Raw genomic sequence first — 71,848 nt, 5'->3', positions numbered from 1 at the left:
AGACTGTATTAATGGGGCCGAGGTGGAGATGGTTGACAGCTTCAAATTCCAAGGTGAAAACATCTCCAACAATCTGTCCTGGTCCATCCATATCACTGCGACGAGAAGGAAAGCACAACAGAGCCTGTACTCAAAAACAGCTTCTTCCCCGTTGTTACCAGACTCCTGAATGACCCTCTTATAAACTGAACTGATCTCTTCACACATCTTCTCTATTGAGTAGTACTGCACTCCTGTATGCTCAGCCGCTGTCTATGTATTTACATTGTGTATTTATGTATGCCCTATATTGTTCATGTATGGCACATCCTGCCTGACTGTACGCAGAACAATACTTTGGAGGACGGCATGGTGGCGCAGTGGTTAGCACTGCTGCCTACAGCACTAAGGACCCAGGTTCAATCCTGGTCCCGGGACACTGTCCGTGTGGAGTTTGCACATTCTCCCCGTGTCTGCGTGGGTTTTGCCCCCACAACCCAAAGATGTGCAGGGTAGGTGGATTGGCCACGCTAAATTGCCCCTCAATTGGAAAAGAATAATTGGGTACTCTAAATTTATTTTTAAAAAGAACAATACTGTTCACTGTACCTCAGTACACATGACAATAAATCTAAATCTAAAATCTAAATCTAAACTGCATTCCAACTATGTCAAAATACAGTTTGATGTACAAATGACATCATCAGATTTCTATGCGAAACCCTTCACTATGCACGCCAACCTTCTGTCTGCCTTTTTAATCATATTGGAAATATTGTTCTGCTAGATTTACTGACCTGCTCAAGTATCTCAAGATGTGTTGTCTGCTTCAATATTTGGCACATAACCAATATTAGCCTTTTAGCCTTTCTATCAGATTTTATGACTTTACGGTTCCCTGTATTAAATTACATCTGCCTTTTCAGGCAGCACGGTGGCTCAGTGGGTTAGCCCTGTAGCCTCGCGGTGCCGAGGTCCCAGGTTCGATCCCGGCTCTGGGTCACTGTCCGTGAGGAGTTTGCACATTCTCCCCGTGTCTGCGTGGGTTTCGCCCCCATAACCCAAAGATGTGCCGGCTAGGTGGATTGGCCACGCTAAATTGCCCCTTAATTGGAAAAAATAATTGGGTACTCTAAATTTATTTTTTAAAATTACATCTGCCTTTTCTCCGCCCAGTAATCCAGCTTGTCAAGATTATTTGGAATTTATCTACTAGACCTGTCGATCAAACAAGCCAGTCAAGCATGGTATCTCACTCTTAAAACAACATTGTCCAGTGTGAATAGCACTCATACAGTATCTCACAACACTTTAAATACTTTCCCAACAGTAGACGTAAGTCTTTTGCAGATGTATAATTTAATGGTTGAAACCTTGACCTTTATTTCAAGTTAGAAGTCCCATTTGCTATTTTTCAACACTTTGAAATTTACCTGAGCCTAGTGAATGAAAACAAGGACATGCAATCATTCAAACCAATTCCTTTATAACTCTGGGGTGAAGTCGGCAGAAACAGGAAGAACCTCCTTAAAATGACTTTGGGTGGGGGGTCAGTAGTATTGTCACTGGACCAATAATCCAGAGACCCAGGGTAATGCGATGGGAACCTTGATTTGAATCCCACCATGGATTGGAATACAATTTTTAAAATCTGGAATTAGATGACCCCAAAGCCATTGTCGATTTTAAAAAACCTCATCTGCTTCACGAAAGCCCTTTGATTGACATGCATCTGATAGCCCAGATGGAAACATAATTCCTGTGATAAGCCCCATAACTACTACAATTCTAACTTAAAATGTGGTGGTCTGGGAAAAGTGTGCAGAATGTACCAGAAATTCCCTTGGAGTCACTTCAGGGTCTGAATGTAATTGTGGCTAATTTGTGATGGTCAGTCATGTAATGGCGTCTGCTGTTTGTTAAACCTTGTCTGCTTCAGCATTTTCTGTGTGGCAAGTTGTTGAAAGTGTGAGCTGATAGTATATCAACAAGAGAATCTAGGCATCTAGGTGAACAGGACGAGCTTGTCCTTCGACATAGAGATTGAAAAGATTGTGTAATTATCAATACAAAGTCTGAGAAGGAAGTGTAAATTGGAGTGGGTGAATTCTGTACCAGGTTCCACAAGGAACGGGCAGCAAGATGGCGCAGTGGTTAGCACAGAGGGTGGTGGGTGCCTGGAATTTGCTGCCGGAGGAGGTGGTGGAAGCAGGAATGATGGTGACGTTTAAAGGGTGACGACAAATACATCAATAGGATGGGGATAGAGGGATGCAGGCCCTAGAAGTGGAAAAGGTTTTAGTTTAAACGGGCAGCATGGTCGGCGCAGGCTAGGAGGGCCGAAGGGCCTGTTCCTGTGCTGTACTTGTCTTTGTTCTTTGTTTGTAAAGTGTCCCTTAGTGTCCAAAAGGTTAGGTGGTGTTTCAGGGATAGGGTGGGGGTGTGGGCCGAAGGGGGATGCTCCTTTGGAAGCACTGTGCAGACTCGATGGGCCAAATGACCTCCTTCTGCACCGTAGGGATTTCTATAATTCTATTCTATGACTCCATTATGACATTATTGATCCCACACACAAGTCGGTTACGTAGCATCTCGACCAGGGATGGGCCAAACTCGTAACATTTGACCATCTTCTTTAACCTAGCCAGGAATTCTGTCAGAGATTGGCCTCCCAATCGTGCTGAATCAGTAATGCTGGAGAATTACAGATGGTTCTTTACTAGATCCACAAGCTCATTGAATGTTTTAGTGTCAGGGGCTGCAGGATAAATTAAACTCTTAATAATGCTGAACATTGGGGCCCCACTTGCTGTCAAAGGGTTACTTTAAATCACCCTACCTAGGCTCAATTTCCCGCCCTATCCCCGTAACCCCACCTAACCTTTGGACACTAAGGGATAATTTAGCCTGGCCAATCCAACTAACCTGCACATCTTTGGACTGTGGGAGGAAACCGGAGCACCCAGAGGAAACCCACGCAGACACGGGGAGAATGTGCAAACTCCACACAGACTGTCACCCGAGGTCGGAATTGACCCGGGTCCCTGGCGCTGTGAGGCAGCAGTGCTAACCACCGTGCCGCCCCACGTCCTCCATGTCCACATCATAGGGCGTGAGATTCCCAAACAAGGACATTTCCAGGTTTTCTTTTTGCTTTGTTCTATCGGACTAGTCATCGGAGAGTTTCGGAAATGGCTGCTCAGAATCCTGTGCTTGATCCTCGTCGCCAATGTAATAATTCCAGGAGGTGCGGAATGAAAGGACAAACTGGTTTATTGTAAAATAAAAGTGAAGCCACTACCGCGACTCACAAAACAACCATCCCAGCCCAGGACGATCGGGAATAGCCGGTCCGGGTCTGGGAGTGACATTTAAAGGGCCCAATAATGACCCCCGGCTGGGTAGGTCTCTGCTCGCTCACCACGAGAAGCTGCATTCTACAAAGCCCAAATATCAGTCAGCGATCCCCATGGTCCTCATGAGAGTTATCGCACTAATCAAGTGGAGCGCTTGGTCCCGGAAGGGATCAAGCTTGTCTGTTGCTGTACTGCACTCATTCAGGCAAGTAGAAGGTGTTGATCACACTCCTGGCTTGTGCCTTGTGGATGGTGAAGTTAGCTGGTGAATTATTTGGCACAGAATTCCCAGTCTCTGCTCTCCTAGCCACAGTATTCATGTGGCTAATTTAGGTAAGTTTCAGGTCAATGATAAGGATGTTGGTGTTGGAGGTAAGGCCATTGAAAATCAATGGGAGATGATTAAATTCTCTCTTGTTGGAGATGACCATTGCGTGGTATTTGTGTGGTGCAAATGTTACTCGTCATTTATCAGCATTTACTAAAGCGTTTTGTTGCACATGGACACCGACTGCTTCGGTATAGAACATAGAACATAGAACGATACAGCGCAGTACAGGCCCTTCGGCCCTCGATGTTGCACCAACATGGAAAAAAAACTAAAGGCCATCTAACCTACACTATACCCTTATCATCCATATGCTTATCCAATAAACTTTTAAATGCCCTCAATGTTGGCGAGTTCACTACTGTTGCAGGTAGGGCATTCCACGGCCTCACCACTCTTTGCGTAAAAAACCCACCTCTGACCTCTGTCCTATATCTATTACCCCTCAATTTAAGGCTATGTCCCCTCGTGCTAGCCACCTCCATCCGCGGGAGAAGGCTCTCGCTGTCCACCCTATCTAACCCTCTGATCATTTTGTATGCCTCTATTAAGTCACCTCTTAACCTTCTTCTCTCTAACGAAAACAACCTCAAGTCCATCAGCCTTTCCTCATAAGATTTTCCCTCCATACCAGGCAACATCCTGGTAAATCTCCTCTACACCCGTTCCAAAGCTTCCACGTCCTTCCTATAATGAGGCGACCAGAACTGTACGCAATACTCCAAATGCGGCCGTACTAGAGTTTTGTACAACTGCAACATGACCTCATGGCTCCGGAACTCAATCCCTCTACCAATAAAGGCCATCACACCATAGGCCTTCTTCACAACCCTATCAACCTGGGTGGCAACTTTCAGGTATCTGAGGAGTCACAAGTGGTACTGATCTTTGTTCAATCATCAGCGAACATACTCACTTTTTAAAAATAAATTTAGTGTACCCAATTATTTTTTCCAATTAAGGGGCAATTTAACGTGGCCAATCCACCTAACCTGGACATCTTTGGGTTGTGGGGGCGAAACCCACACAGACACGGGGAGAATGTGCAAACTCCACACGGACAGAACATCCTCACTTCTGATCTTATGATGGCGGGAAGGTCATTGATGAGTCAGCTGACAACCTTTGGGCCTCCAACACTGCCCTGAGGAACTCCAGCAAATGTTCTGGAACTGAGATGATTGACCTCCGACAACAACCATCAGGGTGGTTGAGCAAATGATCTATTTGAGTCAATTATTGCCTCAATAATTGTGGCACGGTGGCACAGTGGTTAGCACTGCTGCCTCATGGCACCGAGGACCCGGGTTTGATCCCGGCCCTGGGTCACTGTCCGTGTGGAGTTTGCACATTCTCCCCGTGTTTGAGTGGGTTTCGCCCCCACAACCCAAAGATGTGCAGGGTAGGTGGATTGGCCATGCTAAATTGCTCCTTAATTAGGAGGGGGGGGGGGGGGGGAACTAAATCCAGCAGCATTAAATATAAGAAAGTCATTAATAAATCAAATTGGAAATTAAAGAGAAACTTATATACCTAGGGTGTGGTTACAGGGAAGTTAAAGGGGAATCCTGAATTAAAGAAAAATCTTAAGGAATAGCTAAATAAATATTTAAGAGAGAAAGGAATAGAAAGTGATGGTGTTGAACAAAGAACAAAGAAAAATGACAGCACAGGAACAGGCCCTTCGGCCCTCCTAGCCTGCGCCCATGGAGTTAGATGAAGACGGGTGCAGGTTGAATACCAGCATCGACGATGCAGGTTGAATGGTCGCTTTCTGCTCTGTGCTGTTCTGGGTCATTCAATGGAATTATTGAACTTGCTCTCTTTCACAAAGGCATCGATGCCATCCAGTGGCCACTGTGTGAAAAGCAGTTTCCAATCAACCATTGGGTGAGACCCCAGAATAAAATTCAGCTCGATCCCAGATACAGTAGGTTAAATCAGGTGCTCAACATTCCTGTTTGTAATTATATCATTAATTTTTAGTTTACAAAACTTTTACCCTTGAATATACAAATGTTAAAATGTGTACTTATAATGATCTGATTTTAATTGTATTTATATAGCCTCCCAATTCAAATATGATCAGTTAAATATCCACACAGTTCAACGCGGTGTATAGGGCAAAATGCAAATGTGTCAGGCAGCTCGCGTCAATGGGTGTAGCTGCAAAGATGTGGTCTGCGTTTTACAACTGGTCACAGCTGGAAAGGGGAATGATAAGATCACACTTACTGTCATCGGGCAACACATCTGGTTAATCAGTGTCTGCTCAGGGCACTGGGGCGACCACATCTGGAATGCTGTCTCCACATTTTAGGAAGGGTACACTTACATTGGAGGCAGTTCAGTGAAGGTTCACTCGATTGGTCCCTGGGATAAGGGTCACCCCATGATGCAAAACTGAGTAAATTGGGCCTATATTTTATATATACTATATTTTCCTAGGGGCAGCACGGTAGCATTGTGGATAGCACAATCGCTTCACAGCTCCAGGGTCCCAGGTTCGATTCCATCTTGGGTCGCTGTCTGTGCGGAGTCTGCACGTCCTGCCCGTGTCTGCGTGGGTTTCCTCCGGGTGCTCCGGTTTCTTCCCACAGTCCAAAGATGTGCAGGTTAGGTGGATTGGACATGATAAATTGCCCTTAGTGTCCAATATTGCCCTTAGTGTTGGGTGGGGTTTCTGGGTTATGGGGATAGGGTGGAGGTGTTAACCTTGGGTAGGGTGCTCTTTCCAGGAGCCGGTGCAGACTCGATGGGCCGAATGGCCTCCTTCTGCACTGTAAAATCTATGATCTATATTTTCTGGAATTAAAACCAAAAGTGCTGGAAAACCCCAGTAGGTCCGGCAGCATCTCTGGATAGAGAAACCGAGTTAGCGTTCCATGTCTGTATAAGAACTAGGAGCAGGAGTAGGCCATCTGGCCCCTCAAGCCTGCTCCGCCATTCAATTAGATCATGGCTGATCTTTTGTGGACTCAGCTCCACTTTCCGGCCTGAACACCATAACCCTTAATCCCTTTATTCTTCAAAAAACTATCTATCTTTACCTTAAAAACATGTAATGAAGGAGCCTCAACTGCTTCACTGGGCAAGGAATTCCATAGATTCACAACCCTTTGGGTGTAGAAGTTCCTCCTAAACTCAGTTCTAAATCTACTTCCCCTTATTTTGAGGCTATGCCTCCTAGTTCTGCTGTCACCCGCCAGTGGAAACAACCTGCCCGCATCTATCCTATCTATTCCCTTCATAATTTTAAATGTTTCTATAAGATCCCCCCTCATCCTTCTAAATTCCAATGAGTACAGTCCCAGTCTACTCAACCTCTCCTCATAATCCAACCCCTTCAGCTCTGGGATTAACCTAGTGAATCTCCTCTGCACACCCTCCAGCGCCAGTACGTCCTTTCTCAAGTAAGGAGACCAAAACTGAACACAATACTCCAGGTGTGGCCGCACTAACACCTTATACAATTGCAACATAACCTCCCTAGTCTTAAACTCCATCCCTCTAGCAATGAAGGACAAAATTCCATTTGCCTTCTTAATCACCTGTTGCACTTGTAAACCAACCTTCTGTGACTCATGCACTAGCACACCCAAGTCTCTCTGAACAGCGGCATGCTTTAATATTTTATCGTTTAAATAATAATCCCGTTTGCTGTTATTCCTACCAAAATGGATAACCTCACATTTGTCAACATTGTATTCCATCTGCCAGACCCTAGCCCATTCACTTAACCTATCCAAATCCCTCTGCAGACTTCCAGTATCCTCTGCACTTTTCGCTTTACCACTCATCTTAGTGTCATCTGCAAACTTGGACACATTGCCCTTGGTCCCCAACTCCAAATCATCAATGCAATGGGCTGCTGGGCAGGGACGCAGTCTCTGGATTAGGGGGCCGATTATTCAGGATTGAGATGGGGAGAAATGACTTTACTCAGAGGGTTGTGAAACTTGGGAATGCTCTATCCCAGACGCCTGTGAATGCTGCATCAGTGAATACATTGAAGGATGGGGTAGATGACTCCTCCTCAGAGCTCATTCCTTGTTCAAGTCATAGGGACCCGAAACATTGTGCGCGATCCCACCGGACCCAGGACACGGTGCAGCCAGCTTTCCCCTAGGGGGCGCTGAGAGCAAACAGAGTGCCGAGAGAGAGCGGGTTCGTTCCCACCCCTCGACCAATCCTGCCCAGAATTCACTCTATTTTTTGTTAAGTTAGATTGTGCCGTTAACTCCTTCGCTCTTCACAGGCACTGCCAGGCCTGCTGTGTTTTTCCTGTTATTTATTCCTGATTTCCAGCATCCACAGTATTTTGCTCTATATCCTCAGGGGTTTAGGTTAGAGGCCAGCTCGCTGAAACAAGATTGTGAAGGGGTTTGACAGGGTGAACGCAGACTGTTTCTGCTGTTGGGGGAATCTAAATCACAGGGGGAGCTGAGGGGGGGAGGGGGGGAGGGGGGGGGGGCTGCTGGGCAGGGACGCAGTCTCTGGATTAGGGGGCCGATTATTCAGGATTGAGATGGGGAGAAATGACTTTACTCAGAGGGTTGTGAAACTTGGGAATGCTCTATCCCAGACGCCTGTGAATGCTACATCAGTGAATACATTGAAGGATGGGATAGATGGAGTTTTACTCTATCAGGGAATCAAAAGATATGGAAGCAGGCAATAGTGGGGCTGAACCCCAAGATCACATTGAATATTGCAACAGGCTCGTTGGGCCGAGTGGCCTACTTCTGTTCCTATTTATTGAAACGACTGAGCTCACCCCTCAGTGTTGGAAATAAAATGTGGGGTTAATAAACATGCATTAGCAACATTTTAGGTTTGCTGTTGCCACGTGATACACATTCCAGAGGTGGATATTTAGGTTCCTCAGAATAATGATCCAATTAGAGCTTCTGAGAAAATGAAATGAAATGAAAAATGAAATGAAAATCGCTTATTGTCACAATGAAGTTACTGTGAAAAGCCCCCCTAGTCGCCACATTCCGGCGTCTGTTCAGGGAGGCTGGTACGGGAATCGAACCCGCACTGCTGGCCTGCCTTGGTCTGCTTTAAAAGCCAGCTATTTAACCCAGTGCTAAACCAGCCCCTTCTTCAGCTAAGGATGGTTTAAACCATCCAGCACGGTAGCATGGTGGTTAGCATAAATGCTTCACAGCTCCAGGGTCCCAGGTTCGATTCCCGGCTTGGGTCACTGTCTGTGCGGAGTCTGCACGTCCTCCCCGTGTGTGCGTGGGTTAGGTGGATTGGCCATGCTAAATTGCCCTTAGTGTCCTAAAAAGTAAGGTTAAAGGGGGGGGTTGTTGGGTTACGGGTATAGGGTGGATACGTGGGTTTGAGTAGGGTGATCATTGCTCGGCACAACATCGAGGGCCGAAGGGCCTGTTCTGTGCTGTACTGTTCTATGTTCTAAACACACAACGTTCACTGCACAGCCCATTTCTGGCCCCAACCTGTCTTCCCTGCAGCCTGGTCAATGCCTCTCTCCTGATCAGCATCTCTCCACTCATTGCCTTCCTTCCCGAATCATCCACTCTGTCATTTAAGAGTACCCAATTCATTTTTTCCAATTAAGGGGCAATTTAGCGTGGCCAATCCACCCAACCTGCACATTCTTGGGTTGCGAGGGTGAGACCCACTCAGACATGGGGAGAATATGCAAACTCCACGCGGACAGTGACCCTGGGCCAGGATTGAACCTGGGACCTTGGCGCCGTGAGGTAGCAGAGCTAACCACTGTGCCACCATGCTGCCCATTATTAATCATTAAAAACTGTCTGTTCAGCATTGCGTACATTTAATGTGTTAATCCTTTATTATGTTTTACACACCTTTTGAAATAAATCATAATGAATAACAATTAAATTCTACATGCAGCCTAATTAAAATTTTCTAATATCTAAATTGACCATAGAATCTGGACAATGCAGAACGAGGCTATTCGGCCCATCTAGTCTGCACCAACCCTCCGAAAGAGCACTGCACCCAGGCCCACTTCCCCTGTGACTCCACCTAACCTGTACATCTTTTGGACTGAGAGGGGAAACCAGAACATCAGGAGGAAACCCACACAGACACGGGGAAAACTCGCAAACTCCACAGTCTCACCCAAGGTCAGAATCAAACTCTCACTCGTTTTCTAATCGTCTATGTAACTCTCACTTTCACTGCCGCAAAACTCCCAAGGTGCTTCACAGGAGTGCAATTCGTCACCAATCCAAATGCAGATATTAGTGGGTGACCAAAAGTAGGTGGGCCCGCACGGTAGCACAGTGGTTAGCACCGTTGTTAAACAGCGCCAGGGCCCCAGGTTCGATCCCAGCTTGGGTCACTGTCTGTGTGGAGTCTGCACGTTCTCCCCGTGTCTACGTGGGTTTCCTCCGGGTGCTCCGGTTTCCTCCCACAAGTCCCGAAAGATGTGCTGTTAGGTGAATTGGACATTCTGAATTCTCCCTCCGTGTACCCGAACAGGTGCCGGAGTGTGGGGACTAAGGGCTTTTCACAGTAACTTAATTGCAGTGTTAATGTAAGCCTACTTGTGACAATAATAAAGATTAATATTAGTAAAGGAAGTAGATTTTTCAAAATAAATTTAGATTACCCAATTCATTTTTTCCAATTAAGGGGCAATTTAGCCTGGCCAATCTACCCACCCAGCACATCATTGGGTTGTGGGGGTGAAACCCACGCAGTCACGGGGAGAATGTGCAAACTGCACACGGACAGTGACCCAGAGCCGGGCTCGAACCTGGGACCTCAGCGCCGTGAGGCAGCAGTGCTAACCACTGCGCTGCCCTAAAGGAGGTAAATTTTAATTGGAAAAGGGGAAGCAGAGGGTTTTAGGGAGAGATTTCCAGAGTTTTATTTCTAGAAAGCAGAAGTCATGGAGGGAAGTTGGAGATGCAAAAGAGAATTAGAGGAACAAAAAACGGATTCTCAGAGGATTGTAGGGTTGGAGGAAGTTGGTGATAGATATTTATATTTTAAATCAGATTAAATTACATCTATTCAAAATGGATTTTTTACTGCTTCTGAAATTACTTCCTACTGGTGTAGTCCTTAATTAGATAATCACAAGATTCAATTTTATTCTCAATGTTCTGTTGTTCTGGATTGTTTATTTATTCTGTCTGCATTTACATTTCCCAATCTCCCCAAACAATCAAACTAAATAACAGTGGAGTCTCCCATTATTTGTCACAGCTAACAATCCTCCCCCCACCACCCCCAGCATCACCCACAACCCCAGACGCCCACCTCAACGCTGTCCCCAATCCCCATCATGGATAATTAGACATACACAGAAAACAAGTGTTCCCAAATGTTGGCCTTACACGCATGGTAAAATAATAGCTTCTGCATGGGAATGAAGACATGGACAATACAAGTAACAAAATGATCACAGAGCTTTATTTAACAAAATTCAAGTGAAGATTAAATACAAATACAACATTTTACAAGCTTTGACCATCAAAGCTTCTCGCAGATAAATCAATATAATTGGAACGTGAATTTAAGAGGTTCTCTTGAACATTCTTAGAACATTTTCCAATGGATTGTCCTAAATTTAGAGTACCCAATTATTTTTTTACCAATTAAGGGGCAATTTAAAGTGGCCAATCCACCGACCCGGCACATCTTTGGGTTGTGGGGGTGAGATCCATGCAGACCCGGGTAGAATGTGCAAACTCCACACGGAGTGTGACCCAGAGCCGGAATCGAACCTGGGACCTCGGCACCTTGAGGCAGCAGTGCTAACCCACTGCGCCATTGGGCTGCCCAGGATTGTCCTTCATTCCCAAAGGTGTGGAGAATTTTAAGCAGCAGAGATTGTGGTGAAACGAAAGGTAACGAGAGGTCCAGATGATTTTAATAGTTGGATCGCAATATCTGCCCGATTTTCACAACACAAAAGACTGGGAAATCAGCAGAAAGGGTCGGGAAACTCAATATCCAACAAAAGGAGAGAAATAAACATATTTGAGAGACCTTTTTTCTCAGGCAATCAGTTGCACAATGAGCCTGTGCCAACCTGGTCAGATGGCGTCATGGCTTCTTCACTCATGTCCATGTGTTTTGGGTACCCGGATATTGTGAAAGCCTTTAAATTCTGCCCATGGACAGGGATAATCTCAATGGCGCAGGTCTTGGTGCCAGTCATGGAAGTGGTTAATGCTGCCAGTCATACACAACTGGCACAAGGCCAAGCCAATCAAGTGTTAGCAGTGGGCAGGCTACTGGTGGTGGTGCCATGTTTGAAAGGCCTCACTGCAGAGTGAATGAAACTGTTGGATCACGGAGCTGCTGAGGGAGTCAGCCTTCACACTTTCTTGGTGGTGTGGCATTAGTGCCATTGGCACGTGGTCCTTCCTTCATCTGCTCCGCTCACCTCCACTCAGGGGTCCAGGAGGATTGGGTAGACGAGTTCCACGTCTGTTTCAATCCCCTTTACTGGTTGCTGCTCTTGCACCAGATGTCCTTTGGTGGGTCCCACGTCTTGCTGATTCACCTGATTGCCTCTGCTTGCCCCACTGAGGGGCAACTAGATCTGAAGGCTGACCTTCAGCTTTGTGACCATAATGGTCACCTTGTCCCTTTCAGCAAAATCTCCACTCCAATGGAAGGCAATTTTCCTTCGGAACATGGAGGTCTTGCATGGATGCTCACACATTTGAACAGTTGGGGATCTGATGGTAGTCCCCGAGCACCTCATTTAATTTAAAAGGTACCGTTAAATTCCATTGAATTACATACAATGAGAAAAATACCTCGAGTTAGTATAATTGGCTTCCCACTGCTACAATCTGCATCACTGCCACCCTGTCACTGACCTAACACAGCCCAGAGTTCATGGCATGGGGCTTCAGAAACTACACCTCACACTATTCTTTTTTTAAAATAAATTTAGTGTACCCAATTAATTTTTCCAATTAAGGGGCAATTTAGTGTGGCCAATCCACCTACCCTGCACATCTTTGGGTTGTGGGGGCGAAACCCACGCAGACACGGGGAGAATGTGCAAACTCCACACGGACAGTGACCCAGAGCCGGGATCGAACCTGGGACCTCGGCGCCGTGAGGCATCAGGGCTAACCCACTGCACCACCGTGCTGCCCACATCTCACACTGTTGTAATGCACCTTCCCCCATCCCAAATATACATTATATATAGAATCTTTACAGAACATTGCCTTTGGAACTCGTTTGTTTGCAGAATAAGTCCGTTTTCCATAAGATTCCAGTTAGTTTTCCCGCTGTCGCAGATCCTAAAGGTGAACTGATTCATCTGAAGTGTGTGGTAACTCTTCATCGCGATGTGAGCGAGTTTGAGAAACACGACTGGTGAGGTACAAGGCCACGCCATCTCCTTGGAAAATATTTAGATAACGTGACAGCCGGGCATCTTACAGTCAGTCAATATGTTCTTCCTCTATTAGCTTTGCCTGGAAGGAAGGAAATGGAATGGTCATTTATTGACAGTACATATAAACGTACAAAAACATCTGCAAAATAAACTAAAATACAACATAGAACATGCAGTGCAGGAGGCCATTCGGCCCATCGAGTCTGCACCAACCCACTTCAGCCCTCACTTCCACCCTATCCCCGTAGCCCAATAACCCCTCCTAATCTTTTTGGTCACGAAGGGCAATTTATCATGGCCAATCCACCTAACCTGCACATCTTTGGACTGTGGGAGGAAACCGGAGCATCCGGAGGAAACCCACGCACACACGGGGAGGATGTGCAGACTCCGCACAGACAGTGACCCAGCGGGGAATCGAACCTGGGACCTTGGCGCTGTGAAGCCACAGTGCTATCCATTGTGCTACCGTGCTGCCCTAAATATAGTGGAATAACAAAGGGGAAATTAAACTGATGGATTGGTTATGCGATATGATACATTCCACATGATGCCTCTGCCTGGGAAGTCTGCTTGTACCATTGAGGTAAACCTACGGCAATGATCTCTCTCATTAATTAAACTGCCCCTTCCATATCCACACATCAGGGATATCTTTACAAAATCACTATAAGGGCAGCACGGTAGCACAGTGGTTAGCACTGCTGCTTCACAGCGCCAGGGTCCCAAGTTAGTTTCCCGGCTTGGGTCACTGTCTGTGTGGAGTCTGCACGTTCTCCCCGTGTCTGCGTGGGTTTCCTCCGGGGGCTCCGGTTTCCTCCCACAAGTCCCGAAAGACGTGCTATCAGGTAATTTGGACATTCTGAATTCTCCCTCCGTGTATCCGAACAGGCGCCGGAATGTGGTGATTCGGGGCTTTTCACAGTAACTTCATTGCAGTGTTAATGTAAGCCTACTTGTGACACTAATAAAGATTATAATTATTATTATTACAATATCAGGGTGTTTTAATCTAATTTTCGTTACTGGGATTTTTCCATGCAAGTGTGAAATGAAGGAATTATTGAAAGAACCATTCAAAAGGTGCGTCCATTAACTCTGTAGATTTCTGTAATTCCAAGCCATTGTTCCTTCTCCATTAATCACTGTTTCTTCTGTCTTCTCCCCATAACCCCCGATTCCTCTTATTAATCCAGAACCTATCTCTACATACAGATTATAGCTTTACGCAATGCCAGGGAAATGAAGTAACTATTGACAGTATTTTTTTAATGTTGCACTGTGATAGGGAAGTGATTAAGCAAGATGTGCAAATTCAAGAAGGTCTGGAGAAGACCTTGAATGAAAGGAAATGCTACAAAATAATTCACAAGAGATTCATTTAAAATAGATGTAGAATGTGACTATTGGCTGAAATATAAAGTAGGGGCAAGTAACAGAGCCAGGTTTTGTTGGAAAGGTGCAATTAGATGGGGAGTGCAGTTATTAGTGATGTCTGAGGAGGTGGAAAGGAAGTTAGACACTACAGCAGGTCACATTACTCAGACCAATTAGATTGGATGCAAGGTTTGGAAAAAGGGGTGAAATAAGGTCATGGAAACAGTTGTACAGTATTTGTTTTTAATTTAAAGTGCCCAATTCTCTTTTTTTTTCAAATTAAAGGGCAATTTAGCGTGGCAAATCCACCTACCCTGCGCATGTTTGGCTTGTGGGGGTGAGACCCACGCAGACATGGGGAGAATGTGCAAATTCCACACGGACAGTGACCCAGGGCCGCGATCGAACCCGGGTCCTCTGCACCGTGAGGCAGCAGGGCTAACCACTGCGCCGCCCTTTTGAGGACATTTGTACAGCAGAATAAGAAAACCTCAAGAAAAGGTTTTCAAAATGACCAAAAGATGATCAAAGATAATGTCAGCTAATTAATGGTGATTCAGTGCCAAAACCAAGGGGTTTTATATCAGCTCGTTGACTACACTGAAAACATGACTTTGGCATTCATTCATCAAGGAAAAACAGGAATAGATTTTAATGGATTTGCGGTATCGACTCACCCAGCCTCCTTTCTGTGCGACCCAACTGATGCAGTTTTCCTGCAAATACTTTGTTCCAAAACCCATAATTTGAGCCATTGGGTGATTGCCATCAGCTGCAAACCTGGTGGTTGCATGGACAACGAAAGCGATCATCTTCAACTTCCGTTCCGTTTCACTCTCCAGCTCAGAATCCGTTTTTGGCGGCAAAGCTACTTCAAGAACAGAATCCATAACTTGATTAAAAATGGAAAGTGACGGCTTTTCGCCAAGTAGTCTGCTAAAGTTGGGGTCTTGTTTAATCTAGTTCAACAGATGGAAGAAAGGAAATCAAGCAGGCAAAAAAAAATGTTAAATTACAGACAGACATTGAAAACATGAGAATAATTATTCGACTTACCTCGTTTTCTATAATGTCTCCTTCCCTGCTCAAAAGTGAAATAATCTGCTCGATGGTTTTCTGCTCATCTCCTATAAAACAAATTAATTCTTTCTCAGTCAAAAATGACAATATGGAAGGGAACATAGAACATAGAACGATACAGCGCAGTACAGGCCCTTCGGACCTCGATGTTGCACCGACATGGAAAAAAACTAAAGGCCATCTAACCTACACTATGCCCTTATCATCCATATGCTTATCCAATAAATTTTTAAATGCCCTCAATGTTGGCGAGTTCACTACTGTTGCAGGTAGGGCATTCCACGGCCTCACCACTCTTTGCGTAAAAAACCCACCTCTGACGTTTGTCCTATATCTATTACCCCTCAATTTAAGGCTATGTCCCCTCGTGCTAGCCACCTCCATCCGCGGGAGAAGGCTCTCGCTGTCCACCCTATCTAACCCTCTGATCATTTTGTATGCCTCTATTAAGTCACCTCAACCTTCTTCTCTCTAACGAAAACAACCTCAAGTCCATCAGCCTTTCCTCAAAAGATTTTCCCTCCATACCAGGCAACATCCTGGTAAATCTCCTCTGCACCCGTTCCAAGGCTTCCACGTCCTTCCTATAATGAGGCGACCAGAACTGTACGCAATACTCCAAATGCGGCCGTACTAGAGTTTTGTACAACTGCAACATGACCTCATGGCTCCGGAACTCAATCCCTCTACCAATAAAGGCCAACACACCATAGGCCTTCTTCACAACCCTATCAACCTGGGTGGCAACTTTCAGGGATCTATGTACATGGACACCGAGATCCCTCTGCTCATCCACACTACCAAGAATTTTATCATTAGCCAAATATTCCGCATTCCTGTTATTCTTTCCAAAGTGAATCACCTCACACTTCTCCACATTAAACTCCATTTGCCACCTCTCAGCCCAGCTCTGCAGCTTATCTATGTCCCTCTGTAGCCTGCAACATCCTTCCACACTGTCCACAACTCCACCGACTTTAGTGTCGTCTGCAAATTTACTCACCCATCCTTCTGCGCCCTCCTCTAGGTCATTTATAAAAATGACAAACAGCAACGGCCCCAGAACAGATCCTTGTGGTACGCCACTCGTAACTGAACTCCATTCTGAACATTTCCCATCAACTACCACTCTCTGTCTTCTTTCAACTAGCCAATTTCTGATCCACATCTCTAAATCACCCTCAATCCCCAGCCTCCGTTGCTGCCAATATGGGGGGGGGGGGTTAATCGGCAGTAGTAGGGGGAAATCCCGCAGGAGTCCCAAAACAGTATACGCCAGTGGGATTTCCCGCGGTTGTCCCAACCCCAGGGACAATCCTTTTTTTTTTTTAAATAATTTTTATTGGAATTTTTTACAGAAAATATAACAAAAAGTATAGCAAAAAGCAGTAATATGCAACTAACAGCCCCATAACACCCACAATTCCCCCCATACCGTAACATCACATGTATCACATTCCCCCACCCCCCCAAACAAGAGAACTTAACCATAAATTAAAATTAGATAAATCAAATTTAAATAAAATAAGCCAACATAATCAACGTCCCCCCCCCCCCCCCCCCCCCGGGTTGCTGCTGCTACTGTCCCAGTACCCTATCGTTGAGCCAGAAAGTCGAGGAAAGGTTGCCACCGTTTAAAGAACCCTTGCACCGATCCTCTCAGGGCGAATTTAACCTTCTCAAGCTTAATAAAGCCCACCATGTCATTGATCCAGGTCTCCACGCTTGGGGGCCTCGCGTCCTTCCACTGTAGCAAAATCCTTCGCCGGGCTACTAGGGACGCAAAGGCCAGCACACCGGCCTCTTTCGCCTCCTGCACTCCCGGCTCTACCCCAACCCCAAGGATCGCGAGTCCCCATCCTGGCTTGACCCTGGATCCCACCACCCTCGACACCGTCCTCGCCACCCCCTTCCAGAACTCCTCCAATGCCGGGCATGCCCAGAACATATGGGCATGGTTCGCTGGACTCCCCGAGCACCTGACACACCTGTCTTCACCCCCAAAGAACCTACTCATCCTCGTCCCAGTCATGTGGGCCCTATGCAGCACCTTGAATTGGATGAGGCTAAGCCGCGCACACGAGGAGGAAGAATTTACCCTCTCCAGGGCATCAGCCCATGTCCTGTCTTCGATCTGTTCCCCCAGTTCCCCCTCCCACTTCGTTTTCAGCTCCTCTACTGACGCCTCTTCCTTCTCCTGCATAAGCTTGTAGATATCGGATATCTTCCCCTCCCCGACCCAGACCCCCGAGAGCACCCTGTCACTCACCCCCTTCGCGGGGAGCCCCAGGGACAATCCTAATGGTCAACCCCGCACCACTTGAATATATTTAAATCTAATTATTGAGCCTTAATGGAAGTCTTCCCCGCTGTGGTAATACCACTGTATATGTGTGTGCCTCTATTAGGGGATGTACAATAGTACCTGCTATTACAGGTTTGCCGGTAAGCCCCTGCATAGTTTGTCGGTAAGCCATTGCCGGCTAGCTCCGCCCACAGGGAGCAGTATAAATATCCATGAGGTCTCCTGAGCTGCCATTTTACAGCTCCACTTGAGGGAATAACATCTCACGGTAATAAAGCCTCTTTTGTACCGTTTCGTGTTTCTTGTGCAATTGTTAGCGCATCATCCCCCCCCCCCCCCCCCTCCCCCGGTTAAGATTATCCATTCACATCAGCGTACCAGGAATCAGGACAGGTCGCCAATGACGAGCACCTGCCAACCAGAACCCTCTGGAGGCGCACAGGTGAGTACATCCCCAGGGGGAGGGGCTCCTGAAAAGAGGGTCATGCCCGGGCATGGCCCCTGACACTTCCATGGAGGAGAGATTTGTTTTTAATATTTTAAGCACCAAGTCGCTGGTGGGGCAGCTCAAATCGGAGCCCGCCTCACTGGTGTGACATTGTGGGGGCCGCTCCTCAACTGTTTTTTTCCCCCCCCAATAATTCCCTCATAATGCAGTGGAGGAAAGCACCCTTGGGGCCGGCCTTCCACATAGTTTTTCCTGCCCGCAGTCAGCACCACTGTGGTGAATGTATTCACCTAATGCATGAGCTGCCTGTATAATGATGACCTATTGTGACCTATGACCCGGAAGTGATGATACGGGCTACTTCCAGGTAATGTACTGTAACCCCGGTGGGCTCCGCCTCTGGCTCCGCCCTCACCGGGGCCATATATAGACCGGCCACCTGTGTGTGGCCCTCATCTGTACAGCCGACTCTGGCTAGGCAAGTTCATGGTTAATAAAGCCTAATGTTCACTCACTCTCACGGTCTCTCAGTGAATTGACAGTATCACAACCACCCAATACTTTTGAAAGATCTTTATTCGTGCCAACTACTTACCAACATCAACTTCCAAACTACAAGAACGAATCATCCTGAAGTTCTTGGGGTTCATAATTTTCTGCAGCATATCAACAACTTCATTAACTGAAGGCTCGGAATCTGAAATAGGAGTTACAAGTTCAAGTGCCAAAATCAGATTTTTTTTACGAAGAATAGAAATAATCTTATTTTTTATATGGCGTTGCATCATTTCTTTCAGAAATGGCCTAACACTTCACACAGAATGGGGTCCAAAGATGCGCAAGTTAGATGGATTGGCCGCGCTAGATTGCCCCTTCATGTCCAATGATGTGCGGATTGGGTGGGGTTACAGGGCTAGGGTGGGGGTACACTGGGGTTGGGTGCTCTTTCAGAGGGTCGATGCAGACTCAGTGGGCCGAATGGCCTCCTTCTGCACTGTAGGGGTTCTATGAATGAATTATATAGAAATGTAGTTCCTGTTCTCTTATTACAGGTGAATGGCAGCCATTTTGTGCATACACAGAATTCAAACCTCCCATGGTCCCAATGGTGGGGGAGTCCAGAACTAGGGGTCACAGTTTGAAGATAAGGGGTAAACCTTTTCGGACTGAGGTGAGGAGAAATTTCTTCACCCAGAGAGTGGTGAATCTGTGGAATTCACCAGCACAGAAAGTAGTTCAGCCAAAACGCTGTATGGTTTCAAAAAGGAATTAAATATTGCAGAGGGCGCCAGAGCGGCGACGCTGATTGGCTGTTGCGGGGAGTGAATTATGGGAAGCTGCTGTCGGGTGAGTTTCTGGAACTAATATATTTCAGGCAGTGGCTAAACTCGAGACACTACACAGGTAGTGTCTCCCACCCATCCTCCTCCTCTAACCAAAAAAAAAGAGACTGTGTGGTGAGTTGGTGAGGTAAGCTTTTCTTTCCTTTTTCTCTCTCCATCCTTCCACCACCTCTAACCTGCGGGGAGTGTGAAAATCAGGTAAGCTTTCTTTTTTCTCTGTAATTGTCAAGTGGATAAATGGAAGGGATGGCAGGGAGGGCAGTGCAATGTTCCTCCTGCAGGATGTTCGAGGTGAGGGACACCGTCAGTGGCCCAGCTGAGTTCACCTGCGGGAAGTGCACCATCTCCAGCTCCTCAAAGACCGTGTTAGGGAACTGGAGCTGGAGCTGGATGAACTGGGATCATTCGGGAGGTAGAGTCGGTTATAGATAGAAGTTACATCGGTACCAAGGACATAGGTAAGAAAAGGGATGGGATGTAAAACAGGAATTCAGGGAGCTAGGATGGAAGCTGAGAGGCAGGACAGACCGTTTTGTCATCTCTGGTTTGCTGCCAGTGCCACGTGCTAGCAAGGTGAGGAACAGGGAGAGAGTGCAGATAAACACGTGGCTACAGGGATGGTGTAGGAGGGAGGGTTTCAGTTACTTGGATAATTGGAGCACTTTCTGGGGAAGGTGGGACCTGTACAAACAGGACGGGTTACACCTGAACCAGAGGGGCACCAATATCCAGGGAGGGAAATTTGCTACAGCTCTTCGGGGGGGGGTTAAACTAATTTGGCAGGGGGATGGGAAACTGGTTTGTAATCCATGAGATAGCATTGCTGGAGTTCAGGAAGTTGAAGATAGTGCTGTACGGAGGAAGATACTAAGGTCACAAGAGTGGACCCGCAGGCATGAAGATGGTTTGAAGTGTGTCTACTTCAATGCGAGGAATATAAAAAATAAGGTTGGTGAGCTTGAAGCATGGATTGGTACCTGGGACTATGATGTTGTGGCCATTACGGAGACGTGGATAGAACAGGGGCAGGAATGGTTGTTGGAGATTCCGGGGTTTAGATGTTTCAGTAAGATTAGGGAAGGCGGTAAAAGAGGTGGAGGAGTAGCATTGTTAATCAAGGATAGTATAATGGCTGCAGAAAGGCAGTTTGAGGAGGATCTGTCTACTGAGGTAATGTGGCTGAAGTTAGAAATAGGAAAGGAGTGGTCACTTTATTAGGAGTTTTCTATAGGCCCCCAAACAGTAACAGAGATGTGGAGGAAAAGATTGCAATGCAGATTTTGGATAGGTGCGGTAGTCACAGGTAGTTGTCATGGGTGACTTTAACTTTCCAAATATTGATTGGAACCACTATAATTCAAATAGTTTGGATGGGGCTGTTTTTATCCAGTGTGTGCAGGAGCGTTTCCTCACACAATATGTGGATAGACCGACAAGAGGCGGGGCCACATTGGATTTGGTACTGGGTAATGAACCGGGCCAAGTGTTAGATTTGGTTGTGTGAGAGCACTTTGGAGATAATGACCACAATTCGATGACTTTCACTATTGTAATGGACAGGGATAGGAACGTACGGCAGGGCAAGGTTTATAACTGGGGGAAGGGTAATTGCGATGCGATTAGGCAAGAATTGGGGAGCATAAGATGGAAACAGAAACTGTCAGGGATAGACACAATCGAGATGTGGAGCTTGTTCAAGGAGCAAATACTGCGTGTCCTTGATATGTATGTCCCTGTCAGGCAGGGAGGAAATGGTCGAGTGAGGGAACCATGGTTTAAAAAAAGAGGTTGAATGTCTTGTCAAGAGGGGGTTATGAAAGGATGAGAAAACAAGGTTCAGCTAGAGCACTTGAGGGTTACAGGATAGCTAGAAAGGAGCTCCAGAAAGGGCTTAGGAGAGCTAGGAGGAGGCATGAGAAGTCCTTGGCGGGTCGGATCAAGGAAAACCCCAAGGCTTTTTACACTTGAGGAATAAAAGAATGATCAAGGTGAGGTTAGGGCCGGTCAAGGACAGTAGTGGAAACCTGCGCATGGCGTCTGAAGATATAGGAGGCCCTAAATGAATACTCTCCTTCAGTTTTCACAAAGGAGAAGGGCCATGTTGCTGAGGAGGATAGTGCGATACAGGCTGGTAGGCTGGAGGAGGTAGATATTCGGAAGGAAGATGTGCCAGAAATTTTGAGAAGCCTGAGGATACACAAGTCCCTTGGGCCTGATGGGATATATCCTAGGATTCTTTGGGAGGCGAGGGATGAGATTGCAGAGCCTTTGGCTTTGATCTTTATGTCCTCACTGTCTACAGGAATAGTTCCAGAAGACTGGAGAGAGGCGAATGTTGTCCCCTTGTTCAAGTAAGGGAATAGGTATAACCCTGGGAATTATAGGCCGGTTAGTCTCACTTCGGTCATAGGTAAATTATTGGAAAGGATCCTGAGGGATGGGATTTATGATCATTTGGATACAGCTTAATCCAGGATAGTCAGCACGGATTTCTGAGGGGTAAGTCTTGCCTCACATGTTTGATTGTATTCTTTGAGGAGGTAATGAAGTACATAGATGAAGGATCTAGTTTGGTGGGGAGAGTGAAAGCGGATCTGGCAAGGTGGGATGGTCTCCCTCTGTCACTAGCGGGTTGGGTACAGGCGGTTAAAATGAACGTGCTGCCACGATTTGTGTTTATTTTTCAATGCCTGCCGATTTTCCTGCCAAAGGCTTTTTTCAGAGAGATTGAGGGAAGGATTATGTCGTTCATATGGGGAGGGATGGTGGCCAGAGTGAGGAAGGTGCTGCTACAGAGGGGAAGGCAGACAGGGGGTTTGGGTCTTCCGAACCTGATGTATTACTACTGGGCAGCGGATGTGGAGAAGGTGCAGAGCTGGGTCAGAGGGGTTGATTCCCAGTGGGTCAGAATGGAGGAGAGTTTGTGCAGGGGGTCGGGATTGAAAGCACTAGCAACAGCGCCGCTCCCGATAGCTCCGGGGAAATACTCAGGGAGTCCGGCAACAATAGCTTCATTGAGAATTTGGAGGCAGTTTCGCCGACATTTCAGGTTGGGGGCAGGGTTAAGCGAAATGCCGATTCGGGGGGAACCACAGATTTGAGCCAGGGAGGTGGGATGGAAATTTTCGGAAATGGGAGGAGAAGGGGATTAAGACGCTAAAAGATTTGTTTCTTAGGGATCGACTTGCAGGATTGAAGGAGCTGGAAGCAAAGTATGGGCTGGAGCAGGGAGAAGTGTTTAGATATATGCATAGAACATTACAGCGCAGTACAGGCCCTTCGGCCCACGATGTTGCACCGTCCTGTGAAACCCTTCTAAAATCCCTCTACACTATTCCCTTATCGTCCATATGCCTATCCAATGACCATTTGAATGCGTTTAGTGTTGGCGAGTCCACTACTGTTGCAGGCAGGGCATTCCATGCCCTTACTACTCTCTGAGTAAAGAACCTACCTCTGACATCTGTCCTATATCTATCTCCCCTCAATTTAAAGCTATGTCCCCTCGTGCTGGACATCACCATCCGAGGAAAAAGGCTCTCGATGTCCACCCTATCTAATCCTCTGATCATCTTGTATGCCTCAATTAAGTCCCCTCTTAACCTTCTTCTCTCTAACGAAAACAGCCTCAAGTCCTTCAGCCTTTCCTCATATGATCTTCCCTCCATACCAGGCAACATCCTGGTAAATCTCCTCTGCACCCTTTCCAATGCTTCCACATCCTTCCTATAATGTGGCGACCAGAACTGCACACAATACTCCAAATGCGGCCGCACCAGAGTTTTGTACAACTGCAACATGACCTCATGGCTCCGAAACTCAATTCCTCTACCAATAAAAGCTAACACACCGTACGCCTTCTTAACAACCCTCTCAACCTGGGTGGCAACTTTCAGGGATCTATGGACATGGACACCGAGATCTCTCTGCTCATCCACACTACCAAGAATCTTACCATTAGCCCAGTACTCTGCCTTTCTGTTATACCTTCCAAAATGAATCACCTCACACTTTTCTGCATTAAACTCCATTTGCCACCTGTCAGCCCAGCTCTGCAGCTTATCTATGTCCCTCTGTACCTTGTAACATCCTTCTGCACTGTCCACAACTCCACCGACTTTAGTGTCATCTGCAAATTTACTCACCCATCCTTCTACGCCCTCCTCCAGGTCATTTATAAAAATGACAAACAGCAACGGCCCCAAAACAGATCCTTGTGGCACACCACTAGTAACTGGACGCCAGTCAGAGCATTTCCCATCAACCACCACTCTTTGTTTTCCATCAGCTAGCTAATTTCTGATCCAAACTGCTAAATCACCCTGAATCCCATGCCTCTGTATTTTCTGCAATAGCCTACCGTGGGGAACCTTATCAAACGCTTTACTGAAATTCATATGCACCACATCAACAGCTTTACCCTCATCCACCTGTTTGGATGAGCTGATTCTTTGAAGGAGTAGATGTGTGTGAATGTTGCGGGGGGGGGGGGGGGGGGGGGGGGGGGGGGACACGTTAATCACGTTCATATGCAGGTTCGAGATTATGCCAGAAAGGAGATACAGAGCTTCCCGGAGGAACTGGCCTCCACATTGCTGGAGGAGGTGCTGACGACAGGGGGACTGGAGAAGGGGCAGTGTCGGCGGTTTACGGAGCTATTTTGGAAGAGGAGAAGGCACCAGTGGAGGGGATCAAAGCAAAGTGGGAGGAAGAGTTGAGAGAGGATATGGAGGAGGGGGTCTGGTGTAAGATGCTCCGCAGAGTGAATGCCTCCACCTCGTGCGCGAGGTAGGGGCTGATACAGCTGAAGGTGGTAAACAGAGCACACCTCATAAGGGCAAGGATGAGCCGATTCTTTGAAGGAGTAGAAGATGTGTGTGAATGTTGCAGGGGGGGGGGGGGGGGGAAACACGTTAATCACGTTCATATGTTTTCCTGTCCAAAGCTGGAGGATTACTGGAAGGAGATTTTTAAGGTAATTTCTAAAGTGGTGCACATGAAACTGGACCCGGGCCCCCGGGAGGCCATATTCGGGGTGTCAGACCGGCCACGGTTGGAAACGGGTGCAGAGGCAGATGTTGTAGCCTTCGCCTCGTTGATCGCCCGAAGGCGGATCCTGCTGGGATGGAGAGCGGCCTCTCCACCCTGTGCCCTGGCGTGGCGAGGGGACCTGTTGGAATACTTGACCCTTGAGAAGGTGAAGTTTGAACTGAGGGGAAGGATGGAGGGGTTCTACAATTCATGGGCATTATTCATTATGCACTTTCAAGAACTGGATAACATCGAACATTAGTTGGGGGGGTGGGTTTTAATGGGGGGCTATGGCTGATTCCGGATTCCGTCAGTTGTTTATGTGAACATGCGGGCGAATGTTTGGGGTTTGGTGGGAGGATGGGATCGTTGTTATTGATATGGGGATTGATAAATGAGTTACTGATTATTGTTTATTGTTGGTGGGTGTAAATTTGAGAGAAAATGCGAAAAAGGAGAATAAAGAAATATTTTTTTAAAATAAATAAATAAAAGTACATAGATGAAGGTAGAGCAGTTGATATCGTATACGTGGATTTTAGTAAGGAGTTTCATAGAGTGCCCCATGGTCGGCTCATGCAGAAAGTAAGGAGGCGTGGCATAGAGGGAAATTTGGCCGATTGGATCAGTAACTGGCTATCACATAGAAGACAGAGGGTGGTGGGAGATGGTAAATTTTCATCCTGGAGCCCAGTCACCAGCGGTGTACCACAGGGATCAGTGCTGGGTCCTCTGCTATTTGTGATTTTTATCAATGACTTGGATGATGGAGTTGAAGGTTGGGTTAGTAAATTTGCTGATGACACCAGGATTGGTGGAGTAGTGGATGAGGTGGAGGGCTGTTGTCGGCTGCAAAGAGACATTGATAGGATGCAGAGTTGGGCTGAAAAGTGGCAGATGGAGTTTAACCCTGATAAGTGTGAGGTGATTCATTTTGGTAGAACAAATTTGAATGCGGATTACAGGGTCAACGGCAGGGTTTTGAAGAATGTGGAGGAGCAGAGAGATCTCGGAGTTCATGTCCATAGATCTCCGAACGTTGCCACCCAAGTGGATAGAGCTGTGAAGAAAGCCTATAGTGTGTTAGCATTCATTAACGGGGGATTGAGTTAAGAGCCGTGAGGTTATGCTGCAACTATACAAGACCTTGGTTAGACCACATTTGGAGTATTGTGTGCAGTTCTGGTGACCTCATTATAGGAAGGATGTGGAAGCATTGGAAAGGGTGCAAAGGAGATTTACCAGGATGCTGCCTGGATTGGAGGGTAGGTCTTATGAGGAAAGGCTGAGGGAGGCTTTTCTCATTGGAGCGAAGGAGGATGAGAGGTGACTTAATTGAGGTGTATAAGATGATGAGGGGGATAGATAGAGTGGATGTTCAGCTACTTTTTCCTCGGGTGGATGTAGCTGTTACAAGGGGGCATAACTATAAGGTTCATGGTGGAAGATATAGGAGGGATGTCAGAGGTAGGTTCCTTACTCAGAGAGTGGTTGGGAACGCACTCCCAGCTATGATAGTGGAGTCGGACACTTTAGGAACTTTCAAGCGGTTATTGGATAGGCATATAGAGTACACTAGAATGATTGGGAGTAGGTTGATCTTAGTTTCAGACTAGTTCAGCACAACATTGTGGGCCGAAGGGCCTGTACTGTGCTGTACAGTTCTATTTTCTCGGAGCTAAAGGGATCAAGGGATATGTGGGAAGGCGGGATCAGGGTATTGAATTTAATGATCATAATGGATGGTGGAGCATGCTTGAAGGGCCGAATGGCCTCCTCCTGCTTCTAGTTTCTATGTTTACTAAAATTTATCCTTCTCTATTTCATTTTCTGCTAGTCTAGCAGGCCATATACAACCAGTCTAATTACATCCCAAAGATCCTGTATCATGGCACAGATTTTAAAATGTTGTTTGTGTTGCCAATAATTGCCACTTGGCTGCATTCAGCGGCCATTGCGTGCCACGAGGTGAGGAATGGGGGAAATAAATTTGACACGGCTATTGGCAAAACACAGGAAAGAAACATTCCTGGTTGTGGAACTGCAGGTCAGAACCCCAATCTCTGGTGAAGAACCACATTCCTTTCTCGTGCCAAGATGTGCTTTAGGACTTGCAACACAGTTCAAAACGTTCTTTTGATGTGTCCAGAGATGGTCTGTTTGTACCTGCGTGCGGTACAGCTGGCCAGGTTTGATGATCTAAAACTAGACAGGGTGGATAGCAAGAAGCTTCCTGTGCTGTAATTTTTCTTTGTTCTTTATTAATCTGAAAAGACAGTTGAATGTGATAATTTTTAAATTTTTGTAATGTCCTCAAAAAAGAAAATCAAGGCATTGCTGAAAAAAGGGACTTGAAGTTGAAGGAATTAGATATCGCTCTTGGGGTTAAAGGGATCAAGGGATATGTGGGAAGGCGGGATCAGGGAATTTAACTGATGATCATAATGAATGGCGGAGCAGGCTTGAAGGGCTGAATGGCCTCCTCCTGCTTCTATTTTCTGTCACGCTCTCACATGACAGTTCACAGGAACACTGGTGACAGAGGGAGAATCACAATTCGTGCTGCACAAGAAGGGTGGAAATAGGTGGAACAACTTGCTTTTAGTTTAGTTGTACAGATGTAGGAGCCTGGAGGTTGGTTATGAAAAGGCTGGGCAGCACGGTGGCGCAGTGGTTAGCATTGATGCCTATGGCGCTGAGGACCCGGGTTCGAATCCCGGCCCTGGGTCACTGTCCGTGTGGAGATTCCACATTCTCCCCGTGTCTGCGTGGGTTTCACCCCCACAACCCAAAGATGTGCAGGTTAGGTGGATTGGCCATGCTAAATTGCCCCTTAATTGGAAGAAAAAAAGAATTGTGTACTCTAAATTTATTTTTAAAAAGGTTATGAAAAAGCTACTTTGCAGCAGGAAGGGCCCAGGCTCAACCTGGGTCTTTCCTCCTCGACAGCCCCCAGTAGGTACAGTCATATTCAACAGCATTCTGGAAAGAGAGCCCTGGCCAGTTTTCTCCTCACTAACTCCCAAGAATGTTTCGCCAAATATTACTGCTCCAGGGTAAGGTTCACTAACTCAGCATGGAGTTTCTGTAACTCACTGTGGTGGATAGTCAGTCTGATCGTGACAAGCAATCCTATATAGGAGAAGAAAATATCTTTCCTACTCTGAACATATTTATAGTATCTACATTGAATGCTTCCGATTGACATACAGCACGGTCGAATACAGGGGATTGCTCCTTTATTTCGTCCTGTCAATATGCTTAAATCTGTTTGAGCCTCAAAATGTGATATTCCTAATTTATTGCCAATAAATTGATATATTTTTTTTAAGTTAGAGTGTCCAATTATTTTTTCCAATTAAGGGGCAATTTAGCGCGGCCAATCCACCTACCCTGCACATCATTGGGTTGTGGGGGTGAAACCCACGCAGGCAGGGGGAGAATGTGCAACATTGCCAAAATATAATGACAGCTTTGAGCTGACATATAATTAAAATTAGATAGAGACTGCCTTCATTTACCACACGTAAGGTTACTGCACTTCATCCCAGTAACTAAGCCAAATAGATCAGAAATATTCTAATTGGGGCAGCATGGTGGCGCAGTGGGTTAGCACTGCTGCCTCACGGCTCTGAGGTCCCAGGTTCGATCCCGGCTCTGGGTCAGTGTCCGTGAGGAGTTTGCACATTCTCCCCACGTCTGCGTGGGTTTCACCCCCACAAACCAAAAATGTGCAGGGTAGGTGGATTGGCCACGCTAAATTGCCCCTTAATTGGGAAAAAAGGAATTGGATACTCTAAATTTATATTTACAAAATATTCTAATTGTAAAATGCATTGCGTAAGCTAATCTCAGCAGACAGAGATGTGTTATCCTTGGCCAAGGCGGGGCGGGGCGGGGGGGGGGGGGGGGGGGGGGGGTGAGTAACGATAATGCTCTGTGTGCTTGGCTGTATTGATGTTCCACATGCTCAACTTGGGTTCAAAGGATTATGTTTACCTGCCTCTCTCTTCCTGAAAAACAAAAGGAATGATTTGGTATCATGAATCAAAATGCTTACCACATTGTGCTTCTGGAACAGCAATTATATTTGAAGATTTGCAAATATTATCCTGTTCATCCATTCCTCCAAAAGGAGTATTGGATTTTTCGGATTCTCCTCGGAAACATGGAATCCTGCTCCATATAGATTTCCTTTTGCCTTTGGATTTGCGAGCATGGCTTTTCTTTTTTCCATCAGATTGGGTTTTGTCCGTTTGCCTTAGTTTAACTTTTATTTGTTGGTTTGGGCCAACATGGTATTCTGCACCCACACCACTCTCTCGTAGCGTAGCCTTGTCTGCTTTCCCTGTGTCAGCTTTGGCTGCTTTATCTTTGGGCCAAGTCCTTTTCGCATAGGCCATTAGTATTCTATACTCAAAGCTGCTGTCATCAGTGGAGCTGGGGTCCATCAGGGAATTCACCTCTCCTGCATCAGATGGACCCATATTTTACCTAAAAAAAAAAATTCAAGTTGATTAAATATAAATACAAGCATGTACAGATAGAAAGTAATTGGGAGTTATAATTATTTAACCTGTCACAACAGATAGAAAGTAATTGGGAGTTATAATTATTTAACCTGTCACAACAGATAGAAAGTAATTGGGAGTTATAATTATTTAACCTGTCACAACAGAACACCGTCAATTAATCCCGATAACCTCCTCAAGTCCATCCGACTCGAGTGATTCTGGTTTATCACTATAAATGCATCACGGTAGCATTGTGGATAGCACAATCGCTTCACAGCTCCAGGGTCCCGGGTTCGATTCCGGCTTGGGTCACTGTCCGTGCGGAGTCTGCACATCCTCCCCATGTGTGAGTGGGTCTCCTCCGGGTGCTCCGGTTTCCTCCCACAGCCCAAAGATGTGCAGGTTAGGTGGATTGGCCATGATAAATTGCCCTTAGTGTCCAAAATTGCCCTTAGTGTTGGGTGGGGTTATGGGGTTACTGGGTTATGGGGATAGGGTGGAAGTGTTACCCTTGGGTAGGGTGCTCTTTCCAGGAGCCGGTGCAGACTCGATGGGCCAAATGGCCTCCTTCTGCACTGTAAATTCTATATTAGTTTACGGAAATGAATAGAACTACAAAAGTATCAGAGAGACTTCAAATGTTATTTTAGTGGCCTTGATGACCAGTATATACACACACACACAGTGTGTACGTGTGCACGAGAGCATGTGTGTGTACAGGTCCCGTGTCCTTTATTCATAAATTCCAAAAGCTAACAAAAACCCTCCTGTTTTTAAGCCCCATTGACCTTCAGCACAGGAATTCTGGTTTATTTGTCTGCACTGTTTACCTCGAGACTTTTGTGGTGAAATGTCAACAAGAAACTTTATTATTCAGCGATACATCTTTATTCTTCCAGCCATTTTGATTTCTTTAGTCAATAACGAAGCGAGGCTTGTCAGTCAATATGCCGCAGAAGGCTGTGGAGGCCAAATCACTGAATATCTTTAAGACAAGAGATAGATAGGTTATTGATTAATAAGGGGATCAGGGGTTATGGGGAAAAGGTAGGAGAATGGGGATGAGAAAAATCAAATAAATTTTTTTTAGAAAATATTTTATTGAGGCATTTATAATTTTAACATTTTAATACTGTAAACAACAGAGCGGTCCGAATAGGACAACTTTGGACTATTTTTGACTGCACCGGGGGACGAGACAGGGATGCCCCCTCTCCCCACTGTTGTTTGCGCTGGCTATAGAGTCATTGGCAATCGCTCTGAGTGCCTCAAGGGGCTGGAGGGGACTGGCCCGGGGAGGTGGGGGGAGCACAGGGTTTCGCTCTATGCGGCTGATCTGCTTCTGTACGTTTCGAACCCAGTAGAGGGGATGGAAGAAATCATGAAGATTCTTGGGGAATTCGGCTGGTTTTCGGGGTATAGGCTAAATATGGAAAAGAGTGAGATATGTGTGGTTCAGGTGAGGGGACAGGAGGGGCAATTGGGAGAGGGGCCGTTTAGGTCAGTAGGGGGTAGTTTTATGTACCTGGGCATCCAAGTGGCGCAGGAATGGGACCGGCTGCATAAATGGAATCTGACCCGGCTAGTGGACCAAATGAAGGACGATTTTCGGAGATGGGACGCACTTCCGTTGTCTCTGGCCGGGAGGGTGCAAACGGTGAAAATGACGTGCCTCCCAAGATTCCTATTTGTATTTCAGTGTCTCCCCATCTTTATTCCGCGGTCCTTTTTTAAGCGGGTCAACAGGGTGATCACGGGCTTTGTCTGGGTGGGAAAGACCCTGCGGGTAAGGAAGGTAATGCTTGAGCGGAGTTGGGGTGAGGGCGGGCTGGCGCTGCCAAATTTTAGCAACTATTACTGGGCAGCTAATATAGCCATGATCAGGAAGTGGGTGGTGGGGGAGGGATCGGCATGGGTGCGTATGGAGACGGCTTCTTGTAAGGGCACCAGTCTGGGGGCATTGGTAACTGCGCCTCTGCCGCTCACGCCAGCGCGGTACTCCCCGTGGTGGTGGCGGCCCTGAGAGTTTGCGGCCAGTGGAGGCAGCATGCGGGAGCAGTGGGAGCATCGGTCTGGGCCCCAATTTGTGATAATCACCGGTTTGTCCCAGGGAGTATGGATGGGGGGATCCGGTTATGGCGGAGAGCGGGGATTGAGAGGATGGGGATATGTTTATAGAGGGGAGCTTTCCGAGTATGAGGGCGCTGGAGGAGAAGTTTGGGTTGGCGAGGGGAAACAAATTCAGGTATCTGCAGGTGCGGGACTTCCTTCGTAAAGGAGGTGTCAACCTTCCCGCTCCTACCGCTGAGGGGGATTCAGGACAGGGTAATTTCAGGCAGCATGGTGGCACAGTGGTTAGCATTGCTGCCTACGGCGTTGAGGACCCGGGTTCGAATCCTGGCCCTGGGTCACTATCTGTGTGGAGTTTGCACATTCTCCCCGTGTCTGCATGGGTTTGACCCCCACAGCCCAAAGATGTGCAAGATAGGTGGAATGGATACGCTAAATTGCCCCTTAAATTGGAAAAAAAATAATTGGCTACTCTAAATTTTTTTTAAAAGGACAGTGTAGTTTCCAGAGGGTGGGTAGGGGAGGGGAGCGTCTTGGACATCTATAAGGAGCTTATGGAGTTGGAGGAGACGCAGACCGAGGAGCTGGAAGGTGAAATAGAGGCTGGTCTATGGGCAGACGCGTTGAGTAGAATCATGTTCTGGACGTGTCCGAAGCTTAGGGGATTTTGGCAGGGGTTTGCGGATGTCATGTCCAAGGTTTTAAAAACAAGGGTGGCGCTAAGTCCAAAGGTGGCGATTGTCGGGGAGTCGGAAGATCCGGGAATCCAGGAGGAGAAAGAGGTAAACGTTTGGAATACTGCGTACAGTTCTGGTCGCCACATTACCAGAAGGATGTGGATGCTTTAGAGAGGGTGCAGAGGAGGTTCACCAGGATGTTGCCTGGTATGGAGGGTGCTAGCTAAGAAGAGAGTTTGAGTAGATTAGGATTGTTTTCGTTGGAAAGACGGAGGTTGAGGGGGGACCTGATTGACGTCTACAAAATTATGAGCGGTATGGACAGGGTGGATAGCAACAAGCTTTTCCCAAGAGTGGGGGTGTCAGTTACAAGGGGTCACGATTTCAAGGTGAGAGGGGGAAAGTTTAAGGGAGATGTGCGTTTTTTACGCAGAGGGTGGTGGGTGCCTGGAACGCTTTACCAGCGGAGGTGGTAGAGGCGGGCACGATAGCATCATTTAAGAGGCATCTAGACAGGTATATGAACGGGCGGGAACAGAGGGAAGTAGACCTTGGAAAATAGGAGACAGGTTTAGATAAAGGATCTGGATCAGCGCAGGCTGGGAGGGCCGAAGGGCCTGTTCCTGTGTTGTAATTTTCTTTGTTCTGGCCTTTGCTTCCCTGGTAGCCCGGAGACGGATACTGTTGGCATGGAGGGACCCAAAGCCCCCGAAGTTGGAGACCTGGCTAGCTTTCTCTGGAGAAAACCAAGTTCACCTCGAGAGGGTCACTGTTAGGGTTCACCCGGAGGTGGCAACCGTGCGTCGACTTCTTTGCGGAAAATTAATTGTCAGCAGATTGGGGGCAAGGGGGTTAGGTTAGAGATGGGGGGGGGGGGCCCAGCACGGTGGCACAGTGGTTAGCATTGCTGCCTACGGCGCTGAGGACCCGGGTTCGAATCCTGGCCCTGGGTCACTGTTCGTGTGGAGTTTGCACATTCTCCCCGTGTCTGCGTGGGTTTCACCCCCACAACCCAAAGATGTGCAGGTTAGGTGAATTGGCCACGCTAAAATTGCCCCTTAATTGGAAAAAATAATTGGGTACTCTAAAATTTATTTTTTTTTAAAAAGAGATGGGGGGGGGGTGGGGTAATAAGGGTGGGGCCTGTACGAAAGGTAAACGGCTTTTGCACTATGTTAATGGCTTCATGTATATTGTCTATTTTGTTGTTGTTACTATACCAAAAATACCACAATAAAATCTTTATTAAAAAAACAACAGAGCGGTCCAGCACACGCAAAAAAACCCTCAATAACATACCCAACTTCCCCCCGCGCTAATTCCTAGCTACCCATATATTAGATTCCCTATCCTTATCATTCACTTCCATGCCCCCCACAATCCTCCCCTCCTGCTGACAGTCAGTTCTCCTTAAATAAGTCGATGAATGGCTGCCACCTCCGAGCGAACCCCTGTAATGAACCCCTTAAGGTGAACTTAATCTTCCCCAGCCTGAGAAACGCTGACCCACATCCCGGACTTTGGAGGCTCCGAGTCCCTCCATCCCAGAAAAATCCGTCTGTGGGTCACCAGGGAGACAAAGGCCTCTCTTCCCCCCCCCTGGGCTCCCGGATCTTCCAACACCCCAAATATTGCCACCTCTGGACTCGGAGTCACCCTCCCTTCCAGGACCTCTGATATGACATCTGAGAATCCTTGCCATGATCCCGTCAGCGTCAGACACGCCCAAAACATATGTACATGATTCGCCGGACTTCCCCCGCACCACCCACACCTGTCCTTCACCTCCTCAAAAAAAACCTATTCATCCAGCCACAGTCATGTGACCCCTGTGGACCACCTTGAACTGGATCAGGCCGAGCCTGGCACACGACGAGGATGCATTGACTTTCCTCAGGGTCTCCTCCCATAACCCAACTTCCAACACCCCTCCCAACTCTTCCTCCCTCTTCACCTCCCCGACTGGGACCCCTTCTCACTCCATCAGTTCCTTATATATTTCCGAGACCCTCCTCTCCCGAATATGCTAATAATAACAACAATCTTTATTGTCACAAGTGAGCTTAAATTAACACTGCAATGAAATTACTATGAAAATCCCCTAGTCGCCACATTCTGGTGCCTGTTCAGGTATACAGAGGGAGAATTCAGAATGTCCAATTCACCCAACAGCACGTCTTTCGGGACTTGTGGGAGGAAACCAGAGCACTCGGAGGAAACCCACGCAGACACTGGGAGAACGTGCAGGCTCCGCACAGACCCATGGCGGGAATCTAACCCAGGACCCTATATATTGGCCTGGCCAATATCAGCCATGATTGAATGGTGAAGCAGACTCGATGGGCCAAGTGGCCTAATTTGGCTCCTAAGTCTTATGGACTTTTATCCTCAGTCACCGAGGCTTTGGGATAAAGGATTCTCGACCTGTATACAGATGTTGGATTTACAATTGTGTGCTGGGTGTGTAACTGCCTTCCAACAATTCTTGGTGCATCTCAAATCCCTGACCGTATCAGGTTTTCCCTTGGTGCCACTCCGACCAGCCACTCCGACCAGCCACTCCGACCAGCCACTCCTCACCACTCCGACCAGCCACTCCTCACCACTCCGACCAGCCACTCCTCACCACTCCGACCAGCCACTCCTCACCACTCCGACCAGCCACTCCTCACCACTCCGACCAGCCACTCATCACCACGTTTCACTTTCATTTTGTTTTCTTACACTTTCTTTCCTGGTTTTTACTCCACTTTGTTGACATTCCCACCCCACCAAGCAGGGGCTCCCAGGAATGGGCATTGACTTATTTGACCAGCCACTGGACTGAACCCATCTTCCAGACAACCAAACATTCACAATTCACATTGATTTTCAGACAAGGGGCTGGTTTAGCACAGGGCTAAAGAGCTGGCTTTTAGAGCAGGCCAGCAGCGCGGGTTCAATTCCTGTATCAGCCTCCCCGAACAGGCGCCGGAATGTGGCGACTAGGGGCTTTTCACAGTAACTTCATTTGAAGCCTACTTGTGACAATAAGCGATTTTCATTTTCATTTCATTTTCACAAGCTAATACTGCAGCAAAAACTCATTACGCAGGATTGCACAATAACAGATAGAAAATAAATTACACATTGAAATAAATTACACATTAAAGTGGATTCTGGATTTATTAAGCCCCTTTGTGAAACACGTGGTCCCGTACCAGCCTCCCCAAACAGGCGCCAGAATGTGGCGACTAGGGGCTTTTCACAGTAACTTCATTGAAGCCTACTCGTGACAATAAGCAATTTTCATTTCATTTTGTCTCATTAAATTGCTGTGTTCTCCCCGTGTTTGCATGGGTCTCGCCCCCACAACCCAAAGATGTGGAGGGTAGGTGGATTGGCCACACTAAATTGCCCCTTAATTGGGAAAAAAAAGAATTGGGTACTCTAAATTTATTCTTTAATTGCTGTGCACAGAACATCGATGTAAAGTTGAAATTTTGAGCAAATCTAGGAGGATTAGATATCAGATGCCTGAATAACAGCTGATTGTGAAGAGGTTAGATACAATTTAAATAAAGTGCAATCTCCTTAAAAAAAAGTTTCAACGCAGAGTATATTCAACTTTAAAAACAAGAGTTTTGGATAAAGAAGTGGTCGACCGTTTGACGAAAAGTCTAACAGGAGGACACGATGAGTTTGTGACTGTAACTCAGGACAAACAGAAAGTATCAGAGGATTCACAGCCAATGCTCCCACCGCAGCTTTGTGAGCAGGGAGCTGATTCTCTGAAGAGCACAAATGTGGACGTTAATCCGGCAAATTAAATGCAGCAGCCCCGATTGAAGCTGCTACATTTGGACAATTCAGCAATTTCTCTCGGGGGGGGGGGGGGGGGGTGAGAAACTTGCTCCTTTCTCGGATTTACTTGGCCAACAAGCTCACTGCAAAGTGGCCGAACTCACAAACTGCACAGGGCTGGACTTCAATTCAACAAATCGCTTCGGCTTGAAATAAATAAATACCTGTGTCTAATGCGGCTCTCTGCAACTTGCCCGGACAAGTCAGACACACCAGTTATGTGCGGAATTGGATTCTTGTTGATCTGCGAGAAGCTGTTGGGAGGTTAACGTCCCCCGATAGACTCATGTCAGTGTCAATTTCAGGGTCAGGGGGGAGGTCGCTGGCCACCTTCACACCTCAGGCTTCCCAGTGACAAACTGAACACTTCTCAGCCGCTCCAATCCCCAAACACGCCTCTTCCGGGTGCTGGAACTTGCCCACTTTTGTCCACGTGTTGTATTTCCCGTTTAATGAACAGAAATATTCCCAAACCCCCCAAAAGGTTGGCAATGATTCAGCTGAATTCGGACAAACAGCCGGTGGGGCCGGGTCAGCAGACTGTGGGGAGGGGAAATTCCTCAGCTTCTGTAACCTGGAGCAAGTCTCCTCCAGCTGCCCTCTCAGCTGCTTCAAACCCAGGCTCAGAACAACAGAAATAGACCTTCCTGGGAGTGGCGGGAAGATTTAAGGCTGTTAAATCTCTGGGGAAATGATACTGGGTATTGTCCTGCTCAAATTGGGGTTGTCCTGCACCCCTCTGCCAAAGTTGTTCACTATTTTATAAAAAAAATATCCTAAAATACAAAGCATCTCTTCACTTAAAAAAAACCTCCCCCTCAGTCCTCCTCACATACAACAAGAAATTTGGGGGTGTCTCTGGGTTCCTTTGCCATGTGGATGGAGGCCATATGGTCAATCACCACCTCTCTCCATTTCTTTCGCCTACTCGGTCAAATTACCCCGAGGGTTTGTGCCTACTCTTAGCCCTGAACTCGACACAGGAAGCAGTTAGTGGAGGTTGTGACTCCTGGGCAGCTTCACTCCCCAAATGCGCCTCTTCAGGATGCTTTTTTTAGTTTTGCTTCTATCTCCCCTCACGCCCTTTCTGAGCTCATCTTGTCCATGGTACCCACCTCACGTTCCTTCAAACATGGAAGCCATAGAATCATAGGATTCCTACAGTGCAAAAGGAGGCCATTCAACCCATCAATCTGCACCAACCCTCTGAAAGAGCACTCTACCTGGGCCCACTCCCCCACCCCATCCCCGTAACCACCTAACCCGCACATCTTTCGTAAGAGGAAACCGGAGCACCTGGAGGAAACCCACGTAGACATGGGGAGAACGTGCAGACTCCACACAGACAGTAACCCAAGGCCGGAATTGAACCCGGATCCCTGTCACAGTGATGCAGCAGTGCTAACCACTGTGCTACCCCATATTTCCACTAAACTGCTCCGCTATCTAGTTTCCCTTGCTGGCTCCCATATTAATTAATAAAAATCTGTTTTTAAAAAACGTTATCAACGGTTTTCCATTTTACAATATATTTTACAACAAAACCCATATTAGCAACATAACAAAAACCCAAACCAACCATACCCACCTCATCCACGAGGTGGGGGGAGTGACTGGGTCCGGCTGTGCCTGCTTGGACTGGTTCCAATGGGCCTGGGAGGGGTGAATGGAGGAGGGATGGGGAGTATGTAGGGAGGAGCAGTTTTGACATGGGGAGAATGTGCAAACTCCACACGAACAGTGACCCGGGACCGTGATCGAACCCGGATCCTCGGTGCCGTGAGGCAGCAGTGCTAAGCACTGCACCACCGTGCCGCCCAATTGGGAGCGTTTATGAAGGGGATGTGGGAATGGATCCGTGTTCCTGCATCCAGGGGGCAGCGAGTATTCCTTTTTTCTGCCAGTGCATAAAAAATACTCAAGAATTGACTTCTTTATTATGTGGAGGTCGTTATTGTCGGGGGTGGGGAAAGCGGAATACTTGGCGATTGTCATTTCCGCATTTGGTGGGTGTGATCCTGGAGAGGAGGCCGGCGTAGAGGTTGGATGTGGGGCTGCTCGTGGATCCGAGTTCTGTGTGAGGCTGACAATGGTGATTGACGGTTATGTGGGGTTTAATAAGAATGGGAAAGTCTCACCGTCGGTACTTTGTGAGGCGTTGAAGGCAGTGGTAAGGAGCAAGATCATCTGGTATATGGCACAGGTGGATGGGGAGGCAAGAGAGGAGTGGAAGTGGCTGGGAGATGAAATCTTGGAGGTTGATGGGAAGTATGCGGAGGATCCCATTCCGGAGCTTTTGCTCACAAGAAAGGACCTGCAGACGCAGTTTGAACTTTTGTCCACAGGGAAAGCGGTGCACCAGTTGAGGCTTCGAGGGGTCTGGTGTACGTGGACGGGGAGAAGGTTAGTCGCTTGCTGGAGGGACAGCTCCGTTGGCAGTCGGCCTCCTGGGAGATTGTTCGGGCCTGGGACGGGGCGGGGGGGGGCTGGTGCTGGAGGGTATTTGAGGAGTTTAATAAGCGGTTGATAGGTCGGAGCCTCCAGGGGATGAGTCGGATACGAGAGACATCTTGGAGGGGCTGGAATGTCTTAAAGTAGGAGAGGAGGAGAAGGTGGGAGGAGCCAGTGGGAATTCAGGAGCTTCGGATGATGATACGGAAGATGCAAGTGGGTAAAGCACTGGGGCCGGATGGGTACCCGGTGGAATTCTATAATATGGTTTTGGATAGGCTGGCTCTGCTGTTGGTGAAGATGTTTGAGGATGCGGTGGCTAAAGGGGCTGGCTGGGGGAGAGGGGGGGGGGTAGCTGGCTGGGGGGGCAGGGGGGGGCGCTGGCTGGGGTGGCGGGGGGGGTGGGAGCTGGCTGGGGGCGGGGGGGGAGAGCTGGCTGGGGGGGGGCGGGAGGGGGTGGGAGCTGGATGGGGGGGTGGGGGGGGCTGGCTGGGGGGGTGGGGGGGGTGGGAGCTGGCTGGGGGCGGGGGGGAGAGCTGGCTGGGGGGCGGGGGGGGAGCTGGCTGGGGGCGGGGGGGGAGCTGGCTGGGGGGGGGGGGTTGCCGTTGACAATTCACTTCAGATATCTGGGGGTTCAGGACTGGGCCCGGCTCCGTAAATTGAACTTTACCAGCCTGAGGGTGGGGTAAAGGCAGATCTGTTGAGGTGGATCAGCCTCCCCCCCTATCATTGGCTGGCCGGGTGCAGACGGTGAAGCTGAATATCTTGTCGTGGTTTTTTTTTATTGCAGTCCTTACCGGTCTTTTTGCCGAAGGTGTTTTATTTGGGTGGAAGGGTCATTGATATGGGCGGATACATTGGCGAGGATTCGGAAGATGGTGCTTCAGAGAGGGTTTTGGCTCTTCCGAATCTGATGTATTACTATTGGGGGGTGAACACCAAGAAGATGCTGGGCTGGGGTAGGGGGCTGGAGGTGATGTGGGTGAGGATGGAGGTAGGCTCTTGTAAGGATTCCGGGTTGCAGGGTTGGCAACGGTGCCGCTCCCGTTTGCTCCAGGGAAATACTCGGGAAGTCCGGTGATGGTAGACACGCTGAAACTATGGAGGCAATTTCAGCAGCTCTATAAGTTAGGGGCGAGGTCAAAGCTAATACCGCTTTGTGAGAACCATGTTTGAACCGGCGAGATTGGATGCTAGGTTGCGGTAATGGGAAGAGTGGGCGTTGGTGAAAATTAAGGACTTAAATGTGAAAGGGCAGTTTGCCAGTTTGGAGGAGTTGACAGAGCTGTTTGGGATTCTGTGGGGAGAGGACTTTAGCTATCGGCAGACACGGGAATTTGCAAGGAAGGTTTTCCCAATGATTCCGGTGACACCTCCCTCCTCGTTGTTGGAGGGGGTGTTGTTGGTGATGGGGTTGGAGGGGGGGGGTGTTGTTGGTGATGGGGTTGGAGGGGGGGGTGTTGTTGGTGATGGGGTTGGAGGGGGGGTGTTGTTGGTGATGGGGTTGGAGGGGGTTGGAGGGGGTGTTGTTGGTGATGGGGTTGGAGGGGGTTGGAGGGGGTGTTGTTGGTGATGGGGTTGGAGGGGTTGGAGGGGGTGTTGTTGGTGATGGGGTTGGAGGGGGGGGTGTTGTTGGTGATGGGGTTGGAGGGGGGGTGTTGTTGGTGATGGGGTTGGAGGGGGTGTTGTTGGTGATGGGGTTGGAGGGGGTTGGAGGGGGGGGTGTTGTTGGTGATGGGGTTGGAGGGGGTTGGAGGGGGTGTTGTTGGTGATGGGGGTTGGAGGGGGTTGGAGGGGGTGTTGTTGGTGATGGGGTTGGAGGGGGTTGGAGGGGGTGTTGTTGGTGATGGGGTTGGAGGGGGTTGGAGGGGGTGTTGTTGGTGATGGGGTTGGAGGGGGGGGTGTTGTTGGTGATGGGGTTGGAGGGGGGGGTGTTGTTGGTGATGGGGTTGGAGGGGGTTGGAGGGGGTGTTGTTGGTGATGGGGTTGGAGGGGGGGGTGTTGTTGGTGATGGGGTTGGAGGGGGGGTGTTGTTGGTGATGGGGTTGGAGGGGGTTGGAGGGGGTGTTGTTGGTGATGGGGTTGGAGGGGGTGTTGTTGGTGATGGGGTTGGAGGGGCGGGTGTTGTTGGTGATGGGGTTGGAGGGGGTTGGAGGGGGTGTTGTTGGTGATGGGGTTGGAGGGGGTTGGAGGGGGTGTTGTTGGTGATGGGGTTGGAGGGGGGGGGTGTTGTGGGTGATGGGGTTGGAGGGGGGGGCCGCTACCCTCACAGGCAGTAAAACGTTTTTCCTCAAATCCTCCCTAATACGGCAGCACGGTAGCGCAGTGGTTAGCATTGCTGCCTCACGGCGCCGAGGACCCAGGTTCGATCCCGGCTCTGGGTCAGTGTCCGTGTGGAGTTTGCACATTCTCCCCATGTTCGCGTGGGTTTCGCCCCCACAACCCAAAGATGTGCAGGGTAGGTGGATTGGCCAGGCTAAATTGTTCCTTAATTGGAAAAAACGAATTGGGTACTCTAAATTTATAAACAAAAACTAAGGGGAACAGCTGCTCCCTATCCACCCTGTCCATTCCCCTCAGAATCTTGTCCACCTCGATCAGGTCACTCCTCAGTCTTCTCTGCTCCAGTGAAAACAACCCAACCCTATCCAACCTCTCTTCATAACTGAAATGTTCCATCCCAGGCAACATCCTGGTGAATCTCCTCTGCACCCCCTCCAGCGCAATCACATCCTTCCTATAATGTGGCGACCAGAATTGCACACAGTGCTCCAGCTGTGGCTTCAACAAAGTTCTATGTCCAACAGGACTCCTTCCTTCTCCTGAAAGCTGTGGAACCTCGTGATGATTGACCGCGGTGGCTCGCTGGATCAGGTCTTCTGACGGAGTAACCGGTGGGGCTCGATCCAGCTCTGGGGGGGTGGGGGGGGGGGGGGGGGGGGGGGGGAGACATTGATCCACCCTCCCCCCACCATCTTCCCAAACATCTTTGATATTTAATCAGTTGGTTTCGGGCCCTCCATCCCCTTGGGCAGCCCCATGATGTTCTGCCTCCTGGAGCGATTCTCCATGTCGCCCACCTTGGCGTGCAGTGTTTTATTATAATCAGCCAACATTGCCATCTCAGCCTCCGAGGAGACAATCCTACCGCTCTGCATCGAGAAAGCCGCATCTACACCCTGTAAGGCCCCACTCGGACTGTGCCTTTACTGTCTCATGCATCTTCGCCAGTGCCGATCGAATGGGATCTCAGCCTACCTCTATTGGAGGGCATCGGAGAGAGCCAGCTGCTGTTTCTGGCGCTGCCAGTTGGCAGGGGCGCGGCTATGGTGCCAGGTTGGCATTTTTTGGGCCGGGGTTGCCCACTGTGGGTGTTGGGAGGTGTGAGGGTGGGGCCGCGGGACCCTCCCATGTTGCGTTCTGGCTGGGGGTGGGGGGGGGGGAGGGGGGAGCTCGGGGTTTTTGTTTAATGGGCCCCGGAGATCAGGACACCATTTTAAATGGCGTGCCGATCACCCACTACAACGGGCAGTTCCAGAGCGAGCGGAGCTCCCCATTGTAAAACCCGGGCTATGTGCAGCTTTGGCCACGTGTTTCCCATTCAGCCCCTTTATTCAACAGGAGTAGCATTGAAATAGCTACATGTCTCTCAGCACTGTGAGTACCGGGAAACCCGCGGCTAAACGCTCACGTTAGGGAATTTTGTTCCCTTTTGGGAAGAACGTGTCATTGACCCAGGAGCTGGTTTAGCTCACTGGGCTAAATCGCTGGCTTTGAAAGCAGACCAAGGCAGGCCAGCAACACGGTTCAATTCCCATACCAGCCTCCCCGAACAGGCGCCGGAATGTGGCGACTAGGGGCTTTTCACAGTAATTTCATTTGAAGCCTACTCGTGACAATAAACGATTTGTATTTCATTGAAAGATTTGACTCACTGGGAACAGTTCCAAGTAATCCAGTAAAGACTGTGTACAGAAAGATTGCACAACAGAAACATTGAGATGCAAAGCACGGAAAGTCCAAACTGTAATAAATGAACCAAGACGTTGCTGGTGGATTCGGGACTTTGCTCTGGGCTATGTTAGCAGTCTTTTGTTTTTATTGTCCGGGTCCTAAAAATGATGACTTAAGGGAAACCGCCTCCATTAAAATAATAATCAAAAAATAATTTAAACTTATTATCTGGTCTAGAAGTTTTAAAAATGAAACAAAAACCAAGAACAGAGTGTAAAATTATTCTTGTGTGATGATACACAACATGTTGGCAAATGAACACCAGTGTTCTAGAATTTTACCAGGGGGTGGCACTATTGAAAAATGCTCCACTTGGCGAAACGCTACCAGCATGGTACTTGAGGAAGATCTGTTTGTTTGTTTTTAATTGCTTTTTTTTTAAATTTAGATTACCCAATTCATTTTTTCCAATTAAGGGGCAATTTAGCGTGACCAATCCACCTACCCTGCACATCTTTGGGTTGTGGGGCGAAACCCACGCAAACACGGGGAGAATGTGCAAACTCCACACGGACAGTGACCCAGAGCTGGGATCGAACCTGGGACCTCAGTGCTCTAGACAGCAGAGCTAACCACTGTGCCACCGTGCCGCCTGATTGTTTTGAATTGCAATCACTTTAATGGATGGAAAAAGTACTGAAGAAAGGCAAATGCTGGTAACTTGATGGGAATTACATGGCAGAGGGAAAGAAACATACGCTTTAGACCTGCTGGTTTTGAACTCAGTCTTGTTGGGGAATAAGCTGAGACAGCAAGTATACCCAACTTGGCTCCCTCTTGCCTTGCCTGAAATTGTTTGTGGTTCTCAACCTGTAGCTTGAGAATCCTCACCTGAGTGTAACCTGTTTGGACCTGCAAAGCTGAGACCATAGAATTGATCCAGGTGTGTATTCTCCTCTATGCCAAAATCCTGTTGGTAAGAACTGCCAGACAACTACCAGGACCTGCAGCCCACCTTCACCTAAGGGAATTCCAGTTTGACAGTGTTGAGACCCTGTGAACTTTATCCTTTATTATATTTACTTGTTTTTAAATATATATAGAGTGCCCAATTCATTTTTTCCAATTAAGGGGCAATTTAGCGTGGCCAATCCACCTACCCTGCACATCTCTGGGTTGTGGGGGTGAAACCCACGCAGACACGGGGAGAAAATGCAAACTCCACACGGACAGTGACCCAGGGCCGGGATTCGAACCTGGGACCTCGGCGCCATAAGGCAGCTGTGCTAACCACTGTGCCACCGTGCTGCCAATCCTTTATTTTATAATGCATATTCTCTAAAGCCCATCTCTGCAGAGAGAGACTATGGAAAGGATTCTCCGGTCGCGTTTGGCGATCGGCCGGTGAATCACCGTTTGGGCCGACCGGGGGTGTTGTCGCTTTTGCAACGCTCCGCCCCCTCCAAAACGGTGTATTCAGGGAGTACGCTGCATGCCACCGGGGTGGCCTCAGGACGTCACCTGAGGCCCTTCCCCCATGCTCCGCCCCCGATTGGCCGAGTTGCCGATGCCGTGGAACACTTGTCCTTTTTATTTTCGTGAACTCAGGGTGGCAGCTGCCACAGTCAGGTGGGAGCTGCTCTGTGGGCAGGGAGGGCATTGGCGGGGGCTGGGGGCAGGGAGGGCATTGGCGGGGGCTGGGGCACTGGTGGGAGCTGCTCTGTGGGCAGGGAGGGCATTGGCGGGGGCTGGGGGCACTGGTGGGGGGTGGGCTGGGCCTGGTCAAAGGGGGACAGTTTTCGGCAGGCCAGGTCCGTGTGTGACTGCCGCCATGTGCACACGCGGCCACGGGCCTGGCAATTCTCCGGCCACACAGCAGGTAAAGCCGGGGGCTCTACGCTGTGTGGCTGCTAGCCCCCCGGCAGACGGAGGATCAGTACAGCTTTGGCGCCCTTTTTAGATGTAAAACCCTTCTGTTCCACATCGGCGTCAGCACATAGTCTTCAGATGGGAGAATCCAGCCCCATGTCTGTTAGTCCTTTGATTGTTTGTATGTGTATATGTTGTGCAGGAGCTGGGGAACTTGGTAAGCAGAGATAGATAATTATAGTTACAGAGTAAAACAAGTTCTTGCAACTTGTTTGAAAAGTTTTGTTTTATAGTAAACAGTCATTGCGAGTTTATTGAAAGAAGCCTGTGTGAAGCCTTGTTATTCTGGGCACCAGTGCAGAATGTTAACAATGAACCACTTTGGTGGGTTTAATTAATGGTCTGACCTGCAGATTGGGACTAGATAAATCATACACTCCACCCATTCTGGCGTAACACTGAGTTATCTCGATTGACAATAAGGAATGACACAAATTCGACCTCAATGCCCCTGGGCTAGATTGTGAAACAATGGCAGAATCTTGTTGTTGGTGCCTCGCCTGATTGGCTGGAGAGCTGGTGAGAGAACCATGTTGCCTGTTTTCGAAAAGGCCTCCAGGCCACATGTCAATCAGGCAGTGCTGAGGCTGGTACTGGGCCTTCCTCTACAGTCACCATCCCGGAGGCAAAATGCCGATTCGGGGGAACCACAGATTTGAGCCAGGGAGGTGGGATGGAAATTTTCAGAAATGGGAAGAGAAGGGGATTAAGACACTAAAAGATTTGTTTCTTAGGGGTCGGTTTGCAGGACTGAAGGAGCCGGAAGCGAAGTGTGGGCTGGAGTAGGGGGAAATGTTTAGAAACATGCAGGTTCGAGATTTTGCCAGAAAGGAGATACAGAGCTTCCCGGAGGAACCCCACATTGCTGGAGGAGGTGCTGATGACAGGGGACTGGAGAAGGGGGTAGTGTCAGCGGTGTACGGAGCTATTTTGAAAGAGGAGGAGGCACCACTGGAAGGGATCAAAGCAAAGTGGGAGGAAGAGTTGGGAGAGGTTATAGAGGAGGGGTTCTGGTGTGAGGTGCCCCGGAGAGTGAATGCCTCCACCTCGTGCGCGAGGTTGGGGCTGATACAGCTGAAGGTGGTATACAGAGCACACCTCACGAGGGCGAGGATGAACCGATTCTTTGAAGGAGTGGAAGATGTGTGTGAACGCCGCGGGGGGTGGGGGGGGGGCGCTAATCACGTTCATATGTTTTGGTTCTGTCCAAAGCTAGAGGATTACGGGAAGGAGGTTTTTAGGGTAATTTCCAAGGTGGTGCATGTGAAGCTGGACCCGGGTCCTCGGGAGGCCATATTCGGGGTTTCGGACCAGCCAGGGTTGGAAACGGGTGCGGAGGCAGATATCATAGCCTTCGCCTCGTTGATCGCCCGAAGGCGGATCCTGCTGGGATGGAGAGCAGCCTCTCCAACCTGTGCCCTGGCGTGGCGGGGGGACCTGTTGGAATTCTTGACTCTTGAGAAGGTTAAGTTTGAACTGAGGGGAAGGACGGAGGGGTTCTATAGTTCATGGGCATTATTCATTATGCACTTTCAAGAACTGGATAACATCGAACATTAGTTGGGGGGGTGGGTGGGAGGGTTGTGGGGGGGAGGGGGGCTGTGTGTGTTAATGGCGACTATGGGTGATCCCTAATTCCTTTTTGTCAGTTGTCTATGTGAACATGCGGGCTGATGTTTGGGGTTTGGTGGGAGGATGAGATTGTTGTTATTGATATGGGGATTGACATATTTGTTCCTGATTATTGTTTATTGTTGGTGGGTGTAAATTTGGGAGAAAATATGAAAAAGTTGGAGAATAAAAATATTTTTTTAAAGATCCCGGAGGCGGAGGTCCTGCCGAGTGAAAGCTCTTGTGCTGAGAGGTGCCTCGGAGGGGGCTATGGCTGATGCTGAAGGATGCTACCGGAGCCCGAGGTTGCAGAGGAACCGGGTTACAGGAATGTAATGCAGCGAGTGGGTGTCAAGGGGAGTCGGGGGCGGGGGGGGGGGGGGGGGGGGGGGGTGGTCAGAAGCAAGGGCAGGTGTGGCTCTCAGCAGGTGCCCCCCCCCCCCCCCAATGACCAGTCCCTTGAAGAGGCACTGACCACCTTTAGTTGAGGGACGAGCCCACCTCCCAACCCAGAGGTGACAAGCAGCCCATAAGGTTTTACCTGCTGTGCACCTGGCTGGTAACAGTCCCATCTGCATTGGGCTAAAGGTTAATCCCAGCGGCACCATGATGTGGCCTTTAAATTGTTATTAACTGGCTACTTAAGGGCCCCAATTAACATTGGGGCAGGATGGTCAGTCATAGGCCTTCCCAGCCACCACACTGCCCGGCTAAATGCCCTTCCCAACTCCAAACATTCCACCAGGTAGAGCATTCATGGCATGAGGAGGTGGGTGACCTCCTCAACAATGGGCTGATTAGGTGCTACTTAAAGGCCTCCCGGTGGGAAATGCCAGCGTCATGTTCTGGCTGCCTGGCATCATGCTTGGGCTGGGGATGTGTCTCGTGGTCAGGCACCCTATGCCTATCCAAAACTTTGCTGTCCCACCCCAACCCCCTCACTGGAGCCTGCGGGCTTTACTTGTAACTCTAGGCTGCACGATCATTCCTCTTCGCCAGGACTGCCTTTAGTTTCAGCAGTGGCCACCGTGCCCAGCGACACCCCCTACTCCAAAATAGGGAAGGTGTAGTGGGTCCTGGGGTGGGGGGGGGGGGGGGGGATGTGCTGTGGGGCTGGGGGGGGGGGGGGAGAGAGGTGCTGTGGGGCTGGGGGGAGGGGGGGGAGAGGTGCTGTGGGGCTGGGGGGGGGGGAGAGAGGTGCTGTGGGGCTGGGGGTGAGGGGGGGAGGTGCTGTGGGGCTGGGGGGGGAGAGAGGTGCTGTGGGGCTGGGGGGTGGGGGGGAGGTGCTGTGGGGCTGGGGGGAGGGGGGGGAGAGGTGCTGTGGGGCTGGGGGGGGGGAGAGAGGTGCTGTGGGGCTGGGGGTGAGGGGGGGGGGAGGTGCTGTGGGGCTGGGGGGTGGGGGGGAGGTGCTGTGGGGCTGGGGGGGTGGGGGGGAGGGGGTGGGGGGCTGGGGGGTGGGGGGGGGGTGCTGTGGGGCTGGGGGGTGAGGGGGGGGAGGTGCTGTGGGGCTGGGGGGGAGAGAGGTGCTGTGGGGCTGGGGGGTGGGGGGGAGGTGCTGTGGGGCTGGGGGGGGAGGGGAGAGGTGCTGTGGGGCTGGGGGGGGAGGGGGGAGGTGCTGTGGGGCTGGGGGGGGGGGGGGGGAGGTGCTGTGGGGCTGGGGGGGGGGGGAAGAGAGGGGCTGGGGGGGGGGCGGGAGAGGTGCTGTGGGGCTGGGGGGGGGGGGGGGGGGGGGGTGCTGTGGGGCGGGGGGGGGGGGGGGGGAGGTGCTGTGGGGCTGGGGGGGGGGGAAGAGAGGTGCTGGGGGGGGGGCGGGAGAGGTGCTGTGGGGCTGGGGGGAGAGGTGCTGTGGGGCTGGGGGGGAGAGGTGCTGTGGGGCTGGGGGGTGGGGGGGGAGGTGCTGTGGGGCTGGGGGGGTGGGGGGGGGAGGTGCTGTGGGGCTGGGGGGAGAGGTGCTGTGGGGCTGGGGGGGGGGGGGGGAGGTGCTGTGGGGCTGGGGGGGGTGGGGGGGGAGGTGCTGTGGGGCTGGGGGGGGGGGTGGGGGGAGGTGCTGTGGGGCTGGGGGGAGGGAGAGAGGTGCTGTGGGGCTGGGGGGAGGGGAGAGGTGCTGTGGGGCTGGGGGGAGGGGGGAGAAGGTGTCACATGTAAGGGAGGAGAGGTACTCATTGACACACCTAAATCCAATTTCCTTTTGAAAAGTTACTATCCAACCTGTTTCCGCCAATGCCTTTAGGGAAACCATCCCGATCACAACTGAGTAAAAGTAAAGGCAAAATAATACTGTGGGTGCCGGAGATCTGGAAGGCGCTGGATAAAAACCTCAGCCCGTCTAGATTTTTCACAACTTTCTGTCTTTATTTCACTGTAAAAAAAAAACTCCTCTTTTTTGTCAATGATCTTAAATCTTGGTTCCAGACCCTCTACACAGTCGCAATGTTCCCCCTCAGATACTCTGTCAAAATCTTTTAGCGTTTGAACAGCTGGGTAAATTCTCCTTTTGCTTTCACTTCTCTAAGGAAACAATCCCAGAATAGATTGAAAAGTGGGATCTCGCCTTCTTTTCAAACTATTTCTGGCACAACTTGTGGAATATACCAACTTGTGGAATATACCAAGTGTGTTCACAGCCCCTTCATTCTTTCACTTTTGCTGACCGACTGAACCAAACCGTTTTGTGCAGATGCTCAGCTCTGAACACAGAAAAAACAAAACTCCACCAGTCTCTTGGGCAATTTGCGTGACTTAGCAAAGTATCATTTGTCAATATCCGTGCTTCTTTGGCACTGGGGATTTGAATGGACTTTTCTCTTCCTCCGGGTTTCCCCGACATTTTCAATCAACATCCTTTTTACAGATGGAGGCCGGGGGTGGGGGGGGGGGGGGGGGGGGGGGGGGGGGTGGGTTGGGGGGGGGGGCGTTGAAAGTAAACATTCCTATTTTTATCTGGAATGTAAGTGGGCATCATGGTAGCACAGTAGTTAGCACTGTGGCTTCACAGCTCCAGGGTCCCAGGTTTGATTCCCCGCTGGGTCACTGTCTGTGTGGAGTCTGCACATCCTCCCCGTGTCTGCGTGGGTTTTCTCCGGGTGCTCCAGCTTCCTCCCACAGTCCAAAGATGTGCGGGTTAGGTGGATTGACCATGATAAATTGCCCTTAGTGTCCAAAAAGGTTAGGAAGGGTCATGGGGATCAGGTGGAAGTGAGGGCTTAAGTGGGTTGATCCAGACTTGATGGGCCGAATGGCCTCTTTCTGCTCTGTATGTTCTATGTATATCGGGTTGGTTGAATTGGTGGCACTCACGCATCTCTGTAAGTCCCCTCAAGGATTTAAGCAGATGATCTGGGTAAAGCTTCTGTGTGTTTTAAAGTTGTGCTACTTTGTTAGAAGCTTCTTATTGTGAATGAGACGGCAGAGCAAGGTCCAATCTGCCTGTCCAGGCTAACATTATACATTCTGTGCAGAAGCAGTGTTCTGGCTGACATTTACACATCAACTAATCTCACTTTTCTCATTGTCCTGGCATGGGAACTTGCTGCGAGTAAATTGGTTACTAAATGTGGCAAAAAAAACAGCATCAAGTACACTTTAAAAAAAATAAATTTAGAGTATTCAGTTCATTTTTTCCAATTAAGGGGTAATTTAGCGTGGCCAATCCGCCTACCCTGCACATCTTTGGGTTGTGGGGGTGAGACCCACGCAGACACGGGGAGAATGTGCAAACTCCACACTGACAGCGACCCAAGGGCGGCAGCACATTCATTCTGATCGCCTGCACCCGGCCAGTGACAGAGGGAGACGATCCACATCACCAAATCCCCTGTGGAAAATGTAACAAATAGAATAAAAATATTTTCAAAAAGAAAAGTAATTGTACTTTCCCATTCGCAGCACTTTACTCTTCAAAGGCTGAATTTGATGTCGGGATGTTGGCCTCGCCCCCCCCCCCCCCCCCCCCCCCCCCCGCATCAACATAGGGGGAGCCCACAGCACACCCTCCCCCAGAGTCCCCCCCCCCCCCCCCAGATGCCCCCCCCCCCCTCTGGCCAGGCCCTGCATCATCTTCCCCCCCCCCACCGGCCAGCCCTGCATCATTCCCCCCCCCCCATGGCCAGGCTCTGCATCACCTTCTCCCCTCCAGGCCCCACTGCACCGTGCTCCTTCCCAAGGCCTCGCAGCACCAATCCCTCCCCTCCCATCTCCAGGCCCTGTAGCACCTTCCCCCTCCTCCCACCCCCAGGCCTCACAGCCTTCCCGGCCCCCTCCCCCAGGCCCCGGCTCACCGACCCTCCCCATCAACCCCCCAGCAGCACTTTCACCCCCTCCAGATCCTGGACCACGTTTCCCCCCTCCAGGCCCCGCAGCTCATTAGAAACACGCCAGGCGCAATCTTCCTAAAAGGGAACAAAATTCCCGAGCGAACGCGTTTAGCCGTTAGTTTCCCGGCACTCAATTTGAATAAGGATCTAAATGGGGAACGCGGGGATGAGGCAGCACATAGCCCTGTTTTTAAAAAAATATATTTATTCAATTTTTCAACAGGTTTTCAATAAAACCCCCCCTTACAGAAAAAGAAACAAGAACACAACGCACAATAATTATACAAAGGATGTCCCAAAATACAATAGCCCCACATATAACAATAAGAACACAGATCGGGAAAGCACCCCACCCCAACGTCACCCCAAGAGGAAACCCCCTCCCCTTTCCCCACCCCACCCGGGTTGCTGCTGCTGTTGACCTCCTCCGAACTCTCCGCGAGAAAGTCTAGGAACGGTTGCCACTGCTTGAAGAACCCCTGCACAGACGCTCGCAAGGCAAACTTTATCCTCTCCAACTTGATGAACCCAGCCATATCGTTAATCCAAGCTTCCACGCTAGGGGGCTTCGCATCCTTCCACAGGAGCAAAATCCTCCGCCGGGCTACCAGGGACGCAAAGGCCAGAATACCGGCCTCTTTCGCCTCCTGCACTCCCGGCTCGTCCGATACCCCAAGTAATGCTACCCCCCCCAGCTCAGCTTGAACCGGGTGTTCACCACTTTGGACATAGTCGTCGCAAAGCCCCTGCAGAACCCCTCCAGCGCTGGGCACGTCCAGAACACATGGGCATGATTTGCTGGGCTCCCTGAGCACCTCACACATCTGTCCTCCACCCCAAAGAACCTACCCAACCTCGCCCCTGTCATATGCGCCCTGTGAACAACTGTATCAGGCTGAGCCTGGCACAAGAGGAGGAAGAATTAATCCTGTACAGACCCACATCGATCTCCTCCCCAAGCTCCTCCTCCCACTTGCATAGCCCCGTTTTTTACAGTCTGGAGCTCCCCGTTGTAGCGAGAGATCAGGACGCCATTTTTAAATGGCATCCCGATCTCCGAGGCACAAAACAAAATCCCCGACCTCCCCTCAACCCGAACGCAACCTGGGAGGGTCCCTGAGCCCCACCCACCCCAACACCCACACCGGGCAACCCCAGCCCAATCGCGAGTGCATAAAATGTCAGCTTGGCACCTTGGCATTTCCCTTGCCAGCTGGCAGTGTTGCCTGGGCACCTTGGCAGTGCCAGGCTGCAAGGGCACGCAGCTGGGGGCCTCCGATCCCCTTGGAGACCCCCACAAGTGCAGTCCCCGTTTGTAGGGACCATTACCAAACAGCGCTCGCCGATGTCCCGGAGGCGAAGGGATTGAATCCCAAAGCCTCAGGAATCTGTACATTAGAGTGAAGCTTACTGCCTTGTTCTAAAATGTAGATTTGCCAAACACAGATCCCACCCGTTGTGGCCATGATTCCCGTTGAACGTCCTGCGAGATTCGGGTAGACCCCAGGAGCGGGGTCTCCCAGCTTTCACCAGCCACCCTGCCCCACACCAAGATGCTTTTTCCGCCGCAGCGTGGCTGGAAGATCGTGCCTGCCACACGTCCATGAGGCTGTCAGTGTTCTGGGTGGGTTTCGCCCCCACAACCCAAAGATGTGCAGGGCAGGTGGATTGGCCACGCTAAATTGCCCCTTAATTGTAAAAAATAATTGTGTACTCTAAATTTAAAAAAACATTTAAAATTGGGAAAAAAAGAATTGGATACTCAAAATTGATTTAAAAAAAATATTGGGAAGCTTCAACCTCTTCAGTAAATAAATGAATACTAAGCTCCCTATCTTGTCTCTTGCGTTTCTGTTGTATTGTATTAAATTCGCAGGGAGGTGGTCACGCAGTGTCACTGGACGAGTATTCCAGAGACCCAGGGTAATGCTCTGGCGACCTGAGTTCAAATCCCACCAGGGCAGATGGTGAAATTTGAGTTCCATAAAAATATAGAATTAAAAGTCAATTAATGTCCATGAAACATTGTCGATTGTTGTAAAAACCCGTCTGGTTCACTAATGTCCAATAACTGCTCTGGTCCACACGTGACCCCAGATCCACAGGAAATGCCCTCTGAAACGGCCGAGCAAGCCACTCAATCCTAGGGCAATTAGGGATGGGCACTAAATGTCGGCCCAGCCAGCGATGCCCACATTACATAAATGAGTATCAAAAAATACCCGTAGTTATTATTTTATTTACACAGAGAAATAATTATGAGAGTTAAGTTAATAATTATGATGCCAGTTGTATATTTATCGCTCTACTTGGGGCATGACTCTGCCTAAGGCCTTTCTCCCTTCAGGCTGGGAGTGAGTAGGCCAGTGGATTTTAGGCCACTTTATTTTATGAGCTGTCACCTGCCACCTCGCGGTGTCAAGAGCTGTTGTTGGAAAAAAGGCTCGATAAACAATGTGTAGAAATTAAACATGCGATGGGCTGCGTCTACCTACTTGATATCAGAAGACAATTTAAAACATACAATGTCTATGCCTGATTGACATGTCACGTGGGCATTCGCCTGCGCACTTTGTGTGATTGCAGTTAATTCATCACATGTTTATATGGCAGGTAGATTAAATGTGTATAGTTTAGACTGTTTAAAAATAGATATATGTTGGATAATTAATGTAAATTCTTCTATGTTGTTGGTTTTTTTTACATTTGGGCCCAAATCAACATCTCAATAATGTTCCTCAGGTAAAATCGAGCACATTACGTTTGGCATAAAAATTTGATCTGACAGATGTGGGGCGCGATTCTCCGAGCCCCGCGCCGGGCCGTAGAATTGCCGCAACCGTGCCACGACGCCCCGACACCGGCACGCCATTCTCCGAGGTGCAGAGAATCGGCGCCATTTAAGCCGGCACGTTTGACGCGGCGCCAGTTGTGGGCCGCTGGAATCGGGCCCGTGTGAGCCGAGCGACCGCGCAGAAACGGCAGAGTTCTGCCGGCGCCGTTCACCCCGGTCGCTGCCGGCGGGAACTCTGCGCGAAGGGTCGGGGTGTGGTCTGTGGAGCGGGGAAAAGTGCTCCTTCACCTGGGGAGGGGGGGGGCCTCCGATGGGGTCTGGCCCGTGATCGGGGCCACCGATCGGCGGGCCGGCCTCTCCCCTGCGGGCCTACTTTGTTGCATGGCTGGCCCCTGAACCCCCACGCCATGTTGCGTAGGGGCCGGCACTCTGAAGATGTCCCCCGCGCATGCGCGGGTTGGCGCGGCGCCCATTTGGCGTCGGGAAGGGAGGCTGGAGCGGCTCCAGCGCCGTGCTGCCCCCCCTGTGGGGGACAGAATCCGTCATCCCTGCAGCCGTTTCGCACCGTCGTGAAACGCAACGGCGTTCACAATGGAGCGGACATTTAGTCCCGCGATCGGAGAATCGCCCCTGTGGTTTCTCTATTTTCTTACATTTTTTATATCATCCTTTGCTGATTTCTAAAATGTTCCCAATCGTCAGGGCCACTGTGGTGAATGTGTTTCACACTATCTATAGTTGCCAATACCACTCCATGTATATATGTTCACTATCCACCATTGTAGGTGCAGTTGCACTATCCGACCACCAGGGGGAGTCGCTCTGGGAGTACGCGAGAGTTTGTACTGGGCTCCTCCCTTGGCTCCACCCAGGACTCCTCCCCCTGGGACCGATGTATAAAGATCAGTGCCTTAGAGCCAGCCTGCAGACATCTGGAGTTCAACGATGAATAGGCTGGCTCTGTTGTAAGTGTATTAAAGCCTCTGTTCAGATCCAACTATTGATGAATTGTTGAATTTATGGTTCCATCAGTCACCAGTAAGCTTTACAAACTATACTTCACGGTGAGAATGTGCAAACTCCACACAGACAGTGACCTGGGGGTGGGATGGAACTCGGATCCTCAGCGCTGTTAGACAGCGTTAGCGACCTTTAAGACTAATGTAGATAGACACATGAACAAACGGGGTATAGAAAGATACAGGCGGTTGGTCTAGATAGTTCACGGTGCAGGCTTGGAGGGCCAAAGGGCCTGTTACCGTGCTGTATTGTTCTTTGTTCTAACCACTGTGCCACCATGCCGCTTTTATCTTTTATGTTTTAATCTATTTCCTACATTCACTTTATCCAATTCTGTCTCTAATCTTTGTAGTTGCCTTTATTTACGTTTAAGACACTATTTTCAGATCCACGTTTTTCCACTCGCAAACTGAATACGACATTCAAACATGTTATGAATACTCTCCCTAGAGGATCTATTCCTTTGAGACGATTAACTAATCCTGTCTCATTACAGATTAGCAGTTTTCAAATAACCTGTTCTCTGCTTGGTTCTACTTGGTATAGTACTAAGAAGCTGCCCAAAAGGACTTTCAGCGGTTATGGAAGGAGAAATAGACAGATTTAGTGATAGAATCATAGAATCATAGACTTTACAGTGCAGAAGGAGGCCATTCAGCCCATCGATCAGCACCGGCCCTTGCAAAGAACACCCTACCTAAGCCCACATCTCCACCCTATCCCTACACCTCCACCCTATCCTCGTAACCCCACCTAACCTTTTTGGACACTAAGGGTAATTTAGCTTAGCCAATCCACCTAACCTGCACATCTTTGGACTTTCATCATGGGAATATGTGGGTGGAAGCTCATCTCAGGGTCATAAGTGACACCGAATTTGCGAAGAGCCTGTTGAGCCTCGGACAGTTGGCAGGGCGGTGAATGGAGCCAGCAACTGCCGGACTGACTTTGGGGAGTGATGCTTTAGTCTTCCCCGAAATTTAAATTGGAGGAAGGTTCTGCTCCTCCAGATCTCCATGTTGGAAAGCAGAATGACAGTTTAGAGAGACCGTGGAGAGGTGGAGGGAGGTGGCAGGGAGGTAGAGCTGGCTGCTGTCAGCATTCATGTGAAAACGAATGCTTTGAGATGATGTAATCAAGAGGCTGCATGTAGATGAGACGGAGGAGGCCGAGAATAAACCCTTGGGGAACATCAGATGTAATGATGCATGAGCGAGAAGAGAAGTGTTGCAAACATGCAATTATGATATTACTGATTTTAAGAACAATATTTTAAGGCACATATCTGTCTTCAGGCTTTTACATTGAGTTTAAAAGCCTTTTTCAAAATGTAACTGTGGTGAATGTGATTCACACCGGATTATAATCTGTATATACATGTGTCTATATTGTAAGTGCAATTGCACTAACTGACCACCAGAGGTAGTAGCTCTGGGAATGCTCGAGAATTGTACTGGGCTTCTCCCTTGGTTCCGCCCAGGACTCCTCCCCCAGAAGCTGCTGTATAAAGATCAGTGCCACATGGTCAGCCGGCCAGTTCACCGAAAGTTCAATGGCTAACCGGCTGGCTCTGTTGTGAGTATATTAAAACCGCTATTCTAATCCTACAAGCACGTGTCCGTAGAATTGTTGGTTCCAACAGTAACTGTGGCCAAATAACACGGTACCTTTCTGTGTTTCTTCAAACCTTGTAAAAAGTCTTACAACTCCAGGTTAAAGTCCAACATGTTTATTTCAAACATAGCTTTCGGAGCAGTGCTCCTTCCTCAGGTGAATGGAATCACCTGAGGAAGGAGCAGTGCTCTGAAAGCTGGTGTTTGGAACAAAGCTGTTGGACTTTAGCCTGGCGTTGTGAGACTTCTTACTGTGATCACCCCAGTCCAACGCCGGCATCTCCACATCATGTTCAAACCTTAGCAGACTCATGTCTCTAGAGCTGGCTATGAAGATTCACGAAAGATGCAAAGACCCCGCCCAGGAATGTCCATTTTATTCTGGAAGGTGTGAAAACCCTTTTTACTTTGGAGGGAATAGGAAACAGGAAGGGCCTTCAAAGGACCACAGCATAACTAACCTCTTTACTTGGTGAAACAATGACTCCCTGACACAGCAGCCATTTTGTGTTTTTTTGAAGTGTGGAAAGGAAGCTGTAAGAATCTATATTGTCAGGCCGTCAGTGCACAGAACCCTCCAGGAATATTTCAGAGACATCACCAGAGGGGGTTTCTCTTTCACGTAAAAACAGAAAATGCTGGGAAAACTCATCAGGTCTGATATCATCTGTGGTGAGAGAAAATAGAGTTTTTGAAATAAATTTGGAGTACCCAATTCTTTTTTTCCAATTAAGGGGCAATTTAACGCGGCCAATCCACCTCCCCTGTACATCTTTTTTTTTTCTTTTCTAAATTTAGAGTACCCAATTCATTTTTTTCCAATTAACGGGAAATTTTGTGTGGTCAATCCACCTAGCCTGCACATCTTTGGGTTGTGGGGGCGAAACCCACGCAGACACGGGGAGAATGTGCAAACTCCTCACAGACAGTGACCCAGAGCCGGGATCGAACCTGGGACCTCAGTGCTGTGAGGCAGCAATGCTAACCACTTCGCCACCGTGCTGCCCTGCCAAAGCAGATCTGCTGGCCTCTGACTAGCTGGCAGCTCCCAGCGGGCGTGATTTCTGTCCCCCAGCTTCTGAATCCTGGTCAAGGCCCAATGCTGGCCAATCACGGGCACAGTCGTCCAACCAATAGTCTGGACCCACCTTAGTTACATAAAGTTCCACCCACAGAATATATTACAATAAAGAAGGAGACCATTCATCCCATTGTGCCCATGCCAGCGAGAACAACTCAGCCAGTGCCGGTCCCCTGCCTTTTCTTCTAGCCCAGAAAATCTTTTCTCCAGGTTTTTATCCAATTTCCTGTTGAAAGCCATGATTGAAGCTGCCTTTACCACACGCAGCCAGATCCCAACCGCTCGCTGCGGGAAAAAAGTTTTTCCTCATGACCTCTCCATTTTTTTGCCATTCACATTGGGTATGATACTCCCGGCGCGTTTTGCTCGGTGAGAGCACAACACGGCCGGAGAATCCCAGGAGAGGCCTCCCACGGGATTGCCAGCAGCCTCCGCGCCTGGCGGGATTAATCCAAGCTCCGCGAGGCTCGGAATCAGAACTCCGCCCAAAAGGGGCGGGACCAAACGGCACGCACTGTAGTAGGCCTTAAACCTACTTGAGGCCTACCTACCCGGGATGCACCGGCCTCCCTCAATTCACCAGCTATGGACCTGCTGGAGTGTTGCTGGCATCCCCCTCTGAATGTCCTGCCTGCTCCCTATCGTCTCCCTCAGCTCCGAGTAATCCTGTACCACAGGCTCAGCATCAGGCCGGGACCCAGCTGGGTCCTGGGATCCAGCAGCCCTCTGACTGCTGTCCCACCCGGGGCTTCCTGCCTCCACCTGAGGTACATCAGCGACTGTATGGTGCTCACCAGATTGTGCCCCAGGTGCCTGACCACTAAAGTTTCCCACCGAGGTGCGTGTCTCTGCGCTGGTGGAGGGTGGGCATCAATCGTGGCATCCTCAGAGCTCCCCTCCTGAGGTGGTCCCATGGGAGGCAGGGGAGGGGGCCACCCTGAATGGGCCGGCACTGCCAGCTGAAGGACTGTGGGAGAATGGACATGTGGTCAGTGGGAGGGATGGATGAGTCAGTAACTCGTTTGACAGGTCCTCCTGACGGGACCCAGTGGTTCCTCACCTCTGCGGCGTCCGCCAACCTCCGCTTTGGTGACTGCTCCATTCTCGGCCACACCAGTCAGCTCCAGGGCCCGCTCCTCAAAGGTGGTGAGGATTATTATGTCCAGCACATCACCATCAGTCTGGGCCCTTTCCCGACGTTTGTTTATCCTGTGGAGACACAGAGAGGTCATTGTTAGCCGCACGCGTGGTTCATAGTGGTGGGAGGGGGAGGGTGTGAAGGAAGGAACCAATCTCTATTTGTCGATGTACCATTTGTCAATGTACTCTGTCGATGATTCTTTTGTCTACTATGTACGGACTGTGTACGTTCCCTTGGCCCCAGAAGAATACTTTCCACTGTACTTCAATACATGTGACAATAAATATCAATCAATCAGTCAGGGTGTGTAGTAGTTGGGGGGGGGGGGGGAGTTGAAGGGTAGGTTCGGAGGGTTGAAGGGAGAGGGGTGGTGAAGGGAGCGTGGGGGGCCACATGGAGGGTTGATGGGGATGCTCATGTGGGGCGAACACGTCATGGGGGGGGGGGGGGGGGGCGTTGGTGTCTACTCACTCATGCTGCCCGGTGTAGGTAGTTGGACTGATCTGCGTGAATTGCACGCAGAACAATACTTTTCACTGTACCTTGGTACATGTGAGAATAAATCTAAATCTAATTTGGTGATAAATTTGCTGTTCACCTTTAACTAAAGTTTTTTTTAATGTGATTGTATTCTGACATTTAGCTTTATGAATTCAAGGTGTGGACATTAATATAACATAATTATATTAGTGTTTCCGTTGGTAAACATATCTCTGTGCCTGTCAATTTTAAAAAATGAGGAAATTAGCTGTATGGTGTGCGTTAATAACACATTTCTCCATATTCCTGAGTATTTTGTAATCTCTCTCAAATGGACTCAATTCACCTTTAAATTTAGCTACAGAAGTCACTGCCGTTGAAAAATAATTAATTCAATCTGTAACACTTTGGAATATCCTGCACAAAAGTGCTTTCTAAATGCACATTCTTTATTCCACCTTGGGTAGTTTGCTATGAGCCCAAAGACCGATCCCAGTTCTGCCATCAGCGGGGTCTCCACACAAACAAGCAGTGACTCGTCCACAGTGATAGTGTTCAATTCTGGTCGCCACACTACCAGAAGGATGTGGAGGCTTTAGAGAGGGTGCAGAAGAGATTTACCAGGATGTTGCCTGGTATGGAGGGCATTAGCTATGAGGAGCGGTTGAATAAACTCGGTTTGTTCTCACTGGAATGACGGAGGTTGAGGGGCGACCTGATAGAGGTCTACAAAATTATGATGGGCACAGACAGAGTGGATAGTCAGAGGCTTTTCCCCAGGGTAGAGGGGTCAATTACTCGGGGGCTTAGGTTTAAGGTGCGAGGGGCAAGGTTTAGAGGAGATGTACGAGGCAAGTTTTTTACACAGAGGGTAGTGGGTGCCTGGAACTCGCTGCCGGAGGAGGTGGTGGAAGCAGGGACGATAGTGACATTTAAGGGGCATCTTGACAAATACATGAATAGGATGGAATAGAGGGATATGGACCCCAGAAGTGCAGAATATTGTAGTTTAGACGGGCAGCATGGTCGGCACAGGTGTGGAGGGCCGAAGGGCCTGTTCCTGTGCTGTACTTTTCTTTGTTCTTGATCACAAGTGGTAAATTGAGCTGCTATTTTTGCTTACTGTACCTACAAGGTGCTTGGTGACATGGTGGATTTAGCTCTCTGCTGTTCATCCAGGACTTCTTTAAAAAAAAAATTTTGAGTACCCGATTCTTTTTTCCCAAGGGGCAATTTAGCGTGGCCAATCCACCTATCCCCTGCACATCTTTGGGTTTTGGGGGTGAAACCCACTCAGTCACGGGGAGAATGTGCAAACTCCACACAGACAGTGACCCGGGGCCAGGATCGAACCCAGCTCCTCAGCGCCGTGAGGCAGCAGTGCTAACCACTGCGCCACCGTGCTACCCTCAGGACCTGAATTGAACCCAGATTAATGGAACTAAACTATCCACTCTGTGCTGGCTGCAGGAACCACTCTATCCAGCTCTTACTGAACATAAACTTACAACACCAGGTTAAAGTCCAACAGGTTTGTTTTGAATCACTAGCTTTCGGAGCACTGCTCCTTCCTCAGGTGAGTGGATGAAGAGGAAGGAGCGGCACACCGAAAGCTAGTGATTCAAAATAAACCTGTTGGACTTTAACCTGGTGTTGTAAGACTTCTTACTGTGCTCACCCCAGTCCAACACCGGCATCTCCACATCATGAGCATAAATCCACAGCACAAAGCTCCTCATTGTTCAGTACAAATTAACCCCAAACTGACAGCACACAGTGACAACTGGATTTAAGAATTGAAGGTCTCACAGTGCCTCACTGGTGTAACGGCAAGTCCAATCCGAAGTAACACAAATCTGAAGCAATGTCCTGGCTTTGCATGGCGCCTTGTCCCTTGATCCTGTTGCTCGTTATGCTCTCCTTAATTTGCTCTGTTTTAATTATGTTTGCTCAAGAGTTGCCAGGTATCTTTCTGATACCACCACAAGGTTCAAAACCGAATACTGATCAACGACTCAATACACCAGTTAGTAAGTTTGAAATCAATGCACATTTATTTACATACACAGTCAATTATTACTCATGCATAAACTACAACTACTACTAAAAGCCTATATTTAGCTTCAGGGGGCCCACTCAGTCAGAGGAACAATGGCTGTTGTCCGGTTCTGAGGCTGCTGGCATCGAACTGGTATAGAATAGTAGCCGGGAGCATCTATCTCGTAGCGTGCGTTGACTTTGGACTTACTTGGCTGGTGCTTGGCGGGTCTCTCGTCGCTGAGAGCCAAGGCCAAGATGAAGATGAAGAAGAAGAGAACAATCTGTCTTGGGGGCTCCTCTTTATACCCCAAAGGGGTTTCGCGCCCTTTTGGGCGGGCCCTGAACTTGGCCTCAATTAATTGGACCATATCCTAATCGTCTGTATTGATTTTCTCCAATAAAGGGGCCGTTCCTGGATCACTGGGCGGGCCCTAGGTGACCGTTGGCCTGCCTTTGTTTTAGTCTCCACTGGCGCCGGGGAGTCTGCCCTGGTACCGATTGCTTAAATGTTTCACTTTTGTCCCTGGAGATAGCTCATTACTATGCTAATGGCTTGTAGTATCAGTTCTGTCTGGGAGCTGCAAACTCCAATCCACAGGCAAACCTTGCACCAGCTTGTTTTCTTAGCATTGTCCAATTTTCCCTTTACTCTTTGCAAGTGCCCATTTTGAAATCGGGACGTGGCCACCCCAGGTGGCTACAATCCCTTTATAAAAGCACCCACAAAACAGGTTCTATTATAGAATCATTGTGGCAACCCTCCATTTCCACGAGGATTACAGGCACGGCAGCATAGATGGTTACTTCCTGATATGTAATGTGTGCTGACTCACAGCTTGCAAAACTAGATTTCAGGTTGTCAGAAATCTAGTTGTTCGAGCAATCTGAAAACAACAAACTAAACTTGAGTAATCTGCATGCCAGGCAGCAACTGTGGGAAAGCAGGCGTCAGTCAGTGATTGTTTCTGCTCCATCTGGAGGCTGCTTTGTTTCATTTGCACAGAATATTTGAAGCTTTTGAATTATTTCCTTGTTTCAATTATTGCTGAATTTGTTTTTATGCGTTAATTAATAAATAATCATAATAATAATCTTTGTTGTCACAAGTCGGCTTACATTAACACAGCAATGAAGTTACTGTGAAAAGCCCCTAGTCGCCACATTCCAGCGCCTGTTCGGGTACACGGAGGGAGAATTCAGAATGTCCAATTCACCTGACAAGCACGTCTTTTGGGACTTGTGGGAGAAAACCGGAGAACCCGGAGGAAACTCACGCAGATACGGGGAGAACGTGCAGACTCCGCACAGTGACCCAAGCTGGGAATTGAACCCGGGACCCAGGCGCTGTGAATAAACAGTGCTAACCACTGTGCTACCGTGCCGCCCCATAGATTATTTCTTTTTGATTAAAATCTAATTTTTTTTAATGAAAATATCCCAAAAGACGATTCTACTTTCTGTTTAGGATTCCTGATGGGACATTCTCTGATGCTACTTACAATATTTTGTGGGATTGGTCTTTGGGCTCAAAACATCCACATTTCATCTTGGGCATGATTTGAAGTCCAGAGGAATCTTTGAACTCTACTGCAACTGATCAGGTAGTCTCAAATTCTGGAAGGACACCTTTCACTTTTAAAAAATTTAATTTACGGGGGTGGGCGTCGCTGGTTAGACCAGCATTTATTGCCGAACTTTCACTAAAACATAATTTTGATAGCATTAAGGGTCAGGTTTAGATTTTCATCCTGAACATTCCCTGCTTTTCAAATGGTCCCAGAGGAATGTTTGGAGGAAAATTGAAAGAGAAGACCTACCAACGTACACAAGCAGGCAGTATTCCCCTCCCCTTCCCTCCTTGCCATCACACCAACCACACATGTAGCTTAATCTGTTGCAGGTAAATAACCTCAAGAGCCAGACCATTTGGCTGTAGTAATTTTCCTGTCTTGCTGTCACTGGATTATCCGCACTGTCTTCTCAAAATGCTTTCCCCTATCCCTCCCACCTGTACCTCTAACAATATCCAACTCATGGACATTTTGTCACGAAGATTAGAATAGAATCCCGACAGCAGGAGGCCACTTGGCCCATCGAGTCAGCACTGGCCCTCCAAAAGAGCACCCAATCCTCCCCCCACAATCCCAGCAACCTCACCTAACCTACACATCCCTGGACATTAAGGGGCAGTTTGGCATGGCCAATCCACCTAACCTGCACAACCTTGGACTATGGGAGGAAACCGGAGCACCCGGAGGAAACCCAAGCAGACACGGGGAGAACGTGCAGACTCCACACAGACAGTCACCCAAGCCAGGAATCGGACCTGGGACCCTGGCGCTGTGAGGAAGCAGTGCTAACCACTGTGCTACCGTGGTGAGACCATCAAAGTTATGTCATCCTATGTAACAGTGACAAAGGTAAACCTTCTCTCCTCAATTTTCTCAATCTGTCTGCAGCCTTGGACACAGTTTTTTTTTTAAATAATTTTTATTGAGAAATTTTGATTTTATACAACAATAACGCACCATAGTAAAATACCGAAAATAACAATAATATTAACAATCATATACATTCGCCCCATCCCCATGAACAACCCAGCATTTTAACAACAACGCAAATTAACACACTATAAAGTTACAGAATAAACACTACAATAATGCACCCCCCCCGGGTTGCTGCTGCTATTGACCCAGTTACCTATCTCTGAGCCAGGAAGTCCAGAAAAGGCTGCCATCGTTTATAGAACCCTTGTATTGATCCTCTCAGGGCAAATTTGACCTTTTCCAATTGCCTTGGACACAGTTGACCACACCATCCTCCTCTAAAGCCTCTCCGCTGTTGTCCAGATGGATGGGTTGGCATTCACTTGGTTCCATCCTTGACTATACGGTCATAGCCAGAGAATCACCTGTAATGGTTTCTCTTCCTGCTCCTCTGCTGGCACCCAAGGATCTCCCCTTGGCCTGTTCCTATTCCTCATCTACATGCTGTCCCGAAGCGACAATATCTGAAGGCACAGCATCAGTTTCTGCATTTACATAGAAACCGCAGAAGGAAGCCATTTGGCCTTTCAAGTCAAGGGGTTTGTCAAGGGCAGACAGTCTCCCAATACCGGGAGTCTTTTAAATGTGTTTCTGTCGCTCTCCTTGGGGGCTGTTCCAGAGGTAATTTTCACCATGGACATGGAGAAGGCATTTTATCGGGTGGAGTTTGCGATTTTGGAGCGATTTAGGTTTTGGTGAGACTGCTGTATATTGCCTCGGCAGCTAGTGTCCGAACCAGCGTGATGAGTTCAGAGTAAGTCCGGTTGCACAGGGTACAACGTAAGGGTGCCCACTGCCCCGTCACTGTTTGTGCTGACAATTGAGCCATTGGCCATCGCACGTAGGTCGTCAACAGGTGGAGGGGTACAGAGAGTGGGGCATGGAGGATAGGGTGTCCCTTTGTGTGGACGTTGCTGCATGTTTCCGACCCTCTCTCTAGTGGAGGGGAGGGAGGGGGATAACGGAGCTGTTGAGGAAGTTTGATTCCTTCTCAGGATACACATTAAAGAGCGATCTTCCCAATGAACCCCTGGGGAAGGGAGTAGATTTTGGGAGGTTGCCATTTAGCCTGCCCAGGGCAAAGGTCGGGTATTTAGGTACACAGGTGGCTTATGACTGGTGGAGGGGGTGAAGGGGGACTTGAAGAGCTCCCCCCCCCCTCCCCACCCCCCGCTGTCCCTGATTTTAATTACTCCACCAATAGCAGCCGTTGTAAAATGCCTCAAGACACTATGTTGAAAAGGAGTGAATTATCCTTGGTGTCCTAACCAATATTTATCCCTAAGATAAATTTATTACAAGCAGTTGTCAGATCGGTCAAAGCAAGACCTTTCACACTTCCCTTCTTGAGAATGATATTTTTGTATCACATACAAATTTAATTACACAGGAAATACACAGCACTGCTGACGGCATCATATATGGGAGCATGAAAATAGCTTTTTTCAAAGAATCAGATAAAGTTAGTCTCCACCAGTTACAGAGAAAGGTCAACAAATCACTTCTCTAAAGCCTGTGGCGTATTTCCTGACACTCCCTGTCCCCTGCACCCTCCCCACAAGGGTTTGATAAATTGGTGGAAATCTGTTGAAATGCTCAGCAAGCCAGGAAACATCTCTGTCTGACTTGTGGACTTTCCCCCAGCATTTACTCTTTCTCACTCAGGTTTCCAGCACCCATGGTACTTTGTCGTTTTTCAGGTAGACTTTTAAGTGGTCTCAAACAAAATGTTGTCGTTAAGAATTTAGAGACAAGGGGGTGACGTGATGTGAGCGCGGGGGTGACTGTGCTTCTGTGGCCTGCGGCTCTGCTCCTTTAACTCAGCGTTTTATTCCGGTGTATACTTCACGTTGGTCTAACGTGCTATATTCCAGGCCGTTACTAACTGGTGTTTCCGTGAAGAAGAGCCGAGATCAAAAAATGATTGTATTAACCCCATTGTGATGTTGTTCTCCAGTTCCATCCTGTCAATTCAGCCGTTTTTACTTCCATAGGAACAGGATGAGGCCATTCAGCCCCTCGAGCCTGTCTCGCCATTTAATGAGATCATGGCTGATCTGTGGGCTAACTCCATAAACCTGCCTTTGGTCCACATCAATTAATATCTTTGCTGAACAAAAATCTATCTATCTCAGATTTAAAATTAACAACTTCCAGCTTCAACTGCTGTTTATGGGAGAGGGTTCCCAAACCTCCATCACCCTTTGCAAGAAGAAATCCTTCCTAACATCTCTCCAGAATGGTCTGACCCTAATTTTTAGACTATGTCCCCTTAGAATCTCCAACCAGTGGAAATAGTTTATCCTTATCGACCCTGTTAATATCTTGAATACTAGACGGCACGGTGGCGCTGTGGTTAGCATTGCTGCCTCACAGTGCCGAAGACCCGAGTTCAATCCCGGGCCTGTGGAGTCTGCACGTTCTCCCCGTGTCTGCGTGGGTTTCCTCCGGGTGCTCCGGTTTCCTCCCACAAGTGCCGAAAGACTGTGCTGTTAGGTGAATTGGACATTCTGAATTGTCCCTCTGTGTACCCGAACAGGCGCCGGAGTGTGGCGACTAGGGGCTTTTCACAGTAACTTCACTGCAGTGTTAATGTAAGCCTACTTGTGACAGTAAAAATTATTATTATAATGGAGAACACATTTCTGGGGATGTATTATTTTGTAACTTTGCTACGTTTTTCTCCTAAAAGAAAGACCTCAATAAATATACTTTTCTTTAAATGCAGAGCTAAACATCTGATCTTATTCAACCACCCTCCTCTATGACTCATCCCCACCAGTAACTTTGGGAGTCCGCACATGCACACAATGAAGAAATCAGGAAGTTGCAGAGAATGTGTTGCTTATGTTCCTTGAGAAATAATGGATAATACGTGAATTACCAGAAACCTCCACAGTTACACTTTCAACTCAACTGAAAAAATACCCATAAAAAGTCCCACCTTGTGGAATGAACTGGCAATGGATTTTTAAAGGTGTTTGAACTTTAGAATTACTGCTAAATGCCTGCACAGGCCCAGAAAGGTTAATTTTATATTTGTAGACCATCCAATTACACCAATAACATAACCAAAATCCACATAGCTTCAGAATGATACTCTAAAGCATAGAGTGCTGACGCCGGCGTGGGAACGGTGGCGTTTTATGTCCGAAGAAACAGCGCATAACTTCCACCGATCCTCCATCTGGGGGCGGGTCAGCAGGCACGCAGCGTAAAGCCTCTGGCTCTAGCTGCCGATACGGCCGGAGAATTGCCGGGTCGGTGGCAGCCTGCCGCGGCCACGTCGTGCAACATGTCGCCGGCCACGCGGACCCGGCCTGCCAAACTGTGCTCCCCTGTGGCCAGGCTTGCCACCCCTGGAACACCCCCCACCAGTGCCCCCAATCCCTGCCAAAGCCCCCCCTGCCCGCGGATCGGCTCCCCCCCCCCCCAAACTGTGGCGGCGCTGGACTCAGTCGGCATCCGCCATGCCGAGTTCCCAACGCCATTGGCCACTCGGCCCATCGGGGGCGGAGCATCGGGGGAGAGCCTCAGGGTGATGTCCTGAGGCGGTCCACACGATGTGGCAGTACGCCGTTTTGGAGGGGGCTGAGCATCGCAGGGGTGGCGCTGCCCCCGATTTCGCTGCCCACAGGGATTCTCCGGACGATCGCCAAATGTGATTTCAGCGCTGGAGACCGGAAACTCTCCCCCAATATATCTTAACTTCTATCTTAATCCAAACATATGTAATTTGTTTTGTAATCTGAAATTTTAAGTCAAAAATGTGAATAAAATCAGTGCTTTTAACTTCTTGGCTTGTTCGCTATGAAAATACTTAAATGTGATTGGCCACTCACTCAGATTGTTGACATCACTGTTGACGTGACCCCAGACTTAAGTTGTCACTGGAAATGGGAAACCCACACTGGAGAAATCACACGGTTTTGGGATAGCGGGCAGCACAGTGGCGCAGTGCTTAGCACTGCTGCCTCTCGGCGCTGAGGTCCCGGGTTCGATTCCGGTCCCGGATCACTGTCCGTCTGGAGTTTGCACATTCTCCCCGTGTTTATGTGGGTTTCAGCCCCACAACCCAAAGATGTGCAGGGTAGGTGGTGTGGTGATATGCATCACTGTAAATACACAAGGGGTTCATGTAAATACACGTAGACTAGATAGACACTAGAGGGAGCGCTAGAGACATGACACACAGACATTCAACCAATAGGTCAGTAAGATAGGACACGACCAATGGGCATTCATGATACACACAGAGGTGACACTACCACAGGAGGGCATTACACCAACCCATATAAAAGGACACAGCACACATGCTCTTCCTCTTTCCAGTGGAGACTCTCAGTGAGTACACAGGGTTAATTGAACATCACACCCACCACCTGGATTGTAGCAGATTGGTTAGCTAGTCTGAGTAGCTATAGCAGGATTAACAGGAGAGTCGAATCCAAGTAGGAGAATCGTTAACAGTTTAATAAACGTGTTGAAGCTATCTCCAAGTCTGAACCTTCCTTTGTTAGAGTGCACATCAAATCCATATAGTTACAACTCAGCAAACAGTGACTACCAGCAGCAGCCAGGCAAGATGATGTTCGAGAATCCGGTTCCACTGCAGCTCAGGTACCAAGGCAATCTCAGTGAAAACTAGCGTGCGTTCAGGCAGAGATTTGAGATCTACCTGGTAGCGTCCGACCTAGATGGCGTGGCCGATGCAGAGAAAATAAAGCTTCTACTTACCATCTCAGGTCCAGAAGCAGCTGAAATCTTCCAGACCTTCAAATACCCAAAGGGGCAAAACAAGAGCGACTTCCAGGCAGCCCTGGACAAATTCCAAGAATTCTGCGAGGAACATACAAGAAAAATCAGTAAAAGAGGCCCCAAAACTCACCACGAGGTAGGCTTGCAGGAACAAACGGCAGATTTGATTTGCAGCCGTCTTGGAAAAGGTGCCGCACATGCGCAGTTGCGCGAAGAGTGCACAGAACGAGAAGCCGCGCATACGCAATTGCGAAAAAGGCTCCAAGTAAAGGAACAGCAATCTGTGCATGCGCAATCGCTTCCTTCAACCTATGTCACACGCTTCGTGATGTCAGAGGCCCTGGACCACGCCCACTTAAAAGGGAAATGTCCCAAAACACAAAAAAAAAATTCAACCGGTAAACCCGATTCTTTTACCTGGAACGACAGCACAATGCCTGAAATTCAACCAGTAGCTGAAAGTAACCTCCGCAGAACCCTGCAACAAGCAGTTAGCACCGCTCAAAGAGATGTTACAGTCCTTGAAGACTATGACTCAGACCTTGAATTCTTCTTTGGACATCGCAAGCCCAATGCCAGCTCCGACACAAAACGTGATGATACGGTCTTAGAAGACTACGACTCAGATGATGATTTCATCTTGGAAGGTGGTTATCCCAGTACCAAATCCGAACCGCAACTAGACGTGTTGTACATTGAAGACCCCAACGACAGGTTCTTCGGATTGGGGAATCCTCAGCCCAGCATATATGACATCCCGACTCGGGAGGGCAGGATTATACTGCGGCCTGACGGCAAGAGACAGAGAGAGGTACAAACCCACAGAGAGCGGCCTGCTGCCACACAGAGAGCGGCCTGCTGCCACACAGAGAGCGGCCTGCTGCCACACAGAGAGCGGCCTGCTGCCACACAGAGAGCGGCCTGCTGCCACACAGAGAGCGGCCTGCTGCCACACAGAGAGCGGCCTGCTGCCACACAGAGAGCGGCCTGCTGCCACACAGAGAGCGGCCTGCTGCCACACAGAGAGCGGCCTGCTGCCACACAGAGAGCGGCCTGCTGCCACACAGAGAGCGGCCTGCTGCCCCACAGACAGAGAGCGGCCTGCTGCCACACAGACAGCGGCCTGCTGCCACACAGACAGCGGCCTGCTGCCTCACAGAGAGCGGCCTGCTGCCACACAGACAGCGGCCTGCTGCCACACAGAGAGCGGCCTGCTGCCACACAGAGAGCGGCCTGCTGCCACACAGAGAGCGGCCTGCTGCCACACAGAGAGCGGCCTGCTGCCACACAGAGAGCGGCCTGCTGCCACACAGAGAGCGGCCTGCTGCCACACAGAGAGCGGCCTGCTGCCACACAGAGAGCGGCCTGCTGCCACACAGAGAGCGGCCTGCTGCCACACAGAGAGCGGCCTGCTGCCACACAGAGAGCTGCTGCCCCACAGACAGCGGCCTGCTGCCACACAGAGAGCGGCCTGCTGCCACACAGAGAGCTGCCTGCTGCCACACAGAGAGCGGCCTGCTGCCACACAGAGAGCGGCCTGCTGCCACACAGAGAGCTGCCTGCTGCCTCACAGAGAGCTGCTGCCACACAGAGAGCGGCCTGCTGCCACACAGAGAGCTGCTGCCACACAGACAGCGGCCTGCTGCCACACAGAGAGCTGCTGCCACACAGACAGCGGCCTGCTGCCACACAGAGAGCGGCTGCCACACAGAGAGCGGCCTGCTGCCCCACAGAGAGCGGCCTGCTGCCACACAGAGAGCGGCCTGCTGCCCCACAGAGAGCTGCTGCCACACAGAGAGCGGCCTGCTGCCACACAGAGAGCGGCCTGCTGCCACACAGAGAGCTGCCTGCTGCCACACAGAGAGCTGCCTGCTGCCACACAGAGAGCGGCCTGCTGCCACACAGAGAGCGGCCTGCTGCCTCACAGAGAGCGGCCTGCTGCCACACAGAGAGCGGCCTGCTGCCACACAGAGAGCGGCCTGCTGCCACACAGAGAGCGGCCTGCTGCCACACAGAGAGCGGCCTGCTGCCACACAGAGAGCGGCCTGCTGCCCCACAGAGAGCGGCCTGCTGCCACACAGAGAGCGGCCTGCTGCCACACAGAGATGGTCCACACACCGCGAAGGGTCCCAACCTCCACACAGAAAGCAAAGACAGAAGCAACGCAAGACTCCAGAGCGCAGTCCTTGTATAAACAAGACCATGAGGGTCTAGCAACCTCCTCTGAGCAACCAGCAGCAGACGATGCAGGTCTGCCACGCTCCAGTGAACAGCAAAGCGACTCTGACAGTCGACCCAGATGGTTTGAGCCACCAGAAGACTCTGACAGTCTACCCAGCTCCAGTGAACAGCAAAGCGACTCTGACAGTCGACCCAGATGGTTTGAGCCACCAGAAGACTCTGACAGTCTACCCAGCTCCAGTGAACAGCAAAGCGACTATGACAGTCGACCCAGATGGTTTGAGCCACCAGAAGACTCTGACAGTCTACCCAGCTCAAGTGAACAACAAGAAGACACTGAGGCTCTACCCACTGTATGTGAGACAAGTGACAACGGCATCCCACTTCCCATACAAGATGTGCAACGTGACAGACCTCAGCTAGAATGTACAGAGGCACTCGGCAATCACAGTGAGACCACTGGTGACTCCGGTGACACCACGTTACTTCAAACCTCATTCGCTTGAGCCTCACCACAAGCAAATACATTCCTGGATGTTTTGACTCCAGGCGTGGAGCATCACAAAACATCAGAGGATTCAAGTGAACCTGCTATGACTCCGGACGGGGAGGGGCAAGAAACCAAAACTGACTCAGGTGAAACAGACCAGACTCCGGACGGGGAGGGGCAAGAAACCAAAACTGACTCAGGTGAAACAGACCAGACTCCAGACGGGAAGCATTCACAAGCCAAAGCTGGTTCAAGTAAGCCGGACATGATTCCAGACGGGGAGCGCCGCAAACTCAGTGACGGCCGCTCAAGGAAACCACAAAGCTGACACGAGTTACTGTGTGAAGGACTCGTATTATCCACAGAGTGTGATCCTTGAGCGCAACAAACACGGCAACATAACCATCCAACACAACAACAACATCAAAGACAATAACAAAAAGCATACCAAAGGCAACAACGTCGACAACAAGTACGACAAAAACAACTATGGCACAACGATTGGTACGACATGGTACAACTCTGCCCATGAGGGACACTGTTACTGCTCAGCTCAGTACAATGACAGACCATGGCAGGACGATGCATCTTCCCAATTCACGTTTGCTGCACTGCCAACTGGCAACCTGGCTTTCAGCACAGATGCCATCAAGAATTGCTACCGTAAGCATCGAAAAAAAAAGAAACAGACTCCAGATCAGTCAATGAAGGGATTTGAACACTTGAACAACTCCTGATGACCAAACACCAGGTCACTGACGGCGTTCACAGTGGAATGACAACGTCACCATTGACACTTCCATACCAGACCATATACATTCATGAACTATTGGACTCATAACTTTTATTTTGTATTGTCTTATCCTCAAAGTCATTGCAACTATTATTTGGTCTTGTATACTATTGTATAGTCATCACAGTCATCATAACTTGTACATAGCATCACTCATCTACCTAGTTTGTTCAATTTTCTTTAACACTGTACAGAAAATATGTAACACGAAAAAAGGAGGGATGTGGTGATATGCATCACTGTAAATACACAAGGGGTTAATGTAAATACATGTAGACTAGCTAGACACTAAAGGGAGCACCAGAGACATGACACACAGACATTCAACCAATAGGTCAGTAAGATAGGACACGACCAATGGGCATTCACTACACACACAGAGGTGACACTACCACAGGAGGGCATTACACCAACCCATATAAAAGGACACAGCACACATGCTCTTCCTCTTTCCAGTGGAGACACTCAGTGAGTACAGACACAGGGTTGATTGAACATCACACCCACCACGTGGATTGTAGCAGACTGGTTCGTCAGTCTGAGTAGCTATAGCAGGATTAACAGGAGAGTCAAATCCAAGTACGAGAATCGTTAACAGTTTAATAAATGTGTTAAAGCTATCTCCAAGTCTGAACCTTCCTTTGTCAGAGTGCACATCAAGTAAGCAGCTTATGCTACGTCAAGAGCATAACAAAACAGGTGGATTGGCCACACTAAATTGCCCCTGAATTGGAAAAAAGAAAAAAAAATCACTAGATTTTGTTTTGCCGCTGGCCATAAAATGATTCTTTTACACAAGTTTTTTACACAGAGGGTAGTGGTTGCCTGGAACCGGCTGTTGGAGGAGGTGGTGGAAGCAGGGACGATAGTGACATTTAAGGGGCATCTTGACAAATACATGAATAGGATGGGAATAGAGAGAT

At 49.2% G+C, this 71,848-nt stretch overlaps 1 protein-coding gene across 5 annotated transcripts; it reads right to left on the bottom strand.

Moving 5' to 3' along the window:
* Window positions 1-12,723: 12,723 nt before the first annotated feature.
* LOC119955231 lies at window positions 12,724-66,604 on the bottom strand. 5 transcript variants are annotated; one of them, XM_038781256.1, is made up of 7 exons: window positions 66,546-66,604; window positions 29,971-30,125; window positions 28,687-29,120; window positions 18,848-18,949; window positions 15,476-15,546; window positions 15,097-15,378; window positions 12,724-13,121 (listed from the first exon to the last, which is right to left on the bottom strand). In XM_038781256.1, exons 3-7 carry the CDS (start codon window positions 29,111-29,113, stop codon window positions 13,089-13,091), a joined length of 915 nt encoding a protein of 304 aa, XP_038637184.1. In that variant the 5' UTR covers window positions 29,114-29,120; window positions 29,971-30,125; window positions 66,546-66,604; the 3' UTR covers window positions 12,724-13,088. The 5 variants fall into 5 exon arrangements, with proteins under 5 accessions (XP_038637184.1, XP_038637182.1, XP_038637181.1 ...); XM_038781254.1 differs by lacking the exon at window positions 66,546-66,604 and adding an exon at window positions 35,895-36,358 and having other exon boundaries at window positions 28,687-29,117; window positions 29,969-30,125; XM_038781253.1 differs by lacking the exon at window positions 66,546-66,604 and adding an exon at window positions 35,895-36,355.
* Between the last annotated feature and the right edge of the window lie 5,244 nt (window positions 66,605-71,848).

Source organism: Scyliorhinus canicula, chromosome 20 (assembly GCF_902713615.1).
Source record: "Scyliorhinus canicula chromosome 20, sScyCan1.1, whole genome shotgun sequence".
In the NCBI taxonomy this organism is placed as follows: domain Eukaryota; kingdom Metazoa; phylum Chordata; class Chondrichthyes; order Carcharhiniformes; family Scyliorhinidae; genus Scyliorhinus; species Scyliorhinus canicula.
This window is presented reverse-complemented; position numbering and strand designations above follow the sequence as displayed.

Coding starts and splice junctions, on each gene's coding strand:
- LOC119955231 (XM_038781256.1), bottom strand. CDS start 29,113: ATGGGTCCATCTGATGCAGGAGAGGTGAATTCCCTGATGGACCCCAGC. Junction 15,379..15,475: donor GAGACATTATAGAAAACGAG/GTAAGTCGAATA, acceptor CTGTTGAACTAG/ATTAAACAAGACCCCAACTT. Junction 13,122..15,096: donor TCGCACAGAAAGGAGGCTGG/GTGAGTCGATAC, acceptor CCTTCCTTCCAG/GCAAAGCTAATAGAGGAAGA.